The following is a 71,296-nucleotide window of genomic DNA, read 5'->3' as shown; positions in this document are numbered from 1 at the left end:
TGCAGGAGTTTAGTGTCTAGCCGGTTTGGATTCATTGTACATCCGAGAGTGAATGGTTCAAATTAAAGGCAATTCACTGCTCCCCTGGTCAATATTTACATTTTTACAGAGCCAACAGTACAGGTGGAACATGTTGTAAAAGCATGATTTGTGCAGGTATCATTGTGGAAATAGCAAATTATGGTATTTATATCGAGACATATGTCACAGCATGTAAAACAACAAAGAAATCTCACTCCAACTTGGTTGAGAAGCCAAGACTTTGATAGTAGCTCTTCCAAGAACCAGGAAAGCACAAGCTGCACTTAGAGTAAGCCCGACATTAAATATCATCGCGGTATTCACCACATCTGTCAGTGAGTACTACAAAACACTGGTAGCATGACAATTACTCTCTGGGCCTATTTACTGGTGAATTGGTGGGCGTCTCACAGGTGCAAGCAGTCATCTGGGAGGTATCAGAGAACAGGAGTGCTGAGGAGGAAGCCAGCAGGGCTCCCTGATGTCAGGAGGTTAATGTCAGATAACAAGATGATAGTGTCCCCTGTTCACTCCTCCATTTTGTAGACCAAGATATTTCACAGGGCACTTTATAAAATCAGCGGGGCTGAATTGGTAGTAATGTGATAATGTAGATAAGTATATACCCAACCACCATACAAAAAAAGGATGCCAAAGCAGACATAGAAACCGTGTCCTGGCCACTTCTTAAAAAAAGGAGTGGAGGCAGATTTCCATTTTCACAGCATAACCCTTTTAGTTGTAACCTTACAAAACATTAAAGCATGCTTGATCTCATGTAGCAATTTTAGGGAGCTTCAGGAGCTACCCAAAAGAGCAAGGAAAGGGGGTGTGACATGTTTAACCCATGATGTAAGAATATCACCAGACAAAGTCATAACTCCTGAGAAAAAAACTGAAAAAAAAGGCCTCAAGTGAAATGCTTGTCGTCTGAACCCAAGACAGCTAATTTTGTGAAGGCGTCAAGATCTTACAGACAAAAGGCTCATCAGATTGCCAAACTGAAAGAGCTGCAATTTTTTACTTATTTTCCAAAACAAGCAATCAAACAATGGCTCCTACATTTCATGTGTATGTCTGAGTCCAACCCCTTGAATACATTTGAGCGGATACTGCCCCAAAAGTATTTGCTATTTTCCCCTTTGTACAACTGATTGCACTGAGACTACAAAGACAAGCCAAAGACAGAACTCTTGGACAGAGAGCCAGGAGAAACGTTTGAGAGCAGGCCATTTTACATGTGTTTGCCTTGTATACAGGCAAACACATCAAATGGCATGTCACCTGACCTAGTTTGTTTCAAGCCTAGTAAACCCTTAAGTGTAATTTTGACATCATCAGTTAAACATATTGTTAAATCATCTGGGAATACAGTACCTTAGCAGGCTTCCTTACAGATGCTCTTCAAAGGTTTGACAAGTTGTTACATTATCTGTTGCAGGCGTGTGTTGAGTGAATTTCAGTCTTCACTGTTGATGTACTGAGACTCTTGCCTTTCTGATGAGGTGTTATAGAACACTGGGGATGAGTGTCATGAGCAATCTTGTCTGTTTCTAACATCATCCATGCACGACGAATTTCCCACCGTCTTATCTACGACTGGAACTGAACAAACACAAAATGTGTGCCCCTCTGGACTGCGTGAGTCTGTGATTGTGTTATTTGGCACCACTGACACTACCTTGGGAGTTGTTATTGGGCTGAAATTTTGCAGCCAATTATCTGGCCTCTTTAGATTATGAGGATGATGTAATTAATTACTTTTTTATCCTTGGGTTCAGCTCTACAGTCCAGCAGCAGCAGCATTAAGGTCATGGGCACATACTGTATGGATGATAAAGACAGAAGATAGCTGGAAAGGGAGCTTGGAAATGGAAAGGTAATAGCTAGTTTTCATAGATTAGATGACCTTGAGGACCACTAATTTCAGGGTTGCTGTGTTCGGAAGAACGAGAAGAATGTGGAAAATACATCCTCCCTGATGGTTATGGCAACCATTGTTTATTTTTGCACCTGTGTGTAGGGAAAGAACATAAAAATCTTGGTTGGAGGCCACGGTGGAGACAAGATCACATCAGGACTCTTGCTTGCAGCAAGTCCGTGCTTCATGTTTTCAGAGGAACTACCTCCTTGTAGTGTAAATTATTGTAGTGTACTTTACTGTACTTGCCTCATCTTAAACAGAATATTCATCTGCATTCTTGTATTTTTCACTATAGTGATTAGAGCAAGATCTGACATTGGTAGTAAAGCTTTTATTCTGGACTTTATATTTTATATTGAACAGTAGGATTTTCATCACAAGTGCATCAGTTTGTAACTGTTGAAGTGTCAGCTAATGGATATCCCAATAAAAAACAGAAAAAGAAACATCTTACACAAACGATTTACATTTACTGCAGTGCTGTTCTAGGCAATTACTTGCACCCGGACTTGTGTCCATATAACTGGGGAAGCAATTATTCTTCTTGAGTAAAACACATTTACATTGGCATGTTTTTTTTCCATCTCTTCTTGCATTAATCAAAGCAATACTTCAGATGAAGTCCTGTCCGCTCTCAAATGAAACTGTCAAACATCTTGTGAGTCATCCAGAACCACAAAAACACAAAAGTGAAGTTTCCAGTGAAGGTTTTTATGATCAGAAATGACTGAGTTTGCTAAACTGATATTTGTCCACTTACTGACTTGATTTTCTCTCTGTTGCTCATCTGTGAGGCTTCTCATTGTTCATCCCAGTTCAGCTGTCATCGCTTACATGCACAGAGATAAATTGTGCTTCGCAAACACGAACATCTGACAATGCGGGATAAAATAAAACACCCAGCGCTGCAGTCATCCAGCTGTTCAGTGTCCCGAGGTTGGAATGCACTGCCATGTGAAGCCCCAGAAGAAGACATTCATTAAAGGATTAGGGCCCACACTTTGTACTGACACAAGAATGAGGGCAGCTGAAAGGAGAAGAATGAAATGATCAAAATGATATTCAAGCACCATTTTGCGCATGAGTGGAGATGCTGGCGGTGTAAGTAGCGGCAATCAAAACAAAGTGCAAAGATCCTCCCTTTTCTGAGGCTGCACCATGCTGGCAAAAATAACAACTGAGGTGGAATCCTGCCGTGGCTAAGCCTCTTTAGTGCACTTTTTCATGTCGTGTTTTAAGGTGTCAAAAAGGCTGAGATCAAAGAAGCCATGACCACTTTAGTATTTCTTTAAATGGAGCAGTGATCAACAAATTCTCAAGGGGCTGGGAAGCAGCAGCAGCAGCAGCAGCAAGTAATTCAAAAGATGAATTCAGAAATAATTCAGTTAGAGAGCGTTTCATGGGAATGCTACTAATCTTCCAGGACCTTCCAGTAAGAGCTCATATTTTCAAATTGAGATGTCTGCGCTCTCCTCAAATAGTTCATTCTTTGGTGTCCTAAAAACTGGTCTTAAAGTGTTTCAACTGCAGTTCCAAACCAAACAAAGGCATTACATTTCTTTGCTTGTTTATTGAAAGTTTCAATAATAGGCAATTTGGCAGCGACAGTAGGAATCCTCAGCCGAAAACCATAAAAGTGGCAGTATGTGTGGTCTGGTGCTGCCATTGCAGTGAACTCCAAAGAAGCAAGGGGGACCAGGGCCAGCATTTCCCGTAGCATAACACATGCCGACAGCAGGCAGACATGGCAAACTGGACTCTCCTTGTTCTCACACTCTGTGCCAAATTGGGGGAAATTCTTCCAGTGGCAAGTATCAATTACTCACTTTAAACAAACATCCAAGGCTTTTGAATATCAACATGGTGCGCGCATGTCTCCCTATAGGGCATCTGATACGGAGAGACCACACACACGGAGTCACCTTTCAGGATCACCTTTCTTCTCACATTAACTTTTTTCCTCATTCGCATGTTCCATATGTCCCTCTCTGCTCTTTTTTCTCAGACATTACTTGAGGTGAGAGGTGGCAATATCAGCCTTCAAGAAGAAGGAAAGGCTACATTCTCTATGCTGTCTTCTAAAAACTACAAGTGTAGTGAAACATATCCTCCAGAGAAATGTTGTGATTCTGCCTGACTCTGTGGGGCTGTGTTCAGTCAGAGTTGTGTCACATGAAGCGTCAGTGGGGAAAACACATCCATCATTTTCATTCTGAAATGTCTCACGTGCAAATTGCATGTCAACAAAGTCGACAGCCACGAAGTCTGCTTCGCCTGGCTCAACCCCATCTGGTATGGATATAAGGGCAACTTCAAATGGTCAGTTTCAGCCTTGAGACATATCACACCGCAGCCACATGGTCCTTGTGAAGCTGTGTGGATTAGATATTAAAGTGTGCTGTAGATGTGGGTAGATTACACAGTTTGTGGTTAAAAAAAAAAAAAATCAACTCAGTATTGGACACATTAAAATCTGCCAAGGAGGGAGCAACTTGCTGCTAATAATTTGAGGCTTTAGATGATTCAAAACCACAGTAAGATGTTTTATTGCGTGTAGGCGTATAACTAAAATATGTGCATGCAGACAAAGCATTCAACAATCACTAAACCTGTGTGTTTGATTATGCCCAGAGGATTTTTTGTTTAACAAATTAACAAAATTCTTAAAACAGTGTGCATGATAACAGCTACACACAGCTGACACACTTTATATCTCTGGGTCCATTTGTGGTTATGATTATATGCCTGCAGATTACTGGACAATATGGACATGGTTGCATCAACCATGTCCTTATTCAACCTAAAACTTTATTGAAATGATGTTCAACCTGGAAGGCACGTAAACATGTTCAACATAAAACATTCCTGGATCTGCCCCATTAACCAGATCTGCATCAGCATTTAATGGGTTCTTCCCTGACCCATGCCCCATTCCTCCACCACATTTGGTGCAAAACGGTTCAGCACGTTTTGTGTAATCCTGCTGATCAACAAGCAAACCAACAAAAAGACATGGGTGAAAACATAACCTCCCTGGTGGAGGCAAAAATAGCCCAACACACCTCACATTATAAAACATGCCAAAAAATGACTAAATGACCACATAGCTTTTGTTAGGTTTTTGTTTTTAGTTTTTTGTTGAACTGTGACTGTTGCATTTACATGGTATGCACCTTAACTATTAGCTCACCGGATGCCCAAGCAAGTCTACACTATCATTTGTTAAATTTGTCATTCTAGAAAAGCTGGAAATCACAGCTGAAACAAGGATGTAAGTTAAGCCAAAGTAGGAACATTAATCCACTTTTACAATCACAATGGAAATCCTGGATTTGAAGCAGTCATTTACATAAACTGAAAACCAACAGAGTACCATAACTTTAACAAGTAATTAGTTTGCTTAGTTAAACAGTAACTATGTTTGTACAAGGAAAAAACATGTTTGTTGTCCTCATTAATTTTGGATTTTGAGTGACAAAACATCAGCCTTTAACCACTGGCAGATACCGCAGTGGTCTTTTACTCCTGCTACTAAAAAAAAAATCACCAGCATGACGTGAGCTTTGTAAGCCAAAGCTGGTGCACATGTCAGCAGCTCTGCAGACTTTAACATACCACATGAGACTCCTACATTAGGGGCTTTTTAGTGTGAAAACTATTGTGAAAAAGAGTCAAAAGTCCCTCGCAGGCTTGGAAATCAAAAACATAAGGGCGTTTTCACACAGGAAGGGAAAAGGAGGCTTTGATATCTTAAAGTGTTGACAGTGCAAGGACACCTTATCCAGAAACCTCCCTCCCAGTGGCTCCTTTAGCAGCTCCCAATACAACAAAGACTTCAAAAGAACTGCAGGTCATCCAGTTTAATGGCAGCACTATGAGAAACAAATGCACATGATGTAATTCCTTCATTGATAGTACGCTCTAATGCAATTGTAATTCTGACCCCGAAGAAGAGGGCAACCGCTTGAACGTAAATGACCTCCAAAATTTCCATTTACTGTTGCAATTACAGACAAAAATCAGATCCAGGTGTCACACTCTAACTATCACACAGACTTAAGTTGAACTTTGGGATTGTGCAAAACTGCTCTACTGTACATCCAAAGCAAATACGTCTTTTTGTGGCCTGTTGGTCAGGGACTGATTTGAGGCAGCAAAGACTACAGTCGCAAAGAGTGAGAATGGTTCTCGACCATGAGAATAGAGATGAAGCTGGGTTTTCATATCAAACTAATAAGAGTCATATGGAGAGAAAAAGGCATCAGCAGCCCACACTGGGGATTGATGTGGAGACTACAGTGAGAGATCGTGGCAGCACAGTGTTTTTCTTGTGCTGTTGCGAAAACAGACACTAGGACTCGGTGCAAGCAGCAGCCACTCCATAATGCGTGGTTTTAGAAGCAAATGAGCAATATAACCACTAGTGACTTTGAACACTGACACCAAGTATCAACACAAAACCCCAACAATCTGCACTGTGCGCTTCACATCTATTTTATCAATACGTACAGCAAAGAAATTGGGTTTTAAAATCAATCATACTCTGATTACATTGGCGTTTTACCTAACGGAGACAGTCTTAGAAGTATGTTATGAGTTCATCATAAAGGACATAAAGATGATCGGAGCCTCCATCTGATCACTTTTCTCTGGGAACTGTCTGCTGAAGGGCCCCTTAGGCTTCAAGAAAAACCCTAATTTCCTTGCAAATCCCATACAACAATATTAGTTTTAAACCAGCAAAGCATTTTATGTCATCTCAGGGGAGCGATGGTGGCCAGAAGTATAGGAAATAGAGGCACAGGAAGGATTTAACACTTGTGCCAAAAGACAGAGAAAACTGTCTGAATTTTAATTTGTTCACATCACAGGCTCAGAAAACGTGTCTGAGAGCTTTAAACTAACAGACATGAGACTATTTTTCTCATATTTTCACAATGTACATTTTTTAATAATTTTTAGTAGTTGGAATGAAAAAATAAATGACTCAAACTGTGTAACTCCAACCAGAAGCTTGATGCAAGCTCCAATAATAACAGTAATAATGTATTTCATTGGGTGTACAAATTAGCCTGTTATGAGCCTGTTTTACCCTTTTAAAAATAGTAAAAGTAAGCACATATGTGAAATGTGAAATACATAATGTATTTCACAGTGTTTAGGCATTGCTCCTCTTTGCCACATCCACATGTATTATAGAATATTTATTGTAGTTTTATGGTATCGTGGTTTTCGTGCATAACTGCTTTGGCTGTGGCTCAGGGGATGGAGCAGAGCATCTACCTAATTGCAAGGTTAATTATTAGATTTCAACACCATCGTTGTGTGTGACTGGGTGAATGAGAGGCACTGTTAAACCCTTTGTCCTACTACAGAAGTGCCATGTCAGAGCAGACCATTCACTTTTTTTCTCTAGTGTATCCTTTTGCTATTTGCTGATAGAGCAACCAAAGTTCCCCACACGGATCATTAAATCTTCATTTTAGCTTGTGATTAAGTTTAGTTTTGCTTCCAGCGAGTTCAGCAGTGAGTGGGGGAAAAACCCCAACAACCAACTATATGTGATGCATCATCAGCCTGTGTTTCACTAAAACGGATATCTGTTGCATCACTTTACATTTTTGAGAGATGACTGGTGTTTTGAGAGGAATACAATAAGGCAAACACAAAAGAAAGGCCTAATTGCTGTGTGGGATTAAAATAATAACTTTAGTAACTTCCCTTACATTGAGGCCAAGTGTAAACTGGGATAAAGAGGGCTTAAAGCCTCAAAAATGGACTTTAACAGCTTCTTAGTTGCCAGGAGCCTGTTTGACCCTCTAAGCTTTCATTTTGTATTCAGTGGTAGACTTAAAAATACAATCATGTATGCAGACACAAATGAATAAAAGAAATCCCAACTTGACAAAAGTATACTGCTGCAAACTGAAACACAGATCCCACTGAGCATGCTAGCTAGCAAGCTAAACACTGGGTGTGTTAGGAATATGTCTTTTTTGATAAATTCTTAAAGTAAATCCAAGGCTTTAGAGGCGGTGGGTTCGGTAGTTGACTTAACCAAGCCAAAGCCAGGTCTTGCTGTTGCTACACATTCACTGGGCTTTGTGAAAGTCTTAGACTATGATTGATCATAATTCACAAAGCTGGCTTATTGCAGGGCTGATGTAACTTCCCTTTTCACTCTCAGTGATCACATTCACAGTTGACCGTTTCCTGCCAAGGGACAGTTTCCAGAGGAATGGTGTGTTTTGTTTTGTTTTTTTTTGTTTTTTTTTTTCTGTTACCTCACTAAAATCCAAACATGAAGAATTTACATGATATTCAGCCAGAAGGGCAAAAAGGCAAACAGACAGACAGCTGATGCAGCAAATCAGGGATCTGTGTGGTGATTCATACACCTGTTTAGTCCAATGGTGAGGCTAACAAATGAGAGCCGGCCAGAGGATCCTGGATCAAGTTCAGCCTGAGGGGGCCAAAAAATGACTCAATAGCAGGTTTCTTAGGCAGAGTAAATCAAACAGGACAAAGATTGTGCACCATGGACCATAAGAGCAGGTGCCTTAAAGATTTATTTTAGTAAATCTTTTATGTTCTTCTTGATTACATACTTGTTAATCAAAAACAAACTAATGGCTTATTATGTCCCATTATAATATATGCCGTACAGTGATGCTGTGCTAAATTGGAGATCCATTTTTGTCAGTTTTTATCTACTTTTTCCATCTAACCTTTCCATTTAACCTGCATAAATTGATCTTTTTGGCCACTTGGGGGCGGTTGATATGCAGAGCATGTTAGCAAACTATTGCCTATTTACCCCTCAAGCACAAACAGAGTAACAGTAGCATTCATTTGGAGTTGTGTGTCAGGATACCTAACAAATGTATAGGTTTAAAGTCATTGGTCTTTTAATACCCCAATAATCAGGTCTTTAAACTCTAAGGTAACAACTTAATACAATATATTATTGTTTCTGCAATGTTTTTTTTTTTTGATGCTGTGAAGACATTTAAGTTAGACACAGGACAAAATGAGGCCTATTTCATGTATAATAACACTGAGAAACACACACTGCAAAAACTTCATTGTGATCTGTAACTCGAACTCCTTAATTGCATGTGGATGTAACAATCATGGTGGTAAAATTAGGGTCTTGTTTGGGTCTAAAAATGACAAGGAAAAAGTTTAGAGAAGAAAAGAAGAAAGTCTGTGTGTTTTCAGTGAAGTACTTACTACACTTTGTAACAGTGTTAAAGCTGGATTGCTGCCTGGATGCTATCGGCCGACAGCAGCTGTGCTTGTTTGGTGAATCACTAACAGGGTGTGTTTTGGATACAACTTTCTCAGCCTTAACTTAACATCTTCATCCAGATGATGATTGTCAGTTGAAGAATTCAGTTTTTCTTGTGATCTCAGAACCTGTTTGGTGGATCAAAGTCGACACGGAGGTGATGCGGCTGAAATTTCCATTTTTATGGCAGGTGATTGATCTCAGGAGTATTTGTCGAAGAAGAGATTGTCTTTGAACACATGTTGGTGGGCGTTGGTGTCCAGCAGTGCTTTGGAACAGTGCAGCATGATGTAGTTGCACTGAGTATAAAAAGAAAAATGAGATCTGATTATTGTGGCTTGTAGACATGTTTTCTGAGGCTAATGTGGAAGACAGAGCAATGTTGCACTATGTTGCACAAATACACAAGCAAATATGCTGAATAATCCGGAGAAGGTTTCGTTAATTCAAAAACGCAAATATAAATACTGCTCTTTGTCTATATCCATGTTTTCAACATAGAATCAGGCAGGAAGGGAGATGTCAATGAACGCTGCAGGTGTATACACAGATGCAGGAGCGGTGTTGAGGTTTTATGGTCAACGAGAGTTATAAATGTAACTACAGTGCTAGTTACAGTTAAAACTTAAAAGTGTTTCTCTTGCAACTTCAGAAATGAAATAGAGAATTTAGAGGGAAGTATACATTTTTATCTCTGGCAGGTCATCATTTAGGCTATCACCATTTAATAGATCTCTCATTTTGTTCCTGATCCTCATCCTCATTAAGAGTTCCCCTGATCTGTGCTACAATTATCCTGGTAGCTGATAAAGCATAGCTCAAAGTGGTGATGGTGGTCTTTAGATTCTATTTTTGGGATTGTAGCTGGGTGTCTCTCTGTATCCTCCCCATCGTAGCTTCCAGGTCACATGTCAAGATTTTGGTGATTTAACGTCTCAACCTCCTGCGCATGAAGGAAATCCACATATTGAATACTTTCGCCAGTAGGCAGAAAGAATGAACTATGCTATCAATGAATGAAATGTGTTAACGTTTGAGCAATAAAGCTTATATAACAATGCCCGTCCTAGAGCCAGCTCTGCCATCTATTCATTTAACTTTAGTGGTGAGCATATACAAGTAACCATCATGCCAGCAAAGTATTCAGGTGTTTCAGGTCCAAGGTACAATTCACATGCATGTCAACTCACATGCAGGCAAAGTGAAACAATAGTAATGATGGGTGTGTGACACATTTGGTGAAGGATAACACCAGGCACTCGCTGGTCTTCATTAAGACTGAGGTCATTTTCTCTGGCTTGGAGTCAGGGAGGCAGGCAACCTTGTCATTTCTGGGCAGAAAAGCGAAGGTGGATGATTTGAAGCAGATAGGACTTTGCTCGTGGGCCGGGTGTGAGAGAGGATGCTAGAAAAACAACAGAAACAGCATGACAGTGCAGAGTCGGAGGATTTCCTCTGTCGTGCTTCTCATTTGTCCCCATGTTTTTTCTGCCAAAACATGTTAATACTGAAGTGATGATGGAATAAAGTATGGAAGTCCGATGAAGTAGTTGTCGACCATGGTGGAGGTTATTGGTTGTGAAAATGACCAACACTCCACACTTGGCACAGCCATTTTTTTACTGCTAGCTGAGTTATGAAATTACTTTCACAGAGGTCAATAATCATTTCCACACTTTTTCCATGTTCATCAGTTGGGTGTTGAAGTTTCCATCACCAAACAAAACCACAACTAATGACAACTGCAACAGATATGGCTCGATGCCATTCATCCATTTAGTGACTGTTATCTGTACATCACCAATGATATTGAACTTTAAGATATGATTTGTCCAGGATGTCTGGGCACTTATGAGCACTTAGGTTCTGAGTAAGCACTCTCCTATTGGATTTGTCCACAAGCAAATGGGAACAGTGACAGACTCACTGTTACTGAGGTCCATGCAGGCCATTTTCAACATGATACTAAATTCACAAACAAGCTGAAAACTTTGCTGCAACTTGAAAGGCAAAAGAAAAAAAAAATTAAGACTGTTAGGCAGAATTTAGTTGCAACAACATATGAACTTTACAGTATGAGACAAATTTTCTCTTTCGCAAAACACAATTCTTGATATGCAGAAAATATATTGTCATCACGAAGCTGTGCAAGAATGTATACATTATCAACGGACATGAAGTTTAAGAGGCCGGAACAAGTAAGAGTTTGACAGTTTCTATTAACGCACATCAGTCATGTCTGAAGTCATGCCCAGAATTATAAATGACGTTTACTCACATCATAGAGAACGTGTCTTTTTAATACGGTGGCTGTGGGGGGGACTGAGGGTCACACTGATGTAGATTGATTGTTGCTTTCTTTCTTCAGACTGAGGACAAATGCCGCAGTGGGTGATTAAATCCAGGCCCCTACGCTTGGACGCTTCTGGGGCAGATTTTCCGAGAGCAAGGGACTTGGCGCCGGGGATCCTGTGTATTTTCCACCATGATCTCTGCTTGGCAGAGGCCTAAATAATAAAGCTCTTTTTACTGAGCTGCCCGGGGTTCCCTGTGTACAAACACAAGCCCTGCCCCCCCACCTCCTCTGCTGTTTTAACACGACCCGCCGCCATGGGGGTTTACCTCACACCCCACTAAGGTCCCCATCCTGCAGTTGTCTGAAAGTCAGCCCCCACTCACACTCACACACACACACACACACACACACACACACACACACACACACACACACACACACACACACACACACACACACACACACACACACACGCACACACACACACACACACACACACACAAACTGAGGTCGGGGAAATTGGTCTTGAGGTAATTTAACTGGGACCAAACTGCACAATGCTGGGCTTGATGGGTGAACATGGGACGGAGCTAACATCTGACAAACATCTAAACCAAATCTTGAGGAAGTCAAAGAAAAAAACTCCAAAAGTGAATGCCTGAAGGCTGTTTAGCAAGTTTCCACTGAAGTGTACACTTCACCTATACCTATACCTCTCTGCTCAATATTCCACATATATTTTTTGTGTTTTCACTGTTATTTTTAATTGCATCATGCAGTGCAGGAGGGTGTGAGTCCAGTATGATCACGGAAATGTAGCAAGCTGTGATGAAACGTCCATTCATGCTGCCATGCATGGATACGTGTTTATTTAACTACTGTGCAGGTTAATCTGGGTCCTCAAAGCTTGGTGCTGTGTGTTAGTGCCAAGGCTCACAAACCTTGTGCGCTCTGATCAGCCTGCCAGCTTTGAAACCTGAGGCGGCCAGAGAAACCTCCTCCAAAAGCTACGGCCCAGGCCGCTGCTGCTCTCAGAAGAAAAATTTAAAGGTAAATTGAAGAGTTTTTTTTTCTTTTTCTGCAAACTATTGCATGAATACCTTGCTTGTCATTAAGTGCGTGCTGGACCGTACAGACATGTTCCATTTGTCTTACAGTACTGTCGGTCATCACATTGGGTCACTGGTAGCACACATCCACATGCCCACAAACATAACATAAACCATTTAATGGAGATCCTGCCCCCGAACAGCTGTGTGGGTGCAGGAGTCCTCTCCAAAAGCCAAAACAGTAGCTCAGTAGTGGAGGAAAAATTAAGTGAGTTTTCCATTTTTACCGGCTGAGCCATTTTCCCCCATGAACAATAAAATGAAAACAACACATCAGCCTCGGGGAACACTGGAAGAAATTAGTCCCTGGTTGCACTAGGTAATCAACACAGCCACAACACACACTGTGACGCCCTTTTTGCGTGACATAATTTTAAGGAAATACTAGTGCGGCACCCCAAGTTTTTGTGCTGTAATCATGGTAAACCGCATGAAAGTCACCATGAGATAAAGTTATTGAATTTTTCAGATAATTATAGAGGACGGATGTTTAATAAGACTTGTTTGAATGTTGCTGGTCCTACTCGGAAAACAAGATTTAATGAATGACAAGGATAGACCGCATGCCCTTAAAACCATCTTAATGAGACTGGGATGACATATAACAAGATATATCCCCTATGTGGTTTGTACACCCACATAGGAGATATATCTTCTTCCCATTAACTTTTTTTCCTTCCCTACCTGCAAATGTCGGCATGCGCCAATCATTAACAAATAACCCCACAGACAAAATCAGTGTTTCGTGTGTGTTTTCACATAACGAAACAGATAACTTTTAATGTTTGCTATTTCAAGCACTCATTAGCTGAGGACTGGAGGAGGCCACACACAGACACACAAACACGGGGGGGGTGGGTAGAGAAATGAGAAAAAAAAGAAAAATGAGAGGTCTTTATCTTCTCTGTAAAGTGAAGAAGAAAATGCTGGTACCAAGCACAGCTCCTCTGGCGTGGAGCCAGTGTTAAATATCAAGAATCAGTTTACAGCAGCACCTCCCTTCTCTGCAGTCCATCTGCGAGTGAGTTATATTTCTCCAGAATGTGCATGGATGAGGTGCTCCCTCAGCAGCCTCTCCAAAATACACCGAGCGGCCATCTGCGTGTGACAAAGTCTTCACCACAGTTACTTGTATTTCACTTTCAGTCCTAGTTACACTTTCATCTCCTGTTCTGCAAGGATCTTTTCTTTGCAGTTGTTTTGATATCCTCCTCCTTGTCATCTTGACCCTCTCATTTTTTTTTTTTTTGAATCGCTTCTTTCTGTTTTTCTAATCTCTGTAAAATGATTTGGCTTTATCTATGTCTCTCTTTTTTTCCCGCCCTTGTGTCTATGCTCTGGTGCACACACTGCTCCCTCTTTACTACTGTGTGTTGTACGTGGCCAACACCATCAATCTCTGTTGCTGTTTGAACAGGCAACACAAACAGGAGGCACTGCGTCATGCTGTGTTCGCTTCAGCCTCCTCCCTCTGCATTTCACCCTCCAATTCATGCCTTATGAGCCTGATGGCTATCTGTGCTCATACACCAACTGGCGGTGTTATTGGAAAATTTATGGTTTATTTCTACTTTCTAACTAGTTGCGAGGAGGCCTACAATCTAGTCCCTAAGCCTCATTTGACATAAACAGCATACAGCTGATTACAGAATGCTGTTTTTCCTCCCACCTCTCTAGACAAACTAAATATAGTGTTTATAATTTTAGCTGTGTATTTTCGGTTTTCGGGTTTGTGGGTGCAGGAGGGATCATGGTGTGGATAGTTGATAATATCTGTGAAGCGCCAGCAGGCAGATAGGATCAGCCATGCTCAGGGCAGTGACGCACTTTACCATCATGCAACAGCATTGCAGAATAAATCATCGTGCCACGGACTATTTGGTGTTTTTGCTTACAGGCTGTGCGCCATGAGAGTGAGGTACACCATCACCCATCATGTGGTCATGCTGGTAATACTGGTAATCTGTCACAATACCATTCCCACAAGGCTGCACATAAGCATGTCTGGGGTTGGGTGATGTGATGATATCCACCAAGAGATGCCATTTATACAGAGTTAGCTTTTCTTTAAAGGAACAGTTTGATCTTTTGGGAAATTAAGTTTCTTGTCAAGACTTAGATGAGAGGGTCGATACCTCTCTCATGTCTGTGCATCAAGTGTAGAGCTACAGGCAGGAGATTGATAGTTGAGCATGAAGATTAGCAAGCCTGTCTCTCTCTCTCTAAAGTTAAAAAAAATCTGCCTACCAGCATCTCTGAAGCTCGCTAGTTTACACAATCTATCATGTTTGTTTAACCCTCACACAAACAGAAACATGAAAAGACTATTTGTGATATTTGACATCCAGAGTTTTGCTGTCATTGTCAAAAAAAAAGAAACAGTTACAGCGTGGACAGTTAAACAAGATATAACATTTTAATGAGTCGGTTTAAACCTGACTTTGTCTGCATAAAGAGACACACTTGTTGTATTTCTCAGAAGTAAAGTAGCCAAACAAGTGACAGCAAACAAGCAAAATCCCTCAGTGAGAGCAAAGTGACTTAACCTTCACGTGTACAGTAAGTTCTTCCAAGCAGCCCTGAAATGTCATGTGCACACAAGAGGCCTTATTCAAACATCCATCTCTACATGTGGGCGGGTAAGCCATCAGGAGTTTCCCTCCGTGAGCCTTAAGTCACACCCTGCTCGTCCTCGTCCTTTCGTGACCTTCCTGTCTACAGTTCATATATTCCACATTAATAAAACTCATAAAAAGGGGGAAACTCTGCTGTGTGACATACAGTATAAATAGTGTTGACACAACAAATGACGTATGAGGTCAGCCTTTTACATTCTTTATAAAACCAAACAGAACCATTCTGGTTCTTTGCATTTCTCTCATCCTACTTATCCCTTTCTTCAAAAGTGTTTAACAATAAAAGTAACATTCAATGTGCTGCTGGACGCCTGGCAGGAGATGTAAAACTCATTTGTTAGACCGAAGTGATGGATTTCGCATTTACGGACACTGGAATACTACTACTAAGTTCTATTTCCACAGAACTACGTGCTGATGAACCTGTAGTACCAGGAAAAACTCATGATAGAAACTTTAACAATCAATCTATGCCAAGGATCAGTCATTAGCTAACAAGAGAACAATGAGATCATCAGAGAATCAGTCAAATGGGAGCTGCTCTTTGAGTACTGGCCTTAAGTCAGGATGATCTCATAACAAAGCTGCTCCGAGGCAACTTTATCTCTTTATGCCTCTTTATGAGAAGTTTAATGTCGTCATTTATTCAGACCAGCGCTTCAGATCTGCAGCTTTATTCAGGCCATTTTCACATTTTTGATTAAAGAAAAGTACAATTAATTAATTAATAGGACGGTGAGAACACAAATTCTATCTTCAATGTACTTTGACTATGTGTTTTTTTTTTTTGTCTTGTGCCCCTCACTTGAATCCTTCTGGGCCTTCTTGTTCATTAGACCAGTCAAATGCTGTTTCTGAGGAACAATGCTGCCACCATGTGACCAAGAAGGGTACACACAGTTGTTGGTTTTTTTTTATAAAAGGGATCAGCAATACATTAGAATCTTTTGTATATTAGCCTCTGGAAAATAAAGTTATGCCAGCTCTGCAAACTCAAAGGTATGATTTGCATTTTTTTTTTTTACCACTGGCACACAGTTGAAAAGTCAGGCTACTGCTGTTATAAGGACTAATGTCTCTGATGAAGAATGGAGGATGAAAAACCCCATGCTTTAATTCTTATACTTTTTAAAAACTAGTACTAGCACTTCTTCTAAACAGTGTCTTGATTCACTAAAGTCAGATTTGACTGAGACAATATTTTCAGCTGTGTGCTGGTTTACTTATTCGTCATACAACAAGAAAATTCATATCAGCTCCTAGAAAACCTGCATATGACTATAATCTTCTGATCAACATCTCGAGCGGGACTTCATGCTGTGCTCCCTGGAGCAAGATGGGATAGGATTTGTCCTGCTGAAAGACAGCAACGCATCCGTCTCTAAACAGGTCTGACTCTGTAATCAGCGGCATCTGTGTCATGATAACAGAATGACAGATGTATAATCACACTCCAACATGTCCCTGATCCCTGACTTACATTGGGTGTGGTGGATCTGGGTTTACTTGATTATGGTTTTACAGTGCTCTCTGGCTTTCAATCAAGTTTCACCCTAAGATAAAAAAAAATGATGTAAAGCATGACACATAATGAAAAACAAACAAACTATAAAACAGTTTTATTTCATGTTGTAAACATGAATGCTGTTACAAATATCACACAACCATCAATATTTTCTCCCTTACTGTGGACTGCCATGGATTAGAGAGCCTTTACTGTGCTGCTGTATAAATTATTTGTATTTCAAAGATTTGGCAAAAATCACTCATAAAAATGTGGATAATATATTTACCCAGTCAAATATTTATGAAATGAAAAAAGTTAGTGTCAGTTCATTATGGCGAATGTACCTACACTGTGTGTAATCAACTGATTGCTTTCAAAAAGCTAAAAAAAATTGTCAAGGCACAAAAACATTTCGCAGATATGTCTTTTTGCAGATTGAATGGTAACATTTAATTTACACTAAAGTAGAAAAAATATTTCTGAACAATAAAGTTTTATGCTAAAAACTGTGCATTAAAAATCTGATTAATTCAGCATGTTAGCATTTTTTTTTTTTAACATAAATAATACAACATTTTACACCTAACTCTTCTTAAAAGGAAAGTGGGCCTAAAGACTTCCTGGTAGTGTTATTCTATTTATATGCATTACACTGTAACAGGAAAGAGATCTTTATCGGTTTCAAGGCTCTTACGTTAGCGTGTGTGTGAGTGTGTCTCTAAAACTGGGCTTCTTTGACGATAGAAGGTGCAGCCAGGCTCCTGTTGTGGCAGTCGGAAGGTCCCTATCAATCAGAAGAGGCTTATTAATTCAACAGTTTCATGGATTCAATAGGGAATTTGACTTCTGTCTGTGTCCATGTATTTTAGGTCGATTGGTTTCGCTTCATCCTGGAGTGACTTGTAAATTGAGTTATAACTTATTTTCTTATTATCCTACCTACACCTAACAGATGTATGTAAGAGGATGTACCTCACATTATACTCGAAAACATGTTTTCACTGAATTACATTAATTCAGTTCTTGATGAAAGAAGAACTGACAAGATGTCACTGACTACCAGTGGTGGAAGAAGTAAAACTAGTCAGTTGTGCTTTCAAAATCCAACTTCAATAAAAAATTATTATCTAAACAGGCTTTAAGTATTGAAAATAAAAGTAGTCATAAAAGTACTCTTACGCTATTGTGACATTGTTAGATTGTTACTGATACTGATAAATCAGTAGGAGAGTTGTACATTCATAGAGGGAGATCAGTCAGCTCTGTTATTCATGTAATAAAATAATAAAATAATTCTCTGAGAGATAGTAGATTTTTTTCGTTACATGGTTGTTGCCAAAGACAACAGGTCCCTTGGTTGTGATGGGACTAATTATTACCTGATCTGACTCAATACACATTAGTTTAGTTAAACTCAGCTTGAACTGCTATTGAGGAAGTTGTAGAAAATCATCACAAACTAAAACACATTGACATGATTGTGTGAATATTATTCAGTGATCTTCAGAAACAGAGAGACAGAAAAGGAATAGGTTGAACAGTGAGGGGGTGAAAAAGGTGTGCAGAAGGTGTGGGTCATAATCGACAGTGTGTGCTGATTTCTCCGTGCTCCTACCTTGTGTGTTGAGCTAAGATTTGAGGAGATTTTTTTGTTTTGTTTGTGGAAACAGATCAGGTGTATTGATCAGGCTTGAGAAGGTGGAGTCTGCGGCTCGGAGATTAGCGCTGTGGCTCCATAGTCTTGTCCCGACATCTGCCCCTCCGCCTAAAACAACAGCTACTGATCACTTCTCATTCAGTGTTTATGTAGGCGTGAGTCTCCAGCCTGGGATGAAGTTCAATAGAATCTGATCTAACAGGGAGTTTTTTTTGTCCCCATTGAATTCTTGCTTGAAAGAGTTCCTTCTTTTATGTTTGTGTTTAAAGTCATTTGGATAACTCTTAAAGCAAACCTAGGTAGGGTCTTATATTTAAAGGAACAGTTCAGCATTTTGGGAAATGCCTTGCTTTTATTCTGAGAGTGAGATGAGAGGATTGATAGCACTCTCATACCTGTCCACTAAATATGAGGCTCAGTTCCAAACCAAGACATAGTTTGGCACGTCATCCCCATAAAAAAGAGGATTGTTGTTTTTATACTTTATACCACAAGAAAGCCGATGAGTGAATTTAGCACATTATGATCCCTCATGTCTGTTCTTCATTATATGTTTAGCATTAGAATTTGAATAATTTCATTTCAGCACTCATCACTAACTTCACCACCTGGCTTGGAGACCCACCCCGGCATCACTAACAAGTCTTCAGATCTTGTCCACAGTCCCGTCACCTCCTCCAGGCAGCACTGCCGCTGTTGCTTTTGTATCACATTCAGACAGTTTCTTAATTTTGCACTTTATCTTTTTGCTTTTCTTTGAAGCCATTTGTTTCTTTCCTTCTCAAACCATCCACTCAGAGCAACGCCACCAGACTAATTCAACAAGCTCCTAAAAGAACGTTAGTCATGTAAGTCCTTCAGAGGCAACATCCCTACTTCTAGGAAACTACTTCAAGCAGGTAAGAGGCAACATTTCTGAAACAGCGGGTGCATGCTGTTTACAACTTGCAGACACCTGAGTAAGACGACAATGCCAGACATGCAGCAGAGCCAGTGTAGCAGCATCAGGCCATGTTCAACAATATTTGCATGGAAAATTGGTACAGACATGCGGGTCAGCTGAAGACGACAGCAAAAACAGACACAACAGGGAGCACAGTGGGTTATTTCTGGAGCAGCACATAATACAAGCCTTGCATGCAAACTTAAGCCAAGCAAGCAAATTACATATAGGCCTTTTTCCACAGCAGACATTTCGACTTATCTTAGTAGGAAAAACAGAAGTGTTACTAATAATATCAATAATATTAATGATGGATCTGTTCAATTAAAGCGTCCAAGAAAGTCATGAAATTGTCACAGAGAGCTAACGTGTAATACTAAGACCCTGAAACTGAAGGAGGAACATTTTATTCTGAACACCCATGATTTTCCTACTGTGACCTGCCAAAGTGTCCTCCATAAAAAAAAAAAGGCCTGTCCCACATAATACTTCCACCACCACTTTTCATCTACTATATATCCCCAAGAAAGAAGCAAAGCATGACACTCTTTGACGGCTCGCCTTCAACACTTACTGCTGCTTTGGCCAACAGGTTTGCATTCTGTCTCCGCAGATCAGACTTGATTAAGCCTGCAGAGAAATAAAGACACAGAACAGATAAAGCCAGAGGGAGATAGTGACACATAACTCTTCTGTTATAAAGGAAGAAAAGAATAAAGACATTGGGTCCACTTTAATGTTATAAATAACCTGAAATGCATATGTAGTTTAATGATATAGAAATAAAAGTGTGGTTGAAAGATGTGATTTAATAATGGTGACTAGAGACTGGATGGCTCCTGTGCACAGACATTAAAATCTTAACAATATATTTTGTTAAGTATTTCCTAAGACTGTGTGACAACAAATGCACAATGTCTAATTCAAGTCATGCATCCTAACTTACCTTCAAACTTTGTACTGCACAATTAGAAAAACAGCTTGATTGCAATGTAATAATTAACCTCAAGTTCCACCTAAGGTGAATGTTTCACAACAAATTATAACCTTTGTAACTGAATATATTACAGAGAGCCTGTATTGTAAGTGCATTTTGATTGCACCGTAATGCAGCTGCAGCAGCTTCATGGAAGAATTTCAATCGCAAATCAAAGAAATGAGAGATCAGTTGTGGTTTTCCGCAAAGCTGTTGTCCCTTCTCTTTTGAAACTGGCACGGTGACCACAGCAAGAAGTCCACTCATGTGTCTAAATGCTGAGCAAGTTACAAAAGACAGTGAGTCAGTCTGCTGACCTTTGTGAGCAGAGACGTCTCATTAAAGAGTCATGGGAGTGTTTTTTCTAGTGTGCACACTTCAGTGGCTAATACACTTTTAAAAAGTTATACATTGCTCATAAACCCTTCAATGGGCCATGCAAAATGACCTAAGTGTCTTTGTGTTGACTGAGGTGTCTTTGTGTTAATTGAGGCGTGAAGTCTCTCTTTTAATACCTAAAAAGCAAGTGCCACTGTATGTATGTCAGTATAGCTGCAGCATTTCTGACTGTATGTTAACTACCTTCCAGGTGATGCGAAAGTTTCCATTACTCAGTCAATGAACAGCAAATTGTTTACTGCACCATCCTCTGACCTGTTTTTTCTCGAAACTCGGGCTTGGAGCTTTGTGTAATGAAAAACATTCACTTTTGAGTGAGGAGGACGGAGGATGGAACAAGAAAATGCCTGCGGCTACAAATGATGTTTTCTCAAACAAAAGTAGAAAACAGCAGAGTATTATGTTACTACTTAACTTTTTCAAAGAAATTAAAGAAATTCTAAGAAACCCTGAGCTGCTACTGAGGTCAAATATTTTTCCTGTAAGCTGCGACCTGAGACAAAATTCTTTGTTAAGTATATGCAATGATACAAACACATTTGTCATTGTGTTGGAAATATTTTGTATGATGACATTCAACTGTGAAACGGTCCTTTGAGTTACACAGTAACTTTGATCTACATTCCTGGAATTCAACATTTTCCCACAGGAACATCAGCAAACTCATAACAGAAGCAGTCACAAACAAAGACAATTCTTGTGCATTGCTGTATGTGACTTGAAATCAGTAGCTTGTTATGACTCTGCACAGCATATGTTTCACAGTTAGAAAGGTCTTACCTGTCATTATTGTGCCGATTAGAAGAAAGACACAGAGGAAGATGTTTCCAGGCAGTGTGCCAAAGTGGTCGATGATCTTTCCCTGGCAGATGGTAAATATAATGCCAAACACCTGTGCATGCAGAGCATGTGATAGTTAGGAATGGAGCTTGGGAAGCTTGCAGTCTTAAAGTGCCACTACCTGCGGTCAACTATCCAGGGTCGTGTTTAAAGAAAGTGTTTTGCGAGCTATGCTTGCATGCAAATTGCAAATTTGTGAGTCTTGCAAAGCTCTCACAGGCTCATATGTGGGTTGCAATTATGCTATTTGTTTTGTCTCATGCCGTAAATTGCAGCATTAGCATGTTGTGAATCTGGTGACAATTTTCCTCATGAAAAGAACAGGCTCACTTCAAAACACAAACGTTTGTTTTCGTGTTGTCTAATCCACTGTTGTTCTGGGTTTTCTTGCACAATTATGTTGAGAGTGACCCTTAAAGTCACTGAGCCGTACTTGTGCAGAACAGTTGAGGAGTCCAGAGGAGGTTCCCTCTGACTCTGGGTATGTCAGCTCAACTGCAAACTCAAAGCCCAGCGGCAGGTAGCCCGTCATGAAGAACCTGCACACACACACACACACACACAAGCACAAAGACACACAAAAATGTTATTATTAAGCATATAGAATCAAAAGTTCCTCAAATTACAACAGCATCTTCCTTGCTCTAAACTTTGTGACCCAAGGACTAAACATCTGGTGCTAATTTGATTTAAACTCCAATATTACAACCTGTAAATTGCATACATAGGATTATAGGACACACACTCTGTCCATTGATGAGTTTTTTGCCTCTCTTTCGAAATGTCAGGGTCTTCCCAGGGATTTAAGACTAACGCCTTTGTCAGTCACTTAATAACACCAGTGATATTAGTGATATTATGTAGAAGCAACAATAATTTGAAAGCAGTCCAATGACATCAGTTCATTTTCCCACTTAAAGGCAGAAGGTTGTCTTTCCATTGAAATGACAGCAAATGAAACTCAATCAAAAGGTTCTGAAACGGCAACAGCAGCAAAACACATCATCCTGAGTCAGACGGCTTTCTTTGACATTTACCATTTACGTCCACATTTTCTGTCTGTAAGTATGTCTCCATTGCAAGAACACCAAGCAGTAGATGTGATGCCTTTAAATGTTGTTGCTTTTTTTTTTTTACAATTGATACTTAATGTCCATCAAGAGTTTGATTTAGGACACATGAATACATTGGGAAAAATAATTTGTTCCAGCAGGAATGGGAATCTATCTGGAGCCCATTAACAAATCAGGCTTTCTGTGACTTATTTGACAATTCAGCCTGAGTCACATGAATCTCGAACACTGTCTGGCATGCATGTGATCATGTATGGTATATTATGTAGGTGTGCCTTCACAGAAAGGGCGAGCCCAATCTGGAAGACCAATCTGTGCTACTGAGGAGGTGTTATGATTTCAAAACAGCCACATAAAGATCAAAACTGGATGTAAAAGTACTGCTGGCCACCAAACCTGGTTTTAATTTCAAAAGAAAAGAAAAACATGTTAGTAGCCTTGTAGATCATTTCCCGGCACAAAGACTTAAACTATGTACTTGTGTACAAAGGCAAATCTTTACCTTAGGTTCTACTGTGTATATGTGACTGCTTATCATGCCAAAGTTGACTGCTAAATAAACACACTGTAAATTATTATTGTGAATGTCAACACAAATATTGCACTTTGAGAAATGAACATAGCAGATTTCATAGCATGAAAACAAAACTGTACTGGAAGAGGATTGCACAAAGTTTCCATCAATGATTCAGGTTATTATTTTTTTAAATCACTAACAGTGGAGGAGACAGCCTCCGTGTAAGGAATGTGCTTAATATGATATTACTGAGCACCCGCCATCTTGCAAACTTTTAATTCATCTTGAAAAAAGTACTTTTGGTGATTTGGTATATAATATGTTTCTATATAACTATCATTTCAGTTTTAGTAACATGCACATGAGCAAGAAACATTAAAAATAAATAAATACTTCAATATGATATGACGTCTATGCCAAAAAAAGAAGGAAGGAAGGAATGAAAGAATACCCGAGAGCTCCAGCGGTGATGAAGACCACCCAGAGGTGTCCCAAACTGAGTGTAGCAGCATAAACAATCATCCCCACCAGAGACATGAAGTAGACAGCGAGGGTAGTCTGCCTGGAAAACATGCATACTGTAATGAGTGCTGTAATTATCATCTTCAGGATAATTTGCTTCTTTTTCAAATAGATTAACTCTTCATGTTATGCGCTGTAGCAAACCACAGTAGCTTCTCAAGTAAGTGAAAAATGTATTAAGTTTAAAAGCAGTCACTTAATGGGCAGCTTTAAAATGTGACTGTTCCCTGTGGAATTTGTGACCACTAGTAGTGCTATGGAGCAATGTTTTTTAATGAGTTTTTCCATGAGTGGATCTTATGCTATTGGACTTATCAACGGGTGGCAGTAACGTGCCAAGAAGTGCGGCAATGGGCCTACAAAGCCAGTGAAAAAGAAGAAGAATGTTAGCAAGAAAATATCAATGAAAACTGTGTATGTTTCAAAGTAAAAAAATGCCTTCACAAATGTTTTAAGGGGGAAAAAAATGCATTTAAACACATTTGTACCTCACTTCAAACAATGCATCTGACAATGAGTGTAAACATACAGGTTTTTTTGTTTGAAAGAAAAGTCCACAGGGTGTTAAAAATCAAATAATCACCGGTACTTGTTGAATTATTTTTCTACAAGACATGTTGGCAAAGAAAATGGTGCCACTTTCATGAGTTAGATCAATTCTTAAAAGATCTGAATTGAAATTCTACAGAATTGGTAATAATACTGAAACTCAGAGAGGAAGTGCATAGAATGTGAGAAAGGTTCAGACTCTAATGAGTGGGACTGAACATGTCCCTGCATGTTGCCTCAAACATGGCCACACTCCCCCATTTACAGGACAAAACTCTTGTAAATAAGACAGAGGGTGTCGACTGAAGCCCCCCCACATAGGGTGGACACTGCTGTCACTACACAGCCAGAGGGCCCATGAGGCAGGGGCCCGAGGTCACAAAGGTTATTGTTGGAGCAGCAAGCTGTACCTGGATAAACAGACAGACAGACCCCCAACTGCTAACACGTAAACACTAAAGAAGATCTGTAGTGAGATAACAAGGGGAAAGACAATAAACAAGAAAGAACAAAGCTTGTGTAGCTTGTGTGTAGGCAGAGTCATAAACTTTTGAACTGTCAATCAATAAGTCATAAGATATTTTTTTCATTCAATTTTTCACCCTTTCCAATTTCGACATTTGCCTTACTTGTAGGTTTTAGTTCTGTCCAGCCAAACACCACAGATCAGGGAGCCGACCATCCCTGCAATGACAATGGTAAGACCGATCCTCCCAGCATTCACCTCTTCTCCCTGAAAGGTCAAGGGATTACAGGACATAGGTCAGTGACCTTACGACCTTACATACCAAGGAAAAGGCAGTTTCAGATAAAGCAGACAGCATTTTACACGGGGGAGTCGTGTGATTTTGCCAATATGTGAATGCCAATATGTGAATACAAATATAAAAGCTGAACCAACTTTTCAAGTCCTGAAATGGCAAATTACAGGATGAGAGTTTTGGGTTGTATGAATCACTGGAGGTGAATACAAGGGAAACACTGAGCAAATCGCTGTTGTGTTTACTTACAGGGTAATGCTCGATGATCATGCGGTTCAGCAGGGTGCCAACAGCATAGAAACAACCTACGTTCAGACCTGTGGGTCAGGAAATGCTGTCAAAGAAAGTCTGCACGCCAAAAATGACCAGGACATACATTTATTTTCACGAAACTTTTCACAGCGTTAAGGAAGCACAGAGCTAACTTCCTCAACTTAATTTTTAAATGTCGCAACATGGCCAGTGGAAGGATTTGGTTTTCACTTGTGTCCAATGGACCTGATCAAACCAGTTTCCAAAACAGAGAGCTGTCCCAGACCAAAGATTTCTATAAAAGGATGCGTGGCAATGAGCGTTTTTTTCTTGAACAAAAGTTAACTCTGAGATAAACTAAACAGGAAACTACTTAATATAGATTTGTTAAAATATATTGCTGTGGAAGAATGAATCTGTTTCTTATGTGTAACTGGACGCCGCTCAGTTAAACTGAAAGGGGCAGGTGGAGCTGCAGCCTGCAGGACAGAGTGGGACTGTCACAGGTAAATCTGAGACTTGAGTGCAGGACGATGTAAGGACGGAGAGACAGACACACACACACTAATAATAGTCACATGAATTGTGTCACAGGACACGACATAGTAAGGTTAAAGGAGGTCAAAGCATTTCCTTAAACTGCTCACAGCTGTCGGAGTCGCTACGACCAGACAAACTTGACAGATCACAGAGAAACTAGTTTTATATCCCAGAGTCCTTTCACTTCATAAAATGTTTTACCTTCGGGTCACATCGATCAAACGCATTTGTTAAACATTGTCAGACTATAAGCAAACTTTGTACCCTGAAGGACACACTCATCTCTTTGGGCATTTGAATAATTAATGACTTGTGTGTGGTGCACTTTTATGTGATTTAATGATAAGATAAAGCTTGTTACACTTTAAAGGGAGAGTGTTGAAGATTTCTTGGAAATCTGGCGGTGATTTACCCAGGAGAGTCACTGACTGATGTGGTGCAGGGCTGGTGTGATGATGTGCTAGAGACTACCTGAATCTGGGCAGCCGTTTTCAGTGGGACAGGTCAATACAAAGAGATAATGCTGACAATATGACTAACAACTGTTAAAGGGTAGAGTGGTGATGACTGACCGTAAGTGATGATGAGGAGGATGAAGGGCCTGTTGCGGAGCAGCCTGCGGATGGAGGCGGTGTAGGAGTACTGCTCTGGTGGGATGCTACGAGCTGTGGCCTGGGCCTGAGTTGGAGGCAGTTGAGGACGCTCCTGGAAGACTGACATATGGAAAGACCAACAACAAAATTAAAAACAAACAACCACAGCAGCAAACTCTGCACTCACAGAGATAAATTTTAAGTTACAGATGATCAGGGAGATTTAGCCATGAGCCCACATGCACTTTATGTATGTGGTATAACTGTCAGCGTTTTGGTGCCTTATTATGCAAACATTTCATGTGGGACACATTAGGACAAAGGTGGACAGGTCTGAACATGCCGTACATGTGATGTAGATGCACTTATAGTTCTCCACTGAGTGTTTCTCAGGCTGAAGGACAGGCAGCCGGTCACTGTCACCTTTCGGGGTGATAACTGTGATGTGACCTGTGTCAGCCTCGGTGAAAACACGTGGCCTCGTGGCCTCATGGAGAGACACAGATGTCTGTCCCTGTGCTTCTTGGAGCCGGGCCAGCCTTTTCTCATTCCCAACCTGACCGGAGGGTTTATGTGCAGTAACCAGTAACTGACTCCATGAAACTAACTTGCTCTTCAATACGGCTGCTCTATAAATGGTGGTGAAGGAGCAGTAATTTAAACTACAACATGGTCTCAAATGCCAAATCCACTCCTATTATGTCTTCATGACTGTCTCTGTGGTTTACTTTGTCTGTTAAATCTTTTAGTGGGAGGCAGCAGCCAAACTTCTTCTCTCACCTCTCTCTGCACACAGTTTATGCAAATCTCCGAATCCTGGGACTTTGTCTGCCCTGCTGACTCACAGGCCTGTTGCAGGGCTACAGATGGCCCAGCCAGCAGGACAGCCCTCACACATGGCATCTTGCATGTATGTGTGAGGGTGTGCTGTGTGTGTGAGTATATGTGTCATGAAACTACTGCGGCCAAATGGTGTGAATTATCTCGCTGGAGTAACCAAGAGCAGCACAAGTCACATCCCCGACTCTGTATCATCCATCACATGACCTAAAGTGGAGGAAAGTCCATACGTGTTGTAAAGAACCTGAGCCCTGATTAATCTTTAGATCGCAAAAGTTTTGTCTACAGAGCGATGCGATGGGGGTGAATTGCGAATTTTTATGCTTCATCTCTACCATATCCATCCATCAAGGGCACTGTTTGCAAATATGAAATAAAATTAAATCAGTGGTTCGAAACATGGGGGCTGCGACTGCCAGAAGCGGATAAATATAAAACGTTGCAAGGTGATAACCAGGGTAGAAAATAACAAAAATCCAAATTCTACAACAATACATTTGGCTTGATGGTTTTAATGGAATTCTCTAATTTATTCTTTTTCTCTCGTGAAATACTGTATAATTTTACTTCTTCGGGCCCCTAAAAATTATTGAAATGAAACAATCTGAAGGGAGAAAAATCCCCCGTTGACTAAGAGGGACACAGCTCAGACATGCAAGGGTTGCAAATATTTTGTGAGGGAATAGTTTGACATTTTGAAAATATACTTTTTCGCTTTCTTGTTGTGAGTTAGACGATAAGATCGATACTACGGTTATAAATAGATGGTTAGCTCAGCTTAGTACAAAGATTGGAAACAGGGAAACAGCCTGGGTCCGTAAAAAAAAAAAAATTAACTTTTTTTGCCATTATATCTTGTTTATTTAATATGTACAAAAAACAAAAATTGACTGCGCCTGCCAAGTATAGTCTATAACATAACTACCTAGTGAAACAACAAGTTGTTTATATAATGTGTTACTTACTGAGCTTTAAAATAATTTTGTAACCTTTGGACAGAGCCAGGCCAGCTGTTTCCCCCTCTTTCCAGTTGTTATGCTAAGCTAAGCTAACCATTTTCTGGCTGTGGATTCATTTTTAGAGCATGTCCCTGAGCACCGAACGATTCCTTTGAAGGAGTCACAAGCAAAAAAAAAAAAGGTCTAAAGCCACAGAGATAAATTATGAACCATGCAGGCTCATACAAGTAAGAACGCCTGATTCAAAAATGCACATGGCACACGGTGCGGCTGGCCAAATGAGCAGAGAATGAGCTGAAGTCTGCATTTCAAGATTCACTTTAAACAACAGGAGGCTATAGTGAAAATACAGCAGTGACCATTTAGCCAGTCTGAATGCTGTGCGTGGTACTACTATGGAATGACTACACAAGCATCCTTTTGTGTCTCGGAGTGCTTATGAGCGCCCTCCCCCTCCCCCTAACATGACTGGACAACAGCGTTTTCATGCAACTGAGAACGACTCAGCCCAGTGTTCTATGTAGGAGTCGTACCACGGCATATTTACAACATGGTTCACTTTCTACTGTATTCTGACTAACAGCTCCTGTTATTAATCTACCTCCTCCCTGAATGACACAGCATATGAATCTAGTTTTCTCAGTGATAAAAATAGACAGAAAAACAAATGCAACTGCAGCCTGTGCGGTGCTAAATGTGTAACTGAAAACACAGAAACTCTGAGATAATATATTAAGGAACTATAGGGAAAAAAAATAAAGGAGGTCAAAATGCACGGGCAGCAGATACAAAGCAGACTGCAACTCAGCATTTTTTTCTGACCACTCATATCCCCTTCTTCATGTCAAGTCATGCCACTTCCTTCTATCAGAAAATACTAAATCCTTCTGTTACCATAGGTCCTCTCTATTTGATATATCTACACCTAACACTGAATTTACAAAACAGCTGTGTTGGTTTTAGTCTGCTGGAGCACAGCACTGTTGTACATGTGTGCCCATTCCCGTGACATTTCTCCTGACCTTAACTGTACCACAATTGTATCTTTTTTGTCTCGCCTTCAGGAAGGGTTTTGTGTCAGTGCGAACAAGCAGGTCAGCACTTTTCTTTTCGACAGAATGGAGCTTTTCTTGTCAGAGCCTAAGTCTGCTGTAAATTAACACCATCATCAGATACATCCACTGAATAGGGAAATCCCACTGGCCTGGCTGAAAAAGACAAAAGGCGTCAAAACGCCTGAGAATAATGAGGGGAGTATAAAATGTGGAGAGGTGTAACAGCTCCCTCACTCAGTTCACCTCTTCATTGACCACTTCACCTCTTTCTCCATTCAAAAAAAAAAAAAAATCATTCACTACATGGGTACAGTAAAATTAGTTTTGATTTAATCTGCATTTTATGCAAATTCAAAAACTCCCGAAATTTAAAAAAAACATATCACCCTCTATGGTGTCTAGTCATGCAGAAAGTTTCGGTTTTCTCTACAGAGGTTCCTCTAAGATCTGTCTGTCAACACAGCAATACGATGGAGGTGAATGGAGTTTCTTTTGCACTGCACAAAGCAGCAAGAAATTCCATTTGAATCCACAGACTTGAATATGAATTGTTTTCAATGGAAAAAACTTTCAACTGTGAGAATTTTAACATTTAGTTTTCCAATGCTCTCAGTAGCACGTGATAAATATATTCATTTCCATTGTACTGGGGCAGCAGGACATGTTTCATTGATGCCTATCTCAAAACTATGATGCATTAAACCAGAACTATCTGCAAGGCTACATAACAGTAGCAGTAAGAGTGGAAATCATGACCAGATCAAACCCTCATGGCCAGTTTCATTATCTTTCCAGCCTTTCTGAAACCAACCAATAATCTAAAGCTGTAAAGATTAGCTTATTAATCATTAGTCAATTGACAGAAAATAAACTGGCAACAAATCCGATGATTGATTAATGATTGATTTTTAAAGAAAAAAAAATAAAATAAAAAATAAAGCAAAAAATCACTAGTACCAGCCTCTCAAATGTGAATATTTGCTAGTTTCTTTGCTAGTTATTTTAGTTTGAGAAGAACAAGGGTCACCAGATGGAGGATGGAAGACCCAGCAGAGTCGCGTCACTTTAGTGGAGCAAATTTCTAACAAATGTGCAATATATTCAGTTACATAGACAGAAATCATATAAACCGGGGGTTTGGGGGGGGCCCTGGGCAGCTGCCTGCTTTGCCCTGTTAGTAATCCAGCCTTGGAGCAAATACTATACAAATTTGTTATTGGTGTGGACTGACCCTTTATGTGCAACATTCATCTTACCAAAGACAACAAGGATAAACAGTAAGGTAGCCACTCCCGCAGTGATGTAGAACATAATGCTGATGTGATGAGCCAGCTCATCCATGTCGTCCACGTTAGGCACCAGGATAGGAGGCACCAGGAAGCCAATGGCAATGCCCAGCTGTGAGACAATGAACGCATGCAACAGAAGTTAAAGAAGGAACTCAAGTGAGCTGAGTAAAACAGCTCAGAACTGAACACACCAAGAGCTACTTTATTGTTTTTAAAGTAACATCAAATCATGGTGGCTTAAAAAAATCTTTTGACCCACAGTTGCTGCTGATATTCTAAATCTCATACATGACTGAATGGTACCACAGAGTGTGTCTTTAGAAACCATACTGTTTTGAAACATTTGTTTTGAAACAAGTGCATATTATAGCGATTTAACATGTTATCCACTATTTTTAGTTTGAGGCTAGTTTATATGTCAATTTTTAAGTTTAACTTTAAGACCCAGTTGATCTTCAAAGGTAGATGGGAGTAAAGTGAAGAGTGACAGTTGCCACACATCTTAATTTTAAATTCAAGATGTGTAAATTCAAGAAATAAAAATTCATTTAAACCATCTCTTTTCAATCCTCTCAAACAAATTCTACAATGTCTTTTCTGAAACTTGCATATCCAGTGCAGTGACACATACCAACTGCTAGTTTTTGGCCAAGAGAAAACCAACTCAGATAACCATGTTATTTATATATGAACATACTTTAACAGCATCTATGTCATCTGACTAATTTCACACAGGGGACTGAATGTTTTTACATTTAAACCTCTAAACAGACCAAGAGAGATGAGACGGTTTCAGCAAACAGTTAACATCATCCTCTCAGGCCTCTCACACTCAGACACTAGAAGTCCTATGTGACTCTGGCATCCAGTGCAGCCCTGCATAGTCTAGAGGCAGCGGTCAGACAGATCTCTCTATCTGTCGCCAGCTGCAGAAATGCAGAAATTAGATGCCGATTAATTAGATAGTCAAACCAACCTGATTTCCCAGAACTCCTATGGAACAGGCAGTGGAAACCTCTTCCTCTCCAAACCACACTGAGGCAAGGTAAGAAGGAATACCAAGGACAAACACAGTGGCTACTGAGCACACAAACTGGCCAAAAAAGGTGACTGGGAACAGGTCTGGACCTGCGCTGCCAATTTTTATCCACGCACCAATGCAGTTAAAGGCTGAACCAACGAGGACGACGTCCCGGATGCCCCTGTTGTCCAGAAGCCACAGGACGGGTAGAATAAGTGGTATATATGTGAGCAGATATATCATAGACAACCAGTCGATGGCCAGAGCATCTATGCTGTAAAAGCGCATGAAAATGTTACTAATAATGCCGTACTGGAGCCACATGAAGGCATTGCTGGCTGAGACGGCGCTGAAGAGAAACAGCATGAACCAACGACGATGGTAAAGTTTGGTCTCAGGCTTCGGGACCAGCTCTGCACGGTCACAAGCCTCAAGGTCTAACCGGGAACCAGTGGAGATGGCTCTGCCTAAAGGTCCTGGACTCCACTGCAGCGAAGCGAGGCCTGGAGCGAGATTCTTTGCAGCCTTGGACCGTGGCCATTCTTCACCACCGAGTTCAGAATTTGCATGGTTGCCTTTCAAAGTATTGTTTTGTGGCATTTCAGCAAAAGCGGGCCCCTGGAACGTGAGAGGTCCTACGATTTCGGAGCTTGTGTCCTAACAGCTTGCTGTCCTGTGTGCAAAACTGCTTGTTGCAGAGAGTTGCCAGAGCGAGAGTGAGCACACTGATGCTTTTACTCGTGTCCTCAGTCCATTCACAGCTCAGTGCATGTGATGGCACTGAGCCTCTATACCACATACCCACATATTTATTACCTTCAGTCCCGTCATGTGATGTTAATATAGGAATTCTTCCGATTCTAACTAAACCACTCCCACCAACTCGGACCCTGTATTACCTCTTTAGTTAAATGCTCAAATAGCAGTGACCCCAGAAAACGAAAACAGACATATTCCTCTGTTGAACTTTGATTAAGTCTCCTGTGAAAGCTAACTCATTTGAATGTGAGGAAGATTTGGATTTGTTGCGAAAGGTTAATGTTTCCAAGTCTTTGTTATTGTTTACCTGCAGATCCCTGTACTGTTAGGGATGACAGAAAAGATATTCCTTTGCTCCAGTCATTTTGTACATATGCTCTTTAAAATGTACATTCTACCTCATATTTTGTTTATGTTGTTTGATAAAACTGTAACTTTCTTGGTGTCAACTGTGCTTGAAAGTAACTGCTATCCCATAGCAGGCTTTAAAGACATCCTGAATGAGAAGATATCGAAGTGGCGATAAAGCCTTGAATGTGATGTCTTTGAATAGTGTTAAATCTCTCTGAAGAGCAAAACTTCAAACAACTAAAGACTGCAAGCTGAAAGCCACACCAGAAGATTTATAGACAGTCTACAAGTGTCTGTTCTTACTTATGAAACCTCATCCAAAGACCCAGTTTGTGCTCTAGGATACATGCAGCAAATTTCCTCGCGCTAAGTGATGACTTTTCAGTGACATTTACTTGGAGTCGATGTTAAGTTGACTCAACTGTTGTTTGTTCAAAAACAACAAAGTGCTAAATCTGATGCTTGTGGGCTCATATTAACACTGACATGATGCTGATCGTTGGACCACTGTCTCCTCTTTTGGTTGCTTTAAAAATGTGCTGCTGCCACTAGTTCAGATTGATTTGTTTTCTTTTGTGTGTGTGTGTGGATACATTTTTGTGAAAGTAAAATGAGCATCATAATGCAGAGGTTTATATGTGTTGTTTATGTTTAGTGACCATTAGAAGTCACAGTCAAAGAATTTTGTAGAAGCAAAAAAATACAAAAAAACGATTTTCACAGGTTACGACCCACAGTACTGCATGCTGGTTACATTCAAAATGATGTAAACATGTAAAAAAACATGCCTTGCCTTATGAACTATTTGAATCTAACCAATAAAGCTTTGAAAAAGCTGCAGTGAGACCAAGTACACCCAGTGGCTATTGGTTAGTTTTTGAACAGACTTTATAGTTCTGCCCTTTGTCCATCTTTTACGCAGTGCATCAGTACCTGCAGACTGCTTGGACAAATGTGGATCCTTTATTAGTTTTTCTTTCAAATAATTTGTCAGAATAGTTGTTTTTTTGGCAGGAGTCTCTATGTGGTTACTTTTACAGCCATGGCTGTGGACAAGTATAAGCACTGACCACCTAAGGACTTGATAAGAGAACTTGTTTTGTCTTCATCTTACATTGGTAGAATATGTCTGTGGTGAGAATTCATGCATGCAATATTCTATATAAATTAGCTGGATCACTGTGTGTTGCTCCCTTTCATCCTCTCGCATTCTCAGTAAACAATGTTGTGCCTTGGACGCACGAGAAATGCACTGTGGTCGCCTGAACGTGCGTAATTACGCAAACGTGCCAAATAGATGTGGGACTGTCCAAGTGATTAGTGATTAGAGGAGCTATGAAATCAGTGATCACGTAGGGGAAGACCTAACTTGACCTACTTACATATTCACAACCTACCTGATTCCCGAAGACTCCAATGGAGCAGGCGGTGGACACTTCCCCCGAACCAAACCACACCGACGCGATTCTCGACGGCATCCCGAGGATGAACACCTGCGCGAGCGAGCAGGAGAACTGGCCCAGGAAGGTGACGGCGAACAGGTTGGGTCGGACGCTGGCCACTTTGATCCATGTCCCGGCACAGTTGAGCGCAGTGGCCACCAGCGCAATGACCCGGAGCCCTTTCTTGTCCAGCAGCCAGGTCACCGGGAAGATGAAGGGAATGTATGTCAGCATGTAGATCATAGACATCCAGTCTATAGTGAAAGCGTCCACATGGTAGAACTTCATGAAGATGTTGTTGATGATGCCGTACTGTATCCATTGGAAGGAGTTGCACAGTGAATATGAGCTGAAGAGGAAGACAATGAGCCAGCGCCGTTTGTACAGCCGGGTGGGTCGCAGCGCTTCTCTACAGTCCTGCTGACTGTAATCGTCGGTGCGCCGCGCCGCGTCACCCGCCTCCAGCTTCGCATGGTTCTCCAAGTCCGCTTTAGTTTGATCCTCATTTACTTTGCTCTGTCCTAACGCTTGTTTTTCGCTCATATTAAACTTGTCTCTTCAGTATACTCATGGAGTATACAGTTTTACGCCTAAATGCGGTGGGGTAACGCTCTACAACCTAAACTGAAAGTGGCTGAAATTTGCCGAGTTTTCATGGGTGAACAGTCAGCGCTTTACGAAAGTGTCCCGTTGAGGACAGATACGCCTACAACTTCATGTTTTCACATAAAAAGGAGACGTTCAACTCAAACGTTATCGCTCCAAATCTGCGGTCTACTGGTATGGGTAGTAAACAAGCCAGCACTGACGGCTTTACAACTTGCGGTACTCTCGGGATCCACTAATTTCCTCCCCGGGTTGAAGTTAGATTGGTAGTCGAACTTGCGCCTAAAAACCCGTTCACTTGAAACAATTTACAGTTTTCAGATGAATGAATATGATCCTCTCGGATCGAGTTTACCGAGCGTCAACACGTGTAGGACCGCCTGCTGTGACCCCTCCACCCGGACCTAAAAACCGCCTTGGGCTCATGAAACAAGTCGGTCAACTCAGACACAAGGGCGGAGTTTCACAAACTTCTTTGTAGTTCCTGATCAGCCTGTTACACCGAGAAACCCGGCACTGTTACACTCAGACAACGTCCAGTAAATGTCCACTGTTCGACATATTAACAACATGTGTTGAAGAATTTATCAAATATGTAAAATATGCCCATTATAGCCACTTTATTACAGCTTCACGTCCTTGTTTAAAAACATTGCAATCAACATGTAATTTATTTGGACCACTAATTGTGGAACAAGAGTAATGAAAATGACATAAAAGCGTCAGCCGTACTCAAGAACAAAAAAAAAAAAAAAAAAAAAATCATAACCCACACAGGACAGATCAAGAAAGATTATTTTTGTGCTTTATAACATAAGCTACTGTAACTTTGTCCTTCATACAAGTAAACAGTGCCACCTAGGGACTCTCATAAGAGAAATATAACGCCCAGATGGTTTGTCCTCTGCTATCAGCATCAGTGCAGACTTCACAAACCCTGTTGTCCTGACAAAGAAAAACACAGCATAAAGACGTGTCTTACAATTCTCTGAAGGTCAGAAAAGATCACCCAAAAGGCATTACATTTAATAAATATCTCCGCTGGGTCTTCTCACTCGAAAGCAGTACACAAGTCAGGACCCTTCGAAAACCCGTTTCTTCACAACCAGTCATTTCTTTTTTCTTTCTTTCTTGCTTTTTCTTCTTTCTTTTTTTTTGTAAATTCATTTTTCTTTTTTTGGTACATCTAAACCTATGTAGGATCTTGATGTTACATTCTGTTTGTCCACAATCAAATCTGTCAAAAAAAAAAAAGTCCTGAGCATTATCGATCTACACTTACACACTGAAACGCATGAACAATCTCCAAACATGACAGGATGACGAAGGTCCTCTCTATGACACTGAAAAGAAGCAATTTACAAAAAAATATATCGACTGAGTCACCTGAACATACAGTAAGTTGGTTATTTCACCCAATGTAAACATAGACTGGTTGATAATTCTAGCCATAGAGCCATTTAAGTTCACATACAGATCACTGATATCATCAGATAAAAGCAAATAGATGAGTAGAAGCAAAATAAATAGTTTTGAATACTGCATGTTACAGTTTGGGTTCCATACTGTCATTGTGTGGCAGACATATCAGCCTGTCATGTAACTCCTCGATCAGTTTTGAACAGTGGTCAACATTTATAGATACATCTCCAGTCAGTCTCTCTCCATTGAGGTCAGTCATCTGTTTCGCAGCACATCGTCGGCCGTATCCTTAGTCAGTCAGGTCAGTGCTGGTAGTGTGGTACAGTGATGTGCTGGTGGTAGCTGCTGTGATGAGGAGGGTAGAGGAGGTCGGGGGTCTGAGGAGCCAGGCCGGTGCACAGTGGTTCGTGGCTGCTCAGCACGGACGACAGGTACTTGGCCTCCTCTGTCAGCTGTTTCACCTCCTTCCTCAAGGCAGCGTTCTCCTTCTCCAGGTTCTCACTCTCCTGGAAACACACAGGGACAGAACGGGTTTGAGCAGAAATGTCTTTTACTAGTGAAAAGAGTGGTCAGATTAGATGATGTAAAAGTGATGCTCTTCAGCTGTCCAATTGTAAAACAAAATACAGTCGACAAAATACAGATCTATTTTTGAATGCGTTTGCTCTATGGAGGGAAATGTGTGTTTGTCTATCAGTCAGTTGGTCCAGATGGAAATATCTCAGTGACTATTGTATGGATTTACATTTTCCCCCGACATCCATGGTCTCCAGAGGATGAAGCCTACAGCTTTTGGAAATCCCCTGACTTTTAATCTAGCACCATTTATGACCAATTTATTACAACTATTAGATGGATTCCCATGAAATTTGTCACATTTATTCATGTCCTCTTTCGCAAGACTGGTGATCCCCCGACTTTTCATCTCGCGCCATCATCATAAGGTCAAATTTTAAATATGTCCAATACTTAGGGTTTAGGCAGGACCAGACACCAGCCAGATTAATAACATTCCCATCAGCCTCAGGTGAACTGCGTTTAGAGGTAAAGAGCAAATGTTAACATGCTAAAATGTCAGCTGAGGCAGTTAACATGGCAAACGCCATGCCTGCTAACAATGTGTATGTTAGCATTATCATTGTGAGCATGTGAGCCTGCTGATGTTGGCATTTAGCACCCATGTGGTTAAGCGTTACTGAGGTACCAGCCTGGCTCTAGACTCTCAGTCCTGTTTCCAAGTGCATGGCAATCAGTTTCCACTCAGAACAGTGGGCGTGAACATCAGCATGTAGATAGGTAAAGTGTGGGGGCAAACGTCTACTTTCTGCTTTCAAGTGCATAATAAGTCAAAAACAATAAAAAGCAGAGAGCGGATGGAGTTCATGGTGATGGACTGCCTATATAAAGCAGGTACCTGCAAGTCATTTTTTAGACTGTGGAAAAACTATGTGTAAAAATGTGTATTGCAAAATTCAAGTGTGGTACTCTCTGGAAAATAGTTGGCATTAATGTAGACTAAAATGCTAAACATGCGAAAATCAAAAATAGTAATATACTACTTTTATTTTTGTTCTGAGTTACCTCATAATCAGCAAGGAGATTATTTTCATTGTCACGTGTAACTTTCAAGTCTATTGATCTTCTTTATTTCCATACTGAAATGAGTGAAGACCAAAGGTTGCTTGGCAGTTAGTAAAAACACATGAAAAAATTGAATTTGTAGTTAAAGTATAAAAGTGTGTTGTTAAAGTGCAAAAAAAAAAAAGTCTTGCAAAAACACTAGTTTTGTTCTTCAACATTAAACACAAATATGGATTCAAACATAAGCATTTACAACATGACCTACCTGCACTTCACAAAGCAGCAACCTAAAAAGCTGCCATTCTCTATTCTGGATGATGTAAGTACATTTTCCAAAACAAGCTTCATTACTGATCATCAACTTTGAGATAACAAAAGTAGAGCAAACAGCACGTCAGAGTTGATAATTTTTTTTTCTCTTTTGTGTGGGAATAGCAGAGGAGAAATCTTCCATTTGGGTAATGAAAAGGTCATCACACCGTGGCCAAAAGATTATAATACCGAGCTGTGGGTCCTTACTGTCATAGAGCCTTTGGGCAAACCCCTGTTCTTGCGTCACTTAGCCAAATACAGCCCACTACTATCAGCGCTTTACAAGAAGTGACTGCCTTTTTCTCCCCTCCTGCCCACGTCATACAATTTCAAGCTCATTTATACAGAAGAAAAAAATACTACAGAAGAAACAGGAAACAGGGCACGGTGTCAGAAAGAGGGAAAATTCGCCTTCCTGTTTATCTAGCGAGACGACAAAGCAAAGCCACAGAATATGTTGTGGTCTTCTCTGTGACTCTGACAGTTTTTAAAGAGATTGATAGCACACAGCATACTTCACAGGAAGGATTCTCATATTAAGATTATCCATTCACTGGATGTACTGCCTACAGTGCGGCTTTTCTGAAGGTCAAAAAACGTTTCAGTTCATCTGATAAAGTTCATAGAAACAGCTGCTCTGAAAGCATCATGGTGACAGAGTGCAGCACAGCACAAAGCACATTTTCTTGTACAAGGAAGTCACACAGGGAGTGGATGCGTGGTCAGTGTGTTGAAATGTAGGTTCATGTACAAGGTGACAATATGTACATGTACTCTATGAAGTTAAGTATTTTTAAGATAATCACTGAGTTCGTAGACCTGCTGCACAGACAGGTTGGGTGAATGAAGCTGAAAATGTGCAGCCCCTCACTGAGAACTACCTGCCACCTTGTCCTCTTATTTGGAGGCAGGACAGAAGAAATGCTTGCACACTCTCTGAAGTGTTAGCTCATGAAGAAAAAGACTTGTCTCATGCTGAGTCAAACAAGTAAAAGCCGAAGTGACAGAGTCATCCCTTACACTGGCTCCCAGCTATCACATGAACTGAGACGCATAAAAGAATCATGGGAGTGATGAACAAAGTGGCTAGCCCGAACACACTCCTGTCATCGGAATTAGCACTGCAGTCCCTGGTGCTGGATTCAGCTGCAAAAGGGAGTGATTGCCCACACGTGCTAATTTATTCCTTAAGCTTCTGCAAACACACAGAGCTGCGTCCAAGTGTGCAGCCCAACAGAAGCCATGACACATCGCCACATGGTCAGGTAGCATTTTGTAAATATAGTACAAATCCATTCCCGGAGGCTTAAAGGCGCTGCACGGGAACTTAGAAAACCATTACACACATTTACTGTTCGTTTATGTCCACATATTATGGAGTTAGATTGGAAACAGATCGGTTGGCATGGGCCTTCAGGCTGCACAGTTAGTAATACGTGTACATTTCACTCTATTACTTCAAATTTAGTAAGAATACCCTAACTAATGCTACGTCTGCTAAACACCAATCTGTGTGCAAATGTCTCAAGAAGCAGAGGTCTGTGTGAAATTGTTTAGGTGTGTGAGCATGGTGTATGTTACAGAGAGAGGTCTCCTCACCAAGTGTAGGCTGTCAGCTTTCTGAGTTTGCCTCATCCTGCTCTTCTGAGCAGCAATCCTGTTCTTCTCCCTCCGCATCACCTTCTTCGCATCATCTGAGGAGCTCTGACAAAACACAAATGCTGACGGTTAATGTGTGCGTGCGGCTACACAAACATCAAATGGTAAACTGATATTTTTGGCATGGGGAGTTTCCTGAACCTGAAAAAGTGAATTTGCTGTAAGCTCGTTGATTAAGACTAAAGTGCTGCCCCTTGCTTGTGGGATTATGTGCGAATGGAGGCGTCATCCAGTTTAATGACAGTTTGACAGACAAGGGGCTTAACATTACACCTAATGTGAAGGGCTGGGTAGGGGAGTGGCTGAGTCATCGGTTAGGTATAACGCACACCCTGTTTCAGGTCCTGAACACTCGATTTTCTTGGTATCGTAATAACTAATCCATTTCAAAAATGCTGAGTCAGTTGTACATCAAAGAGATAACAAATTAATTATCTAACGTCTTCTGAACTGTCCGTTAACGCTTTGCTGAAAAATTCATAAACAACTGATGCTGATGGAAATGTGCTCCATCCACACTCAGTGAGCTTCCCAGCTTAAAACATGTGTTTACACATATAAAAAAAACGTTTGAATGTTTTACGTCCAGAATGCTCTTGAGCAGGAAAATGAGTCACAATGTGCTAGATACCGGTACATGTGAAACTAGATAGCACTGAGGATGATGGGCAGTGTCTCACATGCACAGAGCCCTGTAGCACATACTGTAGTTACCACCCTGTCTGTCCCTGCAGCTCTTAAATCATTCACAGTTTGAGATCGTGCAAAAACAAAAGATTGCTACTACACGGGCAAGTGATGAATTTTGCAATTCACAAAAGCCTACACTTGAAGCGAGTCATGCCTCCAGCCCATGTGTGCATGTGAAACACCCTGAGAAGCTGTGAAAAGAGCCAGCTCAGACAGAACTAGTGCCTCTTTGATAGGCTGAGTTTCTGCCCACCAAATACACATGAGAAACTGCATCCAATCAAAGATTCAAGAGGAGGATGAAGTGTTTAACTCACAGGATCTGTGTTTAAAAATGTTGCTTTAATTTTAACATATAAACATCTTCAGTGAAAACAGGAGGCAACCAAGTACAATATGAAGAAATGAAATGGAAGTGCGTACTTACCGGCCTGCTTCCAGGTGACGGGGACTTGTAACTTGTGTCATTGCTGTCAGAGCCCTGAGCCATAGCCAACCGCGACGACTGAAACCGTGTGTCTTTGTCCACTTCTGCTTTGTGTTTTTGAGTAGACGTGTGTGTGTATGTGAGTGTGGTGTGTGTATGTGTGTGTGTGAGAGGGAGAGAGAGGGAGAGAGAGAGTCTGTGTAGCAGAACGAGTTGCTGAGAAGAACTTAGCTTAGGACTTAATGAGTAATTGGTCTCCTTCTTCCCTCTTTTCTTTCCCTTTCTGTCACTCCTCCTTCTCTTTCACTCTCGCTCATGCTCTCTTCCTTTATCTCTCTCTCTCTCTCGCTCTCTCTCTCTCTCTCTCTCTCTCTCTCTCTCTCTCTCTGACACATATACACTGCGAGACTAGCTGTCTACCTAATTAGCTGTATCTGATGTGGCTTCTGGTAAGAATCTGGGTACGTTGCATTAGACTGGAAGTCACATGTCTGATGGAAAGTTAAAGCACATAAGGTAATCTTGTACACTCCAGAAAAATAACATTGAGGGTTTAAGTAACAAGCATGAATGAATATGTGGGTGGATCTTACCAGTCTCAGATATAGTTTCAAATACATGTGAAAAACTAATATTTATGTAGAAATGGATGTTTGATATCAATGCATTAACAATTAAAGTCTAAATAACTTTCTCCTAAAAGAAATGATATGAACTTTGCTGCAAACCTTTTTGGATGTGTGTGTCTGCGGATGTGGGTGTATGTCTGGGTCCATGTGTGTTTGACGGGCATCACGGATATCCCCGCTTCCTCTTTTTTTAGCCGCCACATACAATATCACGTTTCGACTAAATCCTCAAGAGACAGCGCATCCTTAAACTCCCCATGGATGACTGGGTTGTGAATATTTAAACATGCTTCATGGTAATTTCCAGAACTGTACCACGCTGTCTCGCTTGCGACACCCCAGCTGCAATAAGGTGAAGCAATGTGAAGGGCCTGGGCATTGAGCAATGCTCAAGGGGCTACCCAAAACCCCACCTAGAAATCCCTCATTGTCTTTCACTCTAAATGACTCTGGGGAATCTTTTTGAAAATGCACAGTCTGGGGAGGTTAAATATTCACTGAATGTACACAATGGTGGGGGGAAAAACATACTGGAAATTAACTAAATTTTTGTGTTCTCAAAATATGACTTTAGCGCCTAACAGAGAAATCATCTGTGTTTGTTTGATACATTCTGGCGCTTTAATGTCGGCCAAAAGCCACGCTAAAAATCAAGAGGTGACGACTCTAAAATCTGCTGTGCCCTTTACTCGTGTATAATGTTCTTGTTTGCCCCCAATCACGAGGTAGCATTTGGTGGTGCGAGAACTAGATTTTCTTGTGAGAAAAAAAAAGGAAAAAAAAAAAGAATCAGGACCAAAACAGCTTTGCTTGGCAGAACAGTCCTCCCACACAAAAACATGTTCTACCATCACAGGAATTTTGAAGAGCTTGGGCAAGGCCAGACATTTCTAATACTTGGCATTTAACGCTGTCCAAAAGAGTTGAGTCTGTAAAAAGAAAAGAGAGAACGGAGAGGAAAGCTGATTAGTCAAATTCTGCTTTAACCAGGACACAGACACAATACAGTACAAATATAGAGTGGAGGGAAAAAAAATACAAAACAAGGGCTTTGACTTAATGTGGCTCAATCTGAGTTTATCCCTAAACCTTAAATGACCTTAACGTGCTAGAAGTGTTGGGGTGCCCAGAAACTCCACTAAACCATAAAGTCTTTATAAAATGTTGAGACCATTTCAAAAGACTTTTGTAATTCTGCTTCATCTATTTGTTGGTTTAATGATCTCAGTGAAATGTTGGTGCATTTGTGATCTATTCCAACTGGGTCTCATAAAAACAGATAAAGTTGTTTTTTGTTTTTCTCTGTAGCATTTCAATTCTGGTGCTCAGATGATCTCTCAGAAGATTTGATAGCGGCTTATCAAAGGCAATACAGTTCAAGAATCCATCCTGAGGAAAATTTAGCAGAGGTGACAGTTGATAAGCGCAGTTCAAATTCATTTTTACCAGCAGTCACGCTTCATCTTCAGGCCTCACTTACTTGGAAAAACCCTTAAAAGGCCATTTATTTAGAAGAAGAGATGCCCTCTCTTATGGTCTCTCTTCCTTGGAAATGACTGTGGGAGGTTTCTAATAAACACCAAATTATTGAGGGAAAGTGAAGAATCATATAGGTGCTGCTGACATGAAAAATGAAAAACAACAAACAGCACTGACACATGCATTGTGTCAGTGCAACTGTGCTGTACACAAATAAATACTCACCTCAAAACAAAGGCCATTCATGACTCATTTTAGCAAATGTGTAGAGTCCAGTCCTTGAAAAGTTGACTTTTGTTTTCTCCTTTCTTTTTTTTTTTTTTTTTTTTGCTCAAGCCTTACAAACAAGTTATTTTAATCCATCAGATGCAGTTAGACTGATTCTTTACTTTATATATTTATTCATGACCAATATTTGACATTTGAGCATTAACTGTAGCTGAAATAGTGGTTGTTATTTTGCCACTGGAATAATTTGTGGTTGACCACAAATGTCAACTGTTTGTCAGGAAAAAAGATTGTGGTCTCCTGTGAATCTGTCCTGTGAAACAACATGGTGGTAAATGTCCACCCTTAGAAAGTTTAATATTAGGTGTAAAAAAATATACAATAGGTTCTTCTTTGTTTGAAAATGATTTAAAACTGAAATTATTATTCTTAAATGCTGTATTCTTTGCATGTTGCAACACCTCAGATGTGAGGCAACAGCTCCTCATCAAAGGAGAAAATCCATGAATTTGGTCGACGGACAATTCTATTTTTTTAGTCTGTAATTCTGTCACATCCAGATCACCATGGAAAAGATAAATCCTAAAATCATAGGTCAAGACTTTAACTCTCTGATATCATCGGCTGCTGGGAAGTGACACTTGAGAATTCATTAAGTCTGACTACGAACGATCACATCTCACACAAATGGGAAGAAGTGACAGTGACGGAGAGCTGAAATGTTCAAACAAACACATTTGTACTGCTCACTGTCACAGTTTATTATCTGAATAAACCTTTTAAAACATAATGTATAAGAGTCTACTGCCAACATGGAAACATGCACAAGACAGCTCTCTGATTCTTGTGTAACACTGAGTATCAGTTATGGAGGAATCGTGTTGGGAATGCTGACAATAGGCTGTTACAGTGCCACATTTAAGTCAAACAAAACATCAACATTAAAACACAAATAAGAGCCTGAAGTTTGTTCTACTTTCATGTACAGCACAACAGTAGTAAGAGTAGTTTGTTCACAGTTTTGATTTAGACCCACCTGCAGGACATGATGAGAAGTGTTGCGGTGTGGTTGGTGCAGTAGCTGCTGTCCTCCAGGTGGAGGCGGTGTAGGAGAAGCAGAGCAGCAGGTTTGTGCAGGTTTTGATGTGAACAAGAAGATAAAGAAGCAGCGATGAATGTGTGTGTGCGATGTAAAGATATGCTGTGTGAGTGTGTGTGTTGTATGGATGAGTGTAAAAAGACTGGGTCCCGCTGTATTACTCAGGCTGCACTACAGCGTCTATTCACGGGCGCGATCCCACTACTGAGCGGCACGGGGGCTTTGACCTGCTCCGTTTCCGACCTGGGCCGGTGCACCCCTCCTTAGACGACCTGGTGGTCCCGGGCTCCCCCAGGAGCACCATATCGATACCGAGCTTAGTGCGGACACCCGATCGGCATAGTCCGCTGCAGCTCAGAGCTCCTGAGCTCAAACGATCCGCCAGCCTCAGCCTCCCGGTAGCTTGGATTACAGGCGCACGCCACCGCGCCCGGCGAGAGACAGAGACTCTCACAGGCCTTTTGAGTCTGACTAACGTGACGTAATCACGCAGCAAACTGCAGTGGCGTCTGGTGGCGGGAAAAAAAACAGCAGCTACAGCGAGGAAGGCTGCTCAGTAAAGCGACATTCACTGTTATCTGGTCATAAATATGCAGATTTATTTAGTTTGTCCTGATCACACAGTGATGAATAACGCTACCGGAAGTCTTTTGTCCCGACAGTAGTCAGACTGTATAACGTCACATAGGACTGCTCACTGCTGCTTTTTTTCCCCATGCTCCCTTACGACCACTTGCATTGAACAGTACAGATTCTCTTGTGCAATAGTAACAGTTTTCTCGTGTGCAATAAATATCAACAGTATTTTGATGCAATAATAACAACAGTATTCTTAACAGTACAGTTTTTTTCTTGTGCAATAGTAATAGAAACAGTGTAATACTCCTATTGGAGTTGTTAGTTTTTCCTTTTCATGATATTCATGATGTAGGACATAATTACGCCGCTGTGCATTTCATTTCATTTCATTTCATGGTTATTCTGTATATTCTATATTTAATTTTCTAAGCTAATTTGTTACTTACTTTATATTTTTCTTGTTTCTTGTGAAATGTTGTGTTATTTATGTTTATGCTGCTGTAACAACTAAATTTCCCTCTGGGGATCAGTCTTATGTCTTATGAAACTATGATGAAGAGTCAGAACCACGGTGCCAAAACAATTAACCTCATAAAAACCACAGTGAGAAATATTTCGCCTTGATGAAAAGACTGGTCAATGAAGAATTTATTATGTTGATGTGTGTGTTGACTCGTTTTGTCTGTGTCAGATTTCTAAACATCGGGCAGAGCTGTTACATGAACTCCAGTCTGCAGGGTCTCCTGAGCTTGGAAGACTTTGTGAGGAACATCAGCTGCCAGGAGCCAATCTGGAGTTCAGTCCCACAAGCCCGACTTTTGAGGTACAGCAGCCAAAACACACACACACACACAGACACACACACACACACACACACACACACACACATACACATACACATACTCATATCATCCTCAAGTTTCTCGGTCCTGGGTCAGTCAAGGAGTCTGTCCCCTCTTCTAGTAGAACTACACAGAAAACATCACACACATCTTTATACTGTAAAGTGAGAGCTGGTCAAAAACTCTCATAAGTGACCTCTGCTGCAGTTTCAATCTTATAATAATAGTTAATTTTCAATAATAGTTATAATTTACAACAATATCAAGTGAAACACATGTTGACAATTCGATTCGTAAAGTCAGAAAGCAAACTTTACAATGTTCTTTTTCTGCTTTTGAACTTTCTTGAACCTTGTTCATTCAAAAAGACACTTATATTAAATTTTGTATATTATTTATATAAAATGGTGTGGTTTTTTTGTAACAATTTTAACTGTGCAGATTGTTTAAAGTCATTACTATCTTGAATCAAGGTTGCCTGTTGTATTATCAGTATAACTCGATGAATGAGCATAAATTTAACACAAGCTCCTTTGCTTCCACCAGGGCCCCCACAATGTGATGTTGTGCCCCAGGAGGCCTGGTCTTGATGGTTCCTCATGGTTCCTTCAATGTGCAGTTTTGGGGCCCAGTCCAAACAACAAGATGAATTCACCAACCTGTCCCTGTACACTTTGTGAAAGTTTGCAAACAACACAATTGTGGTATTCCAAGGAAACAATAGCGGATTTCAGGAGAAACAGATCTGACCCTCAGCCCATATACATCAACGGGGACTGTGTGGATAGGGTCTCTGACTTCAAATTTCTGGGCCTGTACCTGGATGATAACCTAACCTGGACAACCAACACCATTATGCTGATCAAGAAGGCACAGCAGTGACTCTTCCTGAGGGTCCTGAAAAACAATGCCCTAGACAAGGAGCTGCTCCATTGAAAGTGTACTGACGTACTGCATCCCAGTGTGGTTTGCCAGCTGCGCTGCTCGGGAAAAGACAGCGCTCCAGAGCCTTTTGTCTCTGCACTGTCCTGCAGGAGACAAAGTTAGAATATACCTGCACTTGCAGAGGGAAAACATCAAGCTACAAGTCAGCCTTCGCGACCCTGCCAAGGTGGGCTCCACTATCCCCGAGGGATCCTCGAAATTCATATTAATCTAACAGTGGTCAGCGAAACAACTGGAGCGCCTGTGTGCAGCCAGCGCCAGGAGTCAGCCTACATCCTGTTCTACAAGAGACATGTAAGAAGACAACACACAGGCAATACACAACTGTTGCTGAAGTCCAGGAGAAGTTTTAAACACACTAACAGCGTATTTACAGTAAATCTTTTCTCTGTTTTCTCAGATGTAGGTCAGGAGGATGCTGACGATGAGTGACCAACAGAAGGTGGACAGCATAGACCTCCCAGTGGCCAGGAGCAGCAACATTTCCAACAGCCCACATATCTGTCACATCCAGCAGCACCATGTCAGACTGTGGCCGGGAACATGAGGTGAGAGGACCCAAATGCAGACACCCAAGACATACGGATGCTGATAATGTCATCTGCTCTTCAAGATGGAAAACACCAGGACTTGCAAGAGGTATAAAACATCACATACATCTTTATACAGTAAAATGGGAGCTGGTTAAAAACTCTCCTAAGTGACCTCTGCTGCAGTTTCAGCAGAAACAAATGAGCACAAATTTAACACAAGTGTGATGCTATGCCCCAGGAGGCCTAGTCCTGACTCTGTTACTGTATTTTTCTGTATATTGTTCCTTTATTGTGCAGCTGTGGGGCCCAGTCCAAGCATCAAGAAGAGTTCACCAACTTGTCCCTGGACCTGGTTCCTAGAGGCTCTGTGGAGGAAATGCTGTAGGAATACCTGAGAGTAAGACCCACCTGTCCTTGTTCAGTCACATCATCACCAACTGAACACACACACTCCGGTTATGTTAGTGTGTGTGTGTGTGTGGACGTGTTTTGTTTTTTGTTACTCAGTTTAGAACACAAAGCCTTTTGTCTCTGCACTGTCCTGCAGGAGACAGAGTTAGAATATACCTGCACTTGCAGAGGGAAAACATCAAGTTACAAGTCAGCCTTCGCGACCCTGCCAAGGTGGGCTCCACTATCCCCGAGGAATCCTCGAAATTCATATTAATCTAACAGTGGTCAGCGAAACAACTGGAGCGTCTGTGTGCAGCCAGCGCCAGGAGTCAGCCTACATCCTGTTCTACAAGAGACATGTAAGAAGACAACACACAGACAATACACAACTGTTACTGATGTCCAGGAGAAGTTTTAAACACACTAACAGCGTATTTACAGTAAATCTTTTCTCTGTTTTCTCAGATGTAGATCAGAATAGAATAGAATAGAATAGAATAGAATTTTATTGTCTGATACAAGTGTAACAGAAATTTGCCTTTGACAGGGCTCAGTAGCACATTTACAGATAGTAAAAACACATAGTAAAAAACTCACATACAGACATACTAAGACCACATAAATGTAAAAAATAACTAAAATCCCGCTGATAATACAACGTGATCAGGTTATTGCACCTTTGCTGTTCAGGGCATTGACTGCTGTTGGGATGAATGATTTTTTGTGGACTGTTTTTCTGGCTAGTGGGACTTTGTATCTCCTGCCAGATGGAAGAAGACTGAAGGAGTGGTGGAGGGGGTGAGAGGGTTCCTCTGTGATCAGGGTGGCTTTCCTGATCACAGAGCGTTTGTACAGGTGGGACAGTGGAGTTTGTGGTGATCCAATTATTTTGCTGGCTTGATTTGTGATCCGTGACAGTTTTGTCTTCTGTTTGCTAGTGAGGAGGTTGTACCAGGATGTGATGTTAAAGGTGAGAATGGATTCTATGAGTGACCTGTATACCATGGTTAGGATTTTTTTACTGACATTAAGGAGGATGCTGACGATGAGTGACCCCAATGACCAACAGAAGGTGGACAGCAAAGACCTCCCAGTGGCCAGGAGCAGCAGCATTTCCCACAGCCCACATATTTGTCACAACCAGCAGCACCATGTCTGCTCCTATACCCCATGCATCTCGTGCCTGGTCAATGCAGCGGGCAATGGATTCCCCGGTGTGTAGGTGCTCCATACAGTGCAGGTTAAACAGAGAATAGTGAATCTGGCCTCCAGGCGGATGGTAAAAGCAAGCTGACACACCCATGAAAGATGCTGTTAATCCACTCATACCTCTCAGGCCACGCTCAGTTCATTCAGCTAAATCATTCACCTCTCACTCAGTCCCAGTCACTACAGGCGTGCCCCAGGGCTCTGTCCTGGGGCCCTTGCTGTTCATCATCTACCTTCTCCCTCTTGGTCACATCTTCCGTAAATATGGTTCAAAACTCTGCTGCCCGTATCATCACACGCACCCCCTCCATCCAACACATTACACCCATTTTACAACAACTCCACTGGCTTCCCATCACATACCGCAACAACCTCACCCCTCCATATCTCTCCGACCTCCTCGATGCTGTCACACCTGTCCGCACCCTCAGATCCTCTTCCTCTATCCATTTCACTGGGCTCCACTGCCCGCCTTGTTACCATGGAGAGCAGAGCATTCGGTCGCTCTGCCCCACAGCTCTGGAACTCTCTCCCACCTGATCTCCGTAACACTGACACTCACTCCCACGTTTCAAATCTAAACTCAAAACTCATCTGTTCAGATTAGCTTACTCCCTCTGACCCCAACTGCATTGTCTATTGTCTATCTTAAACTGTATTGTCTGTTTTTGTTTTATTGTTTTATTGTGTGTGTTTTTATAATGTAAGATGACCTTGAGTGTCAAGAAATGCACCTATAAATAAAATGCATTATTATTATTATTATTATTATCCTCTCTTGCTTCAACCATCTACCCATAGGATCAGCTTTCATGTTTTCCTTATGATCTCTTTCAATTTCTGCTTTGCCGTATCCATCTTAGCGCCATTATAAGGCTATTAACTCTTGCAGCTCCAGGTGTTTCAAGTGTCGAAATAAAGTGCAGAACTTTTTAAAGGCAATGTGTGTTGTGTAGTCATCTCAGTTTCAATAAACGTTCACTAAAGCTTCCTCCTGCTTGTGGTGTTCCTGTGTATTTACTAACCAGCAGTTATCGGGAGGTTGTCTCTTCGATTTATGGGATTTTTCCCCTTGAGAAATATTCCACATATTTCAGCTCCAGAAAAAATCATTTTAATTTCAGTTAACAAAAATGTTTCTTTCCACGTCTAGTTTTCATTTTCGTTAGTTTTCGTTAGTTTTAGTTTTCTTGGGCTGGAGGCTAGCAGGCCGAAGGCTAGCCGTCTGAGGAAGTGAGAACTTGTGTGAACTGGGAGCTGAGGACACAGACGCAGCCAAAGCAGGGTCTGATGCGGACAAACCAAGAATAGCAGCCAGTTCAGGTCTCCACTCCAACATCCAGGGCTTTGCCAAAGCCAGATTCCGGAGCAAAACCAGAACTACTTCATTCTCCCTTGAGCTTGAGGTCTGCTGTAGGAAGGTATTGAGCCCAGCAAGACGGTGTGTGAGCGCAGACATCTCCACATTTAAAGACCTGATGTTCCGGTCTGCTGGGTCCACGTAGGTTAGTTCGTACGGTCAGACTGTGGCCGAGAACACGAGGTGAGAGGACCCAAATGCAGACACCCAAGACAGACGGATACTGATAATGTCTTTTATTATTAACAAAATCACTGGCAAGAGTCCATGGCCAGGAAACAAAATTAAAACAACTCAAGTAACTAAAAATAATCCACAACGGAGAAAACTTCAGGAAAAGGAGCTCAGTCCGAACTTAAAGTCCTTACTTGTAGATGAACAAAGACACACAGGTAATCCAAAAGAAAACTGAAGACAAATCCGGGAGGAAACACAAGCAGGGAAACAAGCAAGACAGAAATTCCATGGCATGAACAGCAGTTGCAAACACAAGTAGGGACACAGACAAACTGGCAAAGGAACAGGGGGAGCAACTAGACTTAAATACACAGGGGTAATAGGCAACAGGTGAATCTAGTTAGGGCGGGACAAACAATCACAAAGGCAGGAAATAAGACATAGACTGGAAGTAGACTAAGACCAGATACACAAAGGACAGGGCTTCAAAATAAAACAGTCGTACACAAGCAAAACTCAAAACTCAAAACTCAAGAGACCAAAACAAGCATAACTTGACTGAACACACACAACAGGAACTAATAACAGAGCTTAAGAAACTGAACAAGAGTCCAAACAGGGGCTTTAAAGTGTTTAACAAAAACCGTTGAAAACAAACCAAAAAAGTTCAGAAAATAGCCCGTGTAAAGGGCTAATCGTGACTGCTGTGTGTTTTTAAGAGACATCCCAAAAAAGTATAGGAAAGAAAACACTGAAGTATTTTCTAAAATGTGTTTTTGAAGCTTAAATATTGTTGGAATATTGTTTAGAACTGATAAACTCTTTTCACACCATAATTATACGGTCAAGAAATGTTTAACTCTGGTACAATGGCATCACAAGCCTGCATATACTCAGTGGATCAATGAACTGTGAAAAAACATTTATTGTAACTTGTGGAGATTCTCTATGTTTCTGTGTTTCATTTCCTTTATATGAACCTGTGACAGCTAAATCGCTGTTTTCAAGTGCTATCGGCTAATACTAGCTAAGCTAGGCTAAACACATCCTGTGTTGGACCTGCAGAGATGACACTGATTTCATCTTCTCATCTGAATCTGGGTAAGATGGCAAATGAGAACTTTTTCCAAATGTCAGAAGACGTTTGAGTGAGGTTTAAATGGAGTGTAGTTTGTGGTATTGATCATTTTAGTTAATCTAAACCCCACTAGCTAGCTAGCTAGCTAGCTAGCTAGTGGGGTAAGTACAGTACAGTATACAGGATAATTCCATATGCAAATCAGGATAGAATGGAATTTTGATGCCACAGTGATTCACATTCTAGAAGAGTTTTCTAATAAAGACAGAACTTTACTGAGAGATCAGATTCAGTCTAACATCTGAACCGTACAGGAGCGTAGAGATTAACTTCAACTGAAAGCGATCAAAACTGCGACAAACATGCCTGGATTGTGTTTTTTTCAACGAAAGGTGTGTTTCACAGAGGAGCTACATGTTTTTGTGTACATTCTGTACTATTCATGTGACTTTGTGAACTGGAAAAGTTGGCATGCTCAAACTTTCATCAGCTTAAATGTCTCCTAGATACTTTTTGTGAACTTGATTTTTATCGGCTATAAAGACACATTGTTTTTCTGTCATTATTCTACTCATTTTTCTTTATCCTGAACAGAAGAAACAAGAAGCTACAAAAGATGTTGTGGCAGATGAGAGCAAACAGCACCTCAGCTCTCACAAAAGGTAAAGAAATTTATAACTGTTATTTTATAACTGTCCAAACTACTTTTGAATTTCTACAGTAAGTTTCATTAGCTACTTTATTTTGTTTTTGTGGATTAATTTTATTTGTTGTGAGTGATTAACCTTCACCTGATGAAATTCTTGGATATGATTAATTATTACCCGAATAAATAAAATTCCACAATAGATAAAACAACTGTGTTTATCTTTACCAATAGTGTTGCTGCCACCAGCGATCCAGTCCCAACAGAGTCACCTGGGACTGGAAAACCTAAAAAGACGCGATGGAGGAACCGCCTCTTCGGTTACCCCACGGTATGACAGGCAGTGTCAGAGCTTCATGTCGCCCTCATTTCAGTGGGCTTTTACATTTTTATTTAGGCTTTTTAATTGTGAGAAAGCCCAAAAAATATGTTTAAGGTAGTTAACTCATTGTTTTTCCTTATAGAAGAAGGAAACTAATAAGGAGAAAGATCTTGGAAGAAAGAAAAGGTATGAAACTTTATCCTGAGTACATTTTCTAGTATTTACAGTCATGTTTTTCCTGACTTATTTAGTTTAGTGAATTATTATACTCAGACGTAGCACTGGTTTCCAGAATATAAAATCATATGTTTTTCCTGATATTAGTGCATGAACAATAAGTTTTCAGAAAAATAGCCAATCATGTTTCTCTTCAGGACTACTGACACCACCGTGAAGGACGAAACTACCGAGCCAAGCCAAACCACCAAGAAGACTCGTTTTTGGCATCGATTGTGTTGCTGCTACAAAGTATGTTCCACAGAAAGAGCCAGAGCTCAGCATTAACCAGAGACTTACCTGTCCAGACTAAATAAGAGTACACTACAAAACTGAGGTAGTTCATTAGTCTGTCTTTGCATCATTGTTTGCTTTTCCTGAAACAGAGAAGATATCAGGTTTATCCAGCTGCTGACAACCATGAGGAAAAGGAAAATGAGGAAAATCCTCCAACAAGGCAAAGAAAATAATCGATTTCAATAATTATTATTATTTCAATAATTATTATTATTATTTAATTTAAGCATTAAAAGTTTATTCTGTATTTTTTTCTGATTTACTGCTGAACATAATTGAAAGTATAGGTGTGTTTTCATTATGTATCTGATGTGAACAAATTTGATGAGCATCTGAAAACATAAACTCAGGCTGAGTTGCTGTGAATATTTTGATCTGTGTATTAAATAACATTTTAGAAGCATGAGTTCAACTCATGACAGTCTCAACAAAAAATCCAAAACAAACAACTCTGAGCTCTGACATCCTTTTGTGATGTTTAGTGATCCTGTCTGCACCACATTGACTAACACTGGTTCCAGTGATGACTGCACCATCAGCACCTTAGGGTGAGTACAAGAACAGAAGCTGTAACAAGACATGAATCCATCAGTGTGAGTGAGCTTCAGTTTATGATCGCTCGATGAAGAATTGATGCTGTTGATGTGTGTGTTGACTTGTTGTGTCTGTGTCAGATTTCCAAACATCGGGCAGAGCTGTTACATGAACTCCAGTCTGCAGGGTCTCCTGAGCTTGGAAGACTTAGTGAGGAACATCAGCTGCCAGGAGCCAATCTGGAGTTCAGTCCCACAAGCCCGACTTTTGAGGTACAGCAGCCACAACACACATGCATGCACACACACACTCTTGTCTTGTATGAATGTCTTTTCTATCACCCTCCGCAGATGTTTCATAGCCATCAGAGATGCCCACTCTTCTCCAGACTCCTGGACGAAAAGCTACCTTCTGCACTCATTCAAGAAGGTGGTTTCAGTCCAGGCACCTGAGTTTGGTGACCACTGCCAAAAAGTGAGTCTTCAGGTGTCATGCTGTATTATTTCACATCCTCCTGGTAGTTACTCCTCTGTGTATAAACATCTCTTTGTGTTTCTGTGTGTACAGGATGCTCACGAGTTCCTGATCTCGGTCCTGGGCCAGTTAAGGGGTCTGTCCCCTCTGCTGAGCGCTGCTGCCTCCAACAAGGGCCTGAGATACACCTGCCCTGTTGAGGACCATCTACTCTTCAAGATGGAAAACACCAGGACTTGCAAGAGGTAGAACTACACAGAAAACATCACACACACGTCTTTATACAGTAAAATGGGAGCTGGTTAAAAACTCTCCTGTGACCTCTGCTGCCTCCCTCTGCTTTATTGTGCAGCTGCGGGGCCCAGTCCAAGCATGAAGAAGAGTTCACCAACTTGTCCCTGGACCTGGTTCCTAGAGGCTCTGTGGAGGAAATGCTGCAGGAATACCAGAGAGTAAGACCCACCTGTCCTTGTTCAGTCACATCATCACCAACTGAACACACACACTCCGGTTCTGTTAGTGTGTGTGTGTGTGTGTGGATGTGTTTTGTGTTTTGTTACTCAGTTTATAACACAAAGCCTTTTGTCTCTGCACTGTCCTGCAGGAGACAGAGTTAGAATACACCTGCACTTGCGGAGGGAAAACATCAAGTTACAAGTCAGCCTTCGCGACCCTGCCAAGGTGAGCTCCACTATCCCAGAGGAATCCTCGAAATTCATATCAATCTAACAAAATGTTAAACACAAAAATCAGATGTAAAACAGAGCAATCATCATCTCCTGCTTCTTTCCTTCTTTATCTTTTGCAGAATGCTTGTCTTGCACCTAAAGCGTTTCCGTTTCACACATTCCTATGAACTAGAGAAGGTGCAAGACCCTGTGGTGTTGTTCAGGGACCTGGTGGTGTCCTCTGCACAGGTAAAGAAAAACTAAACTTATCTGTAAACAAGTAAAATCTAACTAACTAACTCTTATCTACTGTCTTCCTTCTCAGGATGGTGCTTGCTACAGCTTGGTTGGCACCATTAACCATTTTGGCACCACAGAAGCAGGTAAGACAGTCAGGCACACAAGGGGGACACAAAAATAAAAGCTTTCATGATTATGATGTCAACTAAATCACTATCTTGTATCTGCTGATGTTAGTTGACCTATATAAGCTCTGTAGTGTTAACAAAATCTGTCTCCTGTTAGGACACTACATCTACGACGGCATCCACCCTGACGACTGTCCAGACGAGCCGACTGACCGCTGGCTCACGATCAATGATTCAGTGGTCAGTGAAACAACTGGAGCGTCTGTGTGCAGCCAGCGCCAGGAGTCAGCCTACATCCTGTTCTACAAGAGACATGTAAGAAGACAACACGCAGACAATACACAACTGTTTCTGAAGTCCGGGAGAAGTTTTAAACACACTAACAGCGTATTTACAGTAAATCTTTTCTCTGTTTTCTCAGATGTAGATCAGGAGGATGCTGACGACGAGTGACCCAGAAGACTAACAGAAGATCCACCAGCAGCACTTCCTATGGCCCACAGGAGGATGGGCCACCGCCCCACCAGAGAGCCTGGTTCCTCCCAAGGTTTCTTCCTCTCAGAGGGAGTTTTTCCTTGCCACCGTTGCCCCACTGTCTCAGGACATTATGTACTGGAACAGTATGTGGCTTGCTCTCTGAAGTTCTGTCAGAAGAAAGCAAAAGTCAATAAATGCTTTCTATCAGGAGGATTTTACTGTTTGTGTTTTATTGCCTCTCAGTACCAGTCTAAGTCTTTACAGTGGAAATGAAACTTTTGCGCAAATACTCTTTAATGGCTTTGACATGGTAATTGAATGTTGGGCTCACACTATGTGGTTTGTTTATTTACAATGAAAATGCGCCTTTACTCCAAAAAATCAACCAGTCCAGGTATTTTCACTGTGGGAAGAAGCGACAGTCAGCCTGTGGAGTTTGGGCACAGTTACAATCTGACTGTATCCGATAGTTTATATAAATTATTTGTGTGTTCAAACAGTAGACGTGAATCCTAGACGTTTTCTAACTTTTACATTTCACTAGAATGAAACTATCACAAAAACAACAACAACAAACTGATAAAGGTGTGTAGTTTTATTTTGCCTCCACTTGCGGGACATAAGTGCTGCAGTGTGGTTGGTGCAGTAGCTGCTGTCCTCCAGGTGGAGGCGGTGTAGGAGAAGCAGAGCAGCAGGTTTGTGCAGGTTTTGATGTGAATAAGAAGAAGCAGCAACAAAGCTGCTGTGCAGTGTAAAGATATGCTGTGTGAGTGTGTGTGTTGTATGGATGAGTGTAAAAAGACTGGGTCCCGCTGTATTACTCAGGCTGCACTACAGCGTCTATTAACGGGCGCGATCCCACTACTGAGCGGCACGGGGGCTTTGACCTGCTCCGTTTCCGACCTGGGCCGGTGCACCCCTCCTTAGACGACCTGGTGGATGACCTAGTGTAGTTGTTCAAGTTGCTTTATTTTCACATTTTAGTAAAACATCACAGTATACAGCTGGAGAGTTTAAGGCTCCTCATAATCTCCAACAAAGCATAACTGGATGTGTTCATAGATGCTAAACACATCATGACTTAATAAATGAAGTCATTTGTACAGTATATTCATAAAATTGTAGGATCATATCATGGTTTATCAGAAGGGAACACCTGCTAAATTTTTTAAATGTAACAGTGAATCAAATCTTTTGCGCTTTGTAAAAGAAAAATACGTATACAGCTTGATCATTTTAATGTAACTGCAGAATTCATTGTCTTTTGTGCTTCATTATGTGCCACTGCACGTGACTCATACCTGAGCGTATCCTAGAAGAGAGAACAAAAGCTCAACTAAACAGCCAAAAACTATTCTCACTAACCTGATCATTACTTTATCAAAAGTAAATAAATAAATGAATAAAATAAAAATAAAGATCATCTGTCAGTGGTGAACGTCCCCATGAACCACACTGTAAAGACCATTTGACAAATGATGAGATAAATGTAAAGTTCATTGTTGAGTATTTTAATGTTTTCAGAGGATCAGCAAAAACCTGACTGTTTTACAAAAAACGCTCTTCTTAAAAATCAGTCCAAACAATACAATAAAACAAAACAAAATGAAACAACAGATCTAAGGATGAAGATCCACAGACACGGATCCAGAACACTGACTTCTGTCAGACTCCCTGGGCTCAATTAGCTGCGAGAGAAAGAAGGATGGAAATTGTTTAGTAGGTGCTTAAAATATGACCACATTTGATAATAAGGTGTATTTTAACTTTAATATGTCTTTATTTTTATTACTGTAATTTTGAATTTTAATAATAATGTGTTACAATTAGGATGAGAAATATATTAACTCATACATTAACTGAGCTTAATCCTTGTGGTCTGGTGGAGATTCCATGATGCAGAAGATACTATACTTTGAAACTCTGACCATACGGTATTTGGTATTACGTGACTTTCACTTTGCATTATCCCCATCTATTCACCTGCTCTGTGTTTTTGTCCACTTCAGGGCGTGTCTCGGAGGCACGGTTGTGGTTGGGTGGTAGAAAGTACATCCGGCTCGTTTACACTGCGCCGCGAAGCGACAAGGCTATAGGCAAGAAGAACAAAATTCAGAACTGCTAAGGATCTGAAGGCCTGACAGCAAAACACCAACTTTTAAAAATTTGAATTTGAGGCTCCACAACTGCACTTCTGAATGTTTTACCTTGGGATGATAAAACAGGCAGTCCACCTTTGTGCACTCGGGGAAGAAGCGACACACATTAGTGGGCTGTGCAGGCTGCACTGCTGTAAACACAAATAAACCAGTTCTTAACGCCCATTAACGAACTACAGATAACTGCTAAAAATATATTTTTATAATGTCGCTTGATTGTGATGTCATGAGAGTGCGAGCACCTGGCTTGGGTGGAGGAGCAACTGTGCCTCTGCGGCTGACATGAGTGAAGGGACAGTCCGGCTTAGTGCACCTGGCATCGTATTTGCAGTTTGGATGGATGAAAAGACATTTATCTCCAAACCTGCAGTTGGGAAATGTCCTTCAGAAAAAAAAAAGAAAAAGACATATAAGATCACGAAGAATGAGTCTGAGCAATTAAAAAAAAATACTCCATTAGCATTTCTTCAGTTTACTAACATTACTCACTTGCACTGTGCTGTAGGGTGATGATACAAACACTCATCTCCACTTTTACAGACCGGCCAGAACTTGCAGCGCTCCATAACCTTCTGTTTCTTTAAAGGGGCGGCATCCTCATCTAAAACCTCAATGTCCATCACATCATCTATAAAAAGAAAAAAGGTATAACTGGAAAACCTAAACTATTTTGAAAAGTTCTATATAAATAAAGCCTAATATTATTGGAGTGTTTTACTAAAATACAGTAAATGTTCTGACAATAACACAAACCTTCTGGTGATGTGACCACTCCTTGTAGCCTGTGGAGGATGCTGACTTTGGGCTCCCTGTTAAGGCGAGTGGTTGCCTCAGTGACCTTTGTGGGCGGCCTCACGTCGTCCAGCTCCATCTCACAATCCACAAGGTTCCCCAGCGGGCTCGGTACTCCATCTAATGTCACTATGAACTTGGGGCTGGCAGAGTCACCCCTCTCCTTGCTATCGTCAGCAGAGAAAAGAGGATGAAGTAAAATATATGAAAATTCAGCTTTCAAGGATACAAAGCTGCCAACAGCGTATAGTTGATCCGCAGTTTATATATATTTATGGTTATGTATGAATGGAGGGATTTGGGAGCATACTCTAATATGCGTGTGAGTACCTGGCCTGGACAGTGCGTGGTAAAGCTGGATGGAGTTCTCCTTTGACCTGAAGACGCTGCAGAGTTCTGTTCTGAGATTCTTCCAGTTGAGGTCGACTCATTATGAAGGAGCGAGTATCAAACGTCTTTGCCTCACTGCCTGCAGAGACCTCTACACCTAGAGGTACAACACAAATGCAGGCATCCCAGTGCAATGCATCACTGAAGCTGATCCTTTAGGCATCATTAGCTACAACTTTTAAATGTAAGATCTGGGAGAAGAAACTGTTATTGCAACACTTGTTGAAAGTTTCTTCCGAGACTCACCATAGTCACTCTGCTCTCCACCATTGTTGCTCTTTGCTAAATCCAACTGGAGACGTGAAGCTAAAGATCTCACTGGAGCTGGGAGAAAAATGTGACATCGAAAATCAGAAAGATAAAACAACACGCAAAAGATAAACTAGACCACACTTTGTTCCTCCAACAGTTAATTTCTAATCTAAAAAGCAGTACAAAAACCTCACAGAGTGACTTAATTTTTGGATGTTAAATCACTTGAAATGATAGAATCAGTAAACATTAGTTTACTAGTTAAGCCCAATAGTCATTAAGCATGTTAACTGTGATTCTGGCCTCTGGGCGGCAGGGTGTTTAAAGTCAAAGGAGTAATTCTACTCTTCACAAACCAGGTGTTCTTGAAGGAGGTAGCTCTGCAGAGGTGTGGGTCTGCACCCTTGGCGCCAAACTGTGAAGGTGCTCCTGGACCAGCTGGATGGCTGCCGTCATCTCCTCATTGCTGGCCAAGCGAGTACGAGGCGCCACAGGAACAGTCTGCCTCTGTGGTACTGTGTGGGGGAAAGGTCAGTGTAAGAAGGTGATAATGGCAGCTGAGATAAATGGCCTGAAGGACAGGACATTTTCATGATTACATGTCTGGCAGTGGGAAACATACTTGTGGGGTAGGCTGTAGTTTTGGTGATTGAGTCTTGAGCCTCAGAGATGGCCTTGAGTATCAGATTCCTGTTGGCTTGCTTAGCTGGAGGGAGAGTAGGTCTGAAAGAACACAGCAAGCCCAGCAAAGAATGTGAACTATCTGGGGTTTCTCTTCTTCCCTTTTACATAAACACTGCAACAAAACAGATCTGAGTTTTGAGCACAGACAGGCTATGATAGCTATGATAAAACAAGCTGCCTTTTTCCATTCCTTACTAAGTGACAGTGAAAGGTCTCATATGAGAAATAAGATCAGATTCTGACTGAATGTGAACACCAATGACAAATCGCATTTAAATAATTTTTGTTACTAACAGTAAATTGAAATCCTGACTTACCCTCTAATTACACAAAGCATACCGAATAATATTACAAAATACCATATGAGCTGTTACACTGACTTGCGTTCTGGTTTGGAAGGAAGGGACACTCTACTAGACAGGCCTCTTCCTCCATAGTTTGAGTCCTCGTCTTCCACTTCATCACTGTCCTCGTCCGCCACTCGGTTCACTCGCACCACTGAGCTCGCCACTGGCGCCTTACGCTTCCTTGACAACTCCTCCTGCTGAACAACGTAGGTTGAACTGTTTTATTATGAATCTTTGCCTACACCTGGCTGACATTTTATCGGCAAAAAGTGAGCAAAAGGTCATTTGTGTTGCACCCGACTGATGCAAATCCTACATTATCCTGCTTTAACAGGAGCCGCTATGCTCTCATCAAATCACAGTACCTTACTAGATCCGGTTCTGGAGGTTCTGCTGCTTCTGCTGTCCGACTGCCTGGTGTGAGAGGATCCTTCTGTAGGCCGACACGTGTCAGCGGAGCTAACTGATGTAAATTTGCTCTGTCCCGGTCTGTAGATTTCAGCTGTGGGTCTACTTGCTGCACTACGCGTTCGACCTTGGTTGGTGCCTATTTCCACAGGGTCCTCTGCGATGAGGTCATCATCCATCTCTGGTTTGATATCGATAACAGCCTCTGAGGGGAGAGGCTCTATGAGGGGTTTAACAGTGGAGGTAAGTCGAGAAGAACTCCTCTCTGAGGTCCCCCTCCTGATGACAAACAGATATATATTGGTGATATTCATTTGCAGAATCTGACATGTATGATGAGGATGAAAAACACATCCTAGCATAAATAAATTGAGACACTTCTGCATTAGACACCTGTTTTCATGGGCAGAACTGGACACACGTGTTTCAGTCCTATCAGAGTGAGAGCTGGACACTGCCAACACCTTCAGGTCCTCTGTCCTACTGTCTTCGCTTACAGATGATCTGCTCTTCCCCACCACAGTACTGCTGTTAGACTGGAGCTGATGTTTGAGGGATGCAGGCTCTAAAACAACCATGCAGACAAGCAGGAGAAGAAAACGTGAACTACACATTAGTTCTGAGGCCAAATGTGCTCATAAAATAGTCAATTTCCCCGTCAGCTGGATACAAAGTGCGGAAAATGTTAAATATATAAAACAGAGACTGACGTACCAACTGCAACTGATCGTAATTTCTCCAGGACTCCATGTAGCCTAAGAGCAATCATCAAGTTCATGTTATTGCTAAAACTGAGGAAGTACACACTGAAAATAACTGCATCCAAAATGTGCATGCTTTTAGTTAGTAAAATTATACATTGTTGTGATCCTACCAGGCTGTAAACTTAATAGTGTTGTTTCCAAGGAAAAGGGAGAGATCGTCAGCCATCTGTTGAGACGTTTTCTTGTTTGCCACCATCACCATAATGTAGTCAGGAAGCTCTTCATCTAAATTGGTAGAGAGGGGAAACGCATACAACATGTAACCAAGCAGCTGTCGTCTCTTACGGCAAGATCCGCAGTTTATTCACTTACCAATATATGCACCGAGCTCCTGAAGCTTGCCCTTGATTGCAGCCTAAAACAGACCAGAGGAGTAACGTTGCAACACAGATGATATTGAGAGGTTACTTAACAACCACGCAGCCTAGCGTTACAAGAATTCTTCTACATTAAAAAAAAAATCAAGTTAAAATGTGCTAACACGTGCGGAAAGCTGCCTGCTGATTAACTCTCCAGTTAATGTTTAAAACCAGCTGCTCGGCCCTGTAAATAAAAACCTAGTTACCATTCCGTTAGACTAACACGCTAAGCTAGCAATGCTAATGTTAGCTACAAGCTTCTGTGGCACGATAACGTTATCCGGGCCCTAAATCCGGATTAAATCCGCCATACTCGACACATAGTGTTACTCACTCTTATTTTCTTGCTGATCTCTGTCCCGATTTCCATAGTTGTTGTTTAATTCAAACAAGTAAGTCATAAAACAAGCGAGTGTTTTTCCAGCACCACCGCTAACCACCAGGGACAAATATGACGTTGAATCAGGTAACTGAGGAAGGAAGCCGAAGAGGGACAAAAATCTTCTATCTCTCTATCTCTCTATCTTTCTCTCTCTATCTCTATCTATCTGTCTGTCTGTCTGTCTGTCTAAATACACAGATAACATTTTTATAATTCACTGCACATTAAAATATTGCGTTTCATAACAGAGATGCAACATTTCTGTAATGAACATTCATCAGGCATGAAATTCACTCACTGTAAAGAATCTAACCAACCCCTCCTTGCATACTAAGCAGTATATAACCATGGTTTATATGATACTATATCACTGTAAGCAGATATGTGTTTATTAATATATTTGTATACAACTGTAACTCCTCCTGTGGGCCCCCACTGAATGATATTTTATATCACAGTTATATGAAATAATATAAAATATAGTTTGAATTGTTGACAAATACTGTGCACAATATCAGACAAATAAACTTAATAAATGTCAGATTATCATTTTTCCATGGGTAGAAAGGAAAGCAAACAGAAGCAAACGTGTTGGTTCAAATCTGATTGCTGTATCCACAAGATGGGGCTGGAGACCATTAAGAACACACCATGGTGATGTTTTTTCCCCCTGCTAGTATGTGACCTCTTTCAACAATGTATCCAATAAACAATGTCCAAAAGTGATGGAGAAACCTTAATCTGAACTCACTGTCAGAGAGTGAATTTAACCATAATCTGAAGCACAGTAAGAGAACTATAGACCTAAAGTACTGAGGTTTCTGTATTAGACTTAATTCTATTAAAATGACATAACCATAGGTGTTGTTCCCCATCTTGGACAAACAGAGTTCAGTGGGCCACATAAAAAACATTGATGGGCTGCAGGTAAATCAAATTTGTGTTGCAAGTTACAGAACAGAAAAGCAAAAAGTGCATGTTGTTCGAACATTTCTGTCAGTGTCACAATTTAAATGAAATTTAAAATAACATTGGAATGCTGCCTTTCAGAGCACGTGCCTTTGACTTTCTTATGCTCATAGCTGCATGTTTTCCCTCAGAGATTATTTCCTGTTTTGCAGCCTTTCAATGCCAAGCAACAATGACGGGAAGGATCTTACTCGCTGTCTAGACAAGCATCTAACACTCTCCGACACGGCTGCCTGCCCAGTCTCTCTGTCTGCTTTGCTCAGACTGTCTGTGTTTGTTTGATGCTTAGAAACATCAACAATGATCAACCATATTATCTCTCTTGTAGTACCTTTTCTACCAAAAAAAAGTCTTTATTCAACGCTATGTGGTGACAGACACTTGTGCTTCAACCAAGTGAATTACTATGACACTATGTGCACATACCAAAACTTAATGGTCCCCTCAGTAATTTGTCATACACATCACAATGTACTGTACTTTCCATTTATTTTCAAGGGTGAGCAGGAGTGGATTAGATTGAAAGTGTGAAGAACTCAGCCTTTCCAGTCTGTTTTCAATGGGAAGTGAAAAACAACCTTGAATGCCTCCAGTAGAAACCCTGGAGTATGGCAGAAACAAATTCAACTCAGGGTAGAAAGGTGCTCTTTGCCATTGTTGTTCATTTCCCTATTGCTTAATTGGATCAAGGCAGAGACGGGACCTCTGCAGGGACCCTTGTAACAATGGAATTGCAACAGCATCCATCAGCACAGGAAAACCAACTCCCGTACCGAGCCAACACACACGGGCAGTCGACCCTGCTGCATGCTGTGAGGCTCATTTCGATGCAGAGGGTACAGTGTGTTAATTAGAAGCTTTTGATGTGTTGGTAGGTGTAATTTTGAACTTTGGACAGGGCCAGGTTAGCCATTTAACTCTGATTCCAGTCTTTATGCTAAGCTATAGGCTGAGAATTCAGTGTAGTCTTGCAATGAAGTTGAAGGATTAGCTGTTTAAACAGTGTTATTTAGCAGATCCACTCTGCATATAAAAACGAAAGCAAAAGAAAACTATCTAGATACCCTGATGTGTGACCTCTTCTAAGACCATTTCTTACTTTGTGTGCTCTCTCATTGGCAGCATATTTAATGTATTATTGTTAGAAACACAATTTATGTTTTTTTTTTAAATGTTCCAGATAACGTGTACCTTATTTGCATGGAAATTTTGCTAACATCCCAAGATAAGAGAACACTCTGAACCGACAGCTCTGAGAATTTTTTTATGTAAATTCCAAATGCAACTGCATTCAGTTAGCATCTGTACTGCACACATGCGACCGCAAATCTGCTATTCTGCGGCAGGAATTGGGCCCCCCCTACACCCATACAGAGAATTGTGGTAATTCTACTTCCCCTTTCTCTGAAATGTTGTCATACACTAAGGTTCTTCAGTTGTGAATCAGCTGATTAACTTCCACATATTCTTCAACTGCATGTGCTGTGTTGATGATAGTTCTGCCCACTGAGGCCTCTTGTCTCTTCCTGACTCAGAGACACAGTGAAGTACTTTGAAACACATTCACCATCAAGGAAAGTAATACTCCTTTAGAGTCAAGTTACAGTTTGGATAAGTCAAGCTCCTGCCTTTAGGCTGGAAAGGGGCAAAAGAAAGGATGGAAGGGTAGTAGGTTACAGAAAAAAAAAGGTTTTACAAAGACATGCACAAGAAGATAATTCAGTGCACCTGCTCTGACAATGTCCGGGAACCTTATACCGGCTTCTCCCGGACAAGATGACACCTGTATGAATGAAACTGCTGCAGCTGGGTAACAGCAGACAATCACACTTTCATACTGCACACACATACACACACACACAGAAAGGAAGAGCATGCATGCATGTGGAGTCACACAGTGGAACAGTTGGTGAGATTGTGTTCACAAACACACAGACAGTCAGGCCAAAGTGATGGCAAAAAGAGTTCCACAGGAATTACGGTTTTGCTGCAAAGACAAAAACACCACACAATCACTTCAAGGTGCAATTAAAGTTTGTTTGTGATGAAATAAATAAATATACAAGAATTTCATCTTATTTGAATTTGCACCTTTGGTTTTAATATCATGTCATGAAAGGTTGTTTGAGGTTGGAGTAAGTCCCAGAAGTTTAAGAGTTAACTCAGTTTTGATTCAGGACATTTGAGTGGTGAAGCTTTTACTCATTAGTTTGGCAAGGAAGTGAAGGAGGCCCATTAAGATTTACAGCTGGTCTAATCGCAGTTGCCAAACCTGTTGGAGGTTCAGTTTAGGGGCTTGGTGTCTCACTGCAGGCACTGAGCCTGGATGAGTCAGGGCTACACAGCTGGAAACATTTTCAAATGTACATCGTTGTGTTGTGTAGGAGTGCAGGTCAAGGTTTGATTTTGTATTTAACAGCATATTTAGATAACTGTACATGCTTAGAAAGTTGTCCACATATCAAACTCCACTTTCATGAACTTTGTGAACTTCGTAGTTTGTAACATGTGAACTTCTGTGATAGTGGTCTTTTCACCATGTAGCTTGTCTCATTACAACACTGCATCTACATGTATTATTAAAAGGCCTGCAGGAGAGCAGAATCATTTGTGAATACTCAATGTTTTGTTTCTGTTTCTGTTTTTTTTTTTTTTTTTTTTTTTACACACACCAACCACCTACACAGACTGGGTATGTTTTGGTAGCTTCTTCAAGAGACATGAGCTGGTTGTTAAGAACATAACCACACTGTCATTTTTTTAGTAACATAATTATCTGCATGCAGAGAATAAGTGGAACACTCAGATGTGCTCAGATGTGTTTCCTGAGAACAAGTGTGGTTTTCACTTGTTTCAAAGAAGTAGTTCAACATTTTGGGAAACATGTATTTGTTTCATTGCTGAGAGTTCGTTGGAAAGATTGAAACCACTTTCATGCCTGTGCACTAAATTAGAAGCCAGAGCTGCCAGTTAACTTAGCTTAGCATAACGACTGCAAACGGGAAACAGCACCCTGAAAGATGACTAAGTAATGCTCTATCACGTTTGTTTAATCTGCCCAAAAAAAGAAAGCATAACAGCAACAAGGGGATTATGTGGATGTTGTTATCTTTAGACAGAGTTGAGCAAGCTGTTTCCCCTCTTTTCCAGTCATTATGCTAAGCTAAGCTAACCACCTCTGAGCTAACTCTTGGTAAAGACAAATAAGCACATTCCCTAAGTAATGTTCTATCACGTTTGTGTAATCTGCACAAAAACCAAAGCGTAACAAGGGGATCATGTGGATGTTGTTACCTTCAGGCAGAGTCAGGCTAGCTGTTTCCCCGTGTGTCCACTCATTATGCTAAAATAAGCTAACCTAAGATAAGCTAAGCTAACCACCTCTGAGCTAACTCTTGGCAAAGACAAATGAGCACATTCCCCAAATTGTTGAACCATTCCTTTTACATTTAAGCTTTCAGTTCAGTAGCAAAAGCAGCCTTCTGCTTTTCTGATTTTACTCACTTTTCCACACAAAATCTGTGGTTTTCTGTTTATTGCTTGGCCTGTGTTGACGCAGCAGGCCCAATAAAAATGTGTTACACCACCATTTTTGGAGAGATTATGTGTAATGGATCGACACTTTTATGTGTAGAAGAAGATGCAAAACAATGACAAGTCCATCTGACAGAGGGCTGTTAGAAAAGATCATTTACAATGCAACAGCTCTAACAATGCCATTGCAAGAGAATTAAAAATACAGAAATCAAAATGCAAAGACTGGGAGGACAAAGGCACAGAAAGCAACCATCATGGGAAACACCGAAAAAATGCTGTGGTTACATTACAAACCACATTATGTCTAGTAAAAGAAAAAAAAACCACCAGGTGCCTCTGTTTATCTGTTTATGTGGAAAAACGTGGCGTGAAGATTTTAAGTAATTTCAAGTTGCTCACGTGTTAATGAGAACTGACAGGAAACCAGACACTGATAATACCACATTTTCACATATGCTTCCTTCTTACCAGCTGTTCCTGCTAAGTGATGGTGCTTAGCTAGGCAATGATTTACCATGAATCTTCTGATAAAGAAGTGTCATCATGGTGGATGACAGCAATACTGTAGGTGCAGGAGGTCAAAGTGATCAAAACATACCCAAAGTACAAGATCCTTTCTGACCCAGATGTGTTGAAAATGGAGAAAGAGTCCTTTGGGTTTAAGCCCACCATATGGTTTCTGTCTCAGTTTTTATTGCTTCTCTAAAAATATAAAACAGTTGTTCAAAATTTGCTCCATTTGAATCTCTCTATGGTGTTGATGTCCTTCTTTCAAATGATGCTTCAATTTGGATTTTTAAAGAACTTTGTGACCTATTTTGACCTTTTTATTGCATGACTCGGGACATGCATGCACATTGCAAAAGCATCAAACATTGTGCAAAGGAGCTCCAGATGCTCACACCAGTGTTACAACATTAAAATTGCATTAATTTCCACCATGCTTTTCTCTCTAGGACATTCGCTGAACCCGGTCTCAAGACCACAAGCCTGACTTGTTAATTGTTAATTTTTTTTTTATTTGTCTGAATCAATAGCAGCGACAGGTTTAGTTTGCAGCTACTCAGGACACTTTCAGCTGAAGCCTGTTAAAAACCTTCACATCTTGGCATGCCTCACCGAGTCGTGTAACAACCTCCACTGATTGCATTTGCAGCTGGTTGGCTCCAACAAGTGCATTTTCCCATTTGAATAGACAACACATGTGGGCTCTCTTTGTTTTCAAAGAGGCTGACTTTTCCCTATATTATAGTTTTCAGCCACACTTTTAGTCCTCCAAAGCCCTGGCATTTGGTCTTACGGTCCTGAATCCTCTAATATTTCATAGAATTATACAAAATAAGAGTCTGCAATCACACTTTAGATAATATATTCTTCTAACATCATCATCTAGTGTAGTTATCAAGATTTTCAAAGAATAGTTGTATTTTTTCAGTAAACATACAACCTCCTTGAACAAAGCCACCCACCTCCACCCCCTCCTACATTATAAAGCACATCACGTTCAGGCTATTTTAACTAATAATCTTCTTATGAAGACAGAATGAGGGAGATAATACACACTATTGTGAAAATGAATCTTGGTGAAGGGGGTGACTGATTATGCGGTGGAGCAAGCTGTGCGCCTGTTTGGCTTTAATTAGAGTATTAGCAGGATGCCGAGCCATGCTTTTCATCAGCAGACCAAAGGAGGGAGAACTTTCACAATGAGATACCCTGCAGAGCTAGTTTATCACCGATGTTGATAAGACTAATCTCCTTCGTGAATGTTCAGATATGATATTCACTGAAAGTCCTACAATAATTAACATGTTGCTTTTGAATATCTTATTAAGCGTACATTATTAAGCTGCAAGATAGATAATTATTTTTCAGTGCACAGTTAAGGGTATGTGGTCTGTTCATTTACTGGCTGTCATCAAAGTTCAGCACAACCCTTGTGTTGAACTTGTCACTACTACTATTATTACTATAGTTTTTCTACTAAAAAACTAGACAGGTTTAATATTTCCTACAATGTGTGTATTGTTTGCATGACCTGTAGCACTCTGTTTCTTGCATTTATTGCAGATGCACTTACACCCACATGGAGGACTTTTCCCTGCAACAGGAAATATTTATTTAGACGGGTCGTGGGTGTGAAGTTTCTCAGTGTGAGTGACTCACTGTGAACACACAGAGACAGCTCCTCAAACTTCCACAAACCACTAACAGTAAGAACTGGTAGCTTCTAGTATTCTTTTATGTATCTAAACACACTATAAAGTATACAGTATCAGTTTTGTAGAAAGAAAACACAAACAGCTATATTTAGCAATTTTTCTTGCCTCACAATCATCTCAAAATCCAAAAAAAGAAAACATTTTTCATGTCAAGCGTGCCTAAATATTACAGTCTATTATGTATAATTTCTTTTAACTACATGATTTACTATAGACTGTTGTAATCCATTCATCCATAAAGCCTAATGAGCCATTGTACTCCAGAAATACAGTAATAAACATGCATTTATTTCAGAACACAGTAATCATGTTCAGGTGAGTTGAAGCTGCCAACAAAAAATTCATTTGTGGAATCAACAAGTGACCTGTTGACTTAAACATTAAACTGATCGTTAGCTCTACTTGGCGACCTCTAGCAGAGTCACATTACCATGTGGTAAGGCCGTTTAGTCACCGATCATTTCAAGAGAGAAAACGTGAGAATGATCCAGAAAGCTGACAAATAATACACAACTACAATCACGTGGGTGAGGGTGGGTGGACTGATAGCTAAATTACTGTCACTACCAAAAATAAGTCATGTTTTGAGTATCAACTCAAGAATGAAAAGTAAAACCATTACAAACTGTCAAATTAGCATAAGAGACTATAAAGAGAAAAGCTTAATGTCAAGCAAATCCCTCAGTGGTATGAAAATGTCTTCAGAAGTAATCTGAAGATAATCATGGTTGTTTATCTCATCCCTCGGATACCTCGGATTCAACCCGTGGTAGAGTAACATCGGCACGCGTACCAGACATTCGTCATCGTGGTAAAAATAATAAACACATGGTTAAGGCTGTGAAATGTTCACATTTTGGTTAGGTTAAGGCACAAGAGCTACTTGAGTAGGTTTCATTTTTTATAGGGGTACAGGTTTCCTTAAATTATTTATTTCAGAAGTCATGATAGTATATCACATAGTATACAAGATAGCATATTAACAGCTTGTCATGATAAAACATACTAGTATTAGTATCAACATCTGCGACTCTGGCCCTGGTATTATTTGGTATTGGGACAGAACCAAATTTTGTGGCATTGCCACATGTACTATTGACTGTAGATGTTCAGCGCAGAACCCACATTGAAGCATTTAACATTGTGACAACAAAAAAAAAACCACATGATGGTGGAGGAAACACCCATATGATGCGCTTAAGGTCTTAGAGTAGTGGCTTAACAGTTATTACCCTTCCTCAGGCCTTACCACTGGTCTATGGGTGTTAAACATGGGCTGATGCAGTCAAATACTAGTTCTATTGTTCGAGAAATGGTTGTGATTAAAGTACACTCAGTAATTTCAACAGTTACCTTTATTCAAACAGCCATTAGAGGAAGTCTGGACTTTTCTGTGTCTAATAGCAGTACGAGTAGAAAGCTGATTTGGAATCGCACAGACGCTGTGCACTGTCCAGACAACAAGTCTGTTAAAATGGTCATTTTGCGGTCACGGCCTCCAGGTTTGAACTGTGACCTTGTCCTCTCAACTCATCTATCAGCACCATCATTAACACAGCTTCACCCCAAACCTCCTGCCCCAACATTCTGTAAGTAAAGATGGGAGAAATTCTTGTTTAAAATGACGATGTAATAAATTAAAATTTGATAATTTGTTTAAAAAAAACAAAAAAAAAAAGAACAATGTTGCATGCCATTCTCACTGTATTATAATTCTCCTTTCCTCCTAAGGGCAGGTGTTAAGGGAAACTCTGAATGGGAAAACAAAAAGAATTAAACTTTTCAGTCTCTCATTTAAACCCGTCTTTCAGCACTTTCATTGCCCTCGTACCCCCAAAAGCCTGTAGCTATAATTATCTATCTAGTGCGCTGTGAATGGGGAGCAGCCTTAGGTTTCCAGATTAATTACCTTTGCGTGAACTTCACTGCTGGTGTTTCAGCATGAATAAAGCTGTCGGACACACTACACCTGACGGCTGGGAGAAAGGAGGCTCACACTGAGGAGCTGGACTTATCTCAGAGGGTTAGACAAGCCCTGGGAGATTACGGGTGCTAAATGATGAGGAACAGAGTCTGATGACATAGAATTTTTAACTATAACTTGCTCTTTAGTTGGATTTTGATGATGAACGTCATGCTTTTATCAGGGGTTTAAACAGTGAGTCATAATTTTAAATGATCATTATGAATTTAAATCATTCCTAATCACACAGTAAAAGCTCTTTGCTCTGGAGCCCTTCTGTTTTTGATGATACATTTAAAAAATAATTCATCAGCTTAGCAGCCTATCATCCTTGAATTGACAGTACACCTTGCCTTTCGCAAAAGCAACTTTTGAACTCTCGCTGGCCTATTTTACATGATCTCTGACATTTTCTCTAATCTTGTTACTTCTAAACAACAGGAGAGGACATATAGGGCCATGCATTATGCCCTAATGTTGCTCTTCTCCCTTTATTCTGGTCTCGTGTTCAGAAAGAAATCCCCCCAGGGTTGGTCCCAGGAATCTTCTTTAGCTTAACTGATTTTAAGGGACTTAGTGGGGAATTCCTTCATTAGCTTGTGACAAGTCATTCTAGCATAAATCATGGCTGAATGCCCTCTTTAAGCTGAACAAGGATAACAAGACCAACAAAGGCCTATTAATATATAAAAGTAA

The 71,296-nt window shown here is 40.8% G+C and overlaps 4 protein-coding genes across 7 annotated transcripts; 1 reads left to right on the top strand and 3 right to left on the bottom strand.

Moving 5' to 3' along the window:
- Positions 1-16,879: 16,879 nt before the first annotated feature.
- flvcr2b (FLVCR heme transporter 2b) lies at positions 16,880-35,159 on the bottom strand. Of its 2 annotated transcripts, XM_041064372.1 has the most exons (11): positions 34,078-35,159; positions 30,517-30,658; positions 26,386-26,526; positions 25,271-25,338; positions 24,890-24,993; positions 23,641-23,751; positions 22,033-22,138; positions 21,540-21,651; positions 19,959-20,014; positions 18,400-18,549; positions 16,880-17,568 (listed from the first exon to the last, which is right to left on the bottom strand). In XM_041064372.1, the coding sequence occupies exons 1-10, from the start codon at positions 34,663-34,665 to the stop codon at positions 18,469-18,471; spliced, it is 1,509 nt and encodes a 502-aa protein (XP_040920306.1). In that variant the 5' UTR covers positions 34,666-35,159; the 3' UTR covers positions 16,880-17,568; positions 18,400-18,468. The 2 variants fall into 2 exon arrangements, with proteins under 2 accessions (XP_040920306.1, XP_040920305.1); XM_041064371.1 differs by lacking the exons at positions 18,400-18,549; positions 34,078-35,159 and adding an exon at positions 31,526-32,170.
- Positions 35,160-35,822: 663 nt separating this feature from the next.
- Positions 35,823-41,188, bottom strand: batf (basic leucine zipper transcription factor, ATF-like). Its single transcript, XM_041063697.1, has 3 exons — positions 40,820-41,188; positions 39,643-39,747; positions 35,823-36,656 (listed from the first exon to the last, which is right to left on the bottom strand). Exons 1-3 carry the CDS (start codon positions 40,880-40,882, stop codon positions 36,453-36,455), a joined length of 372 nt encoding a protein of 123 aa, XP_040919631.1. The 5' UTR covers positions 40,883-41,188; the 3' UTR covers positions 35,823-36,452.
- Positions 41,189-53,553: 12,365 nt separating this feature from the next.
- Positions 53,554-56,325, top strand: LOC121199974 (ubiquitin carboxyl-terminal hydrolase 37-like). Its single transcript, XM_041065001.1, has 10 exons — positions 53,554-53,657; positions 53,736-53,859; positions 53,953-54,104; positions 54,212-54,311; positions 54,464-54,540; positions 54,668-54,776; positions 54,853-54,910; positions 55,053-55,210; positions 55,323-55,344; positions 56,198-56,325. Exons 1-10 carry the CDS (start codon positions 53,554-53,556, stop codon positions 56,323-56,325), a joined length of 1,032 nt encoding a protein of 343 aa, XP_040920935.1.
- Positions 56,326-56,867: 542 nt separating this feature from the next.
- On the bottom strand, positions 56,868-61,986 carry zc3h14 (zinc finger CCCH-type containing 14). 3 transcript variants are annotated; one of them, XM_041064992.1, is made up of 17 exons: positions 61,862-61,986; positions 61,481-61,523; positions 61,279-61,393; positions 61,119-61,159; positions 60,798-60,969; positions 60,362-60,683; positions 60,030-60,193; positions 59,588-59,688; positions 59,322-59,480; positions 58,960-59,037; positions 58,654-58,810; positions 58,285-58,490; positions 58,021-58,159; positions 57,774-57,913; positions 57,580-57,662; positions 57,356-57,462; positions 56,868-57,060 (listed from the first exon to the last, which is right to left on the bottom strand). In XM_041064992.1, exons 1-17 carry the CDS (start codon positions 61,895-61,897, stop codon positions 57,057-57,059), a joined length of 2,067 nt encoding a protein of 688 aa, XP_040920926.1. In that variant the 5' UTR covers positions 61,898-61,986; the 3' UTR covers positions 56,868-57,056. The 3 variants fall into 3 exon arrangements, with proteins under 3 accessions (XP_040920926.1, XP_040920927.1, XP_040920928.1); XM_041064993.1 differs by having other exon boundaries at positions 57,580-57,659; XM_041064994.1 differs by having other exon boundaries at positions 60,030-60,190.
- Positions 61,987-71,296: the final 9,310 nt, after the last annotated feature.

This window comes from Toxotes jaculatrix, chromosome 19 (genome assembly GCF_017976425.1).
Source record: "Toxotes jaculatrix isolate fToxJac2 chromosome 19, fToxJac2.pri, whole genome shotgun sequence".
In the NCBI taxonomy this organism is placed as follows: Eukaryota; Metazoa; Chordata; class Actinopteri; family Toxotidae; genus Toxotes; species Toxotes jaculatrix.
The sequence above is the reverse complement of the archived record's forward strand: the minus strand, read 5'-3'. Positions and strand labels throughout refer to the sequence as shown.

Bases quoted from the DNA above. Each gene is read 5' to 3' on its own strand.
- flvcr2b (XM_041064371.1), bottom strand. From the start codon at position 32,170: ATGCCACAAAACAATACTTTGAAAGGCAACCATGCAAATTCTGAACTC. The intron at 22,139-23,640 runs GTATTCTTTCAT...GTGTGTGTGCAG, and splicing joins ATCACCGCTGGAGCTCTCGG to GTTCTTCATGACGGGCTACC. The intron at 17,569-19,958 runs GTAAGTGTTGAA...TCTGATTGATAG, and splicing joins ACCTGTTGGCCAAAGCAGCA to GGACCTTCCGACTGCCACAA.
- batf (XM_041063697.1), bottom strand. From the start codon at position 40,882: ATGGCTCAGGGCTCTGACAGCAATGACACAAGTTACAAGTCCCCGTCA. The intron at 39,748-40,819 runs GTAAGTACGCAC...GTGTTTTGTCAG, and splicing joins CGTCACCTGGAAGCAGGCCG to AGCTCCTCAGATGATGCGAA. The intron at 36,657-39,642 runs GTGAGGAGACCT...GTGTGTTTCCAG, and splicing joins AAGCTGACAGCCTACACTTG to GAGAGTGAGAACCTGGAGAA.
- LOC121199974 (XM_041065001.1), top strand. From the start codon at position 53,554: ATGAACTCCAGTCTGCAGGGTCTCCTGAGCTTGGAAGACTTAGTGAGG. The intron at 54,105-54,211 runs GTAGAACTACAC...TTTATTGTGCAG, and splicing joins AACACCAGGACTTGCAAGAG to CTGCGGGGCCCAGTCCAAGC. The intron at 55,345-56,197 runs GTGACCCAGAAG...TGTATTACTCAG, and splicing joins CAGGAGGATGCTGACGACGA to GCTGCACTACAGCGTCTATT.
- zc3h14 (XM_041064992.1), bottom strand. From the start codon at position 61,897: ATGGAAATCGGGACAGAGATCAGCAAGAAAATAAGA. The intron at 60,684-60,797 runs GTGTCTAATGCA...GTTTGTCATCAG, and splicing joins AGTTCTGCCCATGAAAACAG to GAGGGGGACCTCAGAGAGGA. The intron at 59,038-59,321 runs GTTTGTGAAGAG...TTTTTCTCCCAG, and splicing joins ACCTCCTTCAAGAACACCTG to CTCCAGTGAGATCTTTAGCT.